This window comes from Tenrec ecaudatus, chromosome 4 (assembly GCF_050624435.1).
Source record: "Tenrec ecaudatus isolate mTenEca1 chromosome 4, mTenEca1.hap1, whole genome shotgun sequence".
Classification (NCBI taxonomy): Eukaryota; Metazoa; Chordata; class Mammalia; order Afrosoricida; family Tenrecidae; genus Tenrec; species Tenrec ecaudatus.
Window position 1 is genome coordinate 38,401,554 of NC_134533.1, and position 70,814 is coordinate 38,472,367.

The following is a 70,814-nucleotide window of genomic DNA, read 5'->3' on the forward strand; positions in this document are numbered from 1 at the left end:
CATGTACTCCATGCCAGGTATTGTTCTGAAAGCACGTGTGTTATCACCTCATTCACTTCTTACAACCATCCTCTGAGTTAAATCCACTATCATAGACTCGATTCTGACTCGGGTTTCCAAGGCTATAAATCTTTTTCTCTCTCTCTTACAGTTATGGGGTTTATTACAAAAGTAGGAGGTTACAACTCAGCATCAGAAGCAACTCAGGATACAGTTCTTCTTTAGGTGAGCCATAAGCATCTCAGTGGGAGTTACAGAGCTATAAAACTATTAATCATTTTATTGGGCGCTCTTACAACTCCATCGTTCAATCATATTAAGCACACTTGTACATATGTTGCCATCAACCTTTCCAAAACACTTTCTACTTGAGCCCTTGGTATCAGCTCCTCCCCCCCTCCCCCCTCCCCCAAGGCTTTAAATCTTATGGGAGCAGACAGCCTCACCTTTGTCCCAGGACCCTGTGAGACAATGGCTATTCACAATGCTCGCTTTCCGAATGGAGAGATAAGAGATCAAGTGAGGTGCCCAGGGTTCCAGAATATCTATAGTCTTGTCCATAGTTACTTTGCATGTAGGTTATTGATAGCCATGATTGTGCCAATGTGTAGTTTTCAAATCACTTCCATTTTGTTTTGTTTTTGTCATAACCACCACCATCTTATAGATAAACTCAAAAAATGCAAACTCCCTGCCATTGAGTCAATGCTGACTCATAGTGACTCCATAGGACAGGGCAGGACTGTCCCCTTCGGCTTTCTCAGTTTGTAAATCTTTACAGGAGCAGAAAGCCTCATCTTTTTCCTCCCAGGAGGAGTTCGAATTGCTGATCTTGTGGTTAGCAGCCCACCACCCATAATCTACTCCTCTATTACGGCTGGAACCCCAAAGCACTAATGATTTCCCTGAGGACAGTTAGCAGCAGAGGCAGGATTTGAACACAGGTATTTCCTCCTACCAAGGCCAGGGTTCTTTGTTCTGTATCCGGTTGTACGCATAAGGAGCACTACAATCCTAAACGTTCCAAGCCGAAGCCAACCGACAGCCTTCTGCACACAAAACAAAGAATCTAGCTTGATTTGGAAGCAAAAGCCACACAGTTCCATTCTCAGTGTCCAGGTATACAATTTCCATCAAGGCGGCACCTCCCTGATCCAGCCAGCACAAAGCTTGACCCTCTCTCACAGCACCATTGATAGAAAATCTAGTTTCTCAATTCAGTTCAAGCAAAGAAGAAATTTATATCTACAGAAATTTTAACCACTAATTACTGACTCGAGTTGGATGGCAGTGAGTTTTGTTTTATATTTTAGTCACTCAGTGCTTCCTATGGCTAAGACAGTCACATCCCAGCTCCAGCTAAACAAGTACCTATCGGATTCCAGAAAATGTATCCGCTTTGTGCAGTTTTATCCAGACCAAGTCCTTCCTGCATCCCGGCAGCAGGATAGCTGCTTTCTAAGTGGATGGAACGTGGCAGTGCTGCATAGGTTGTTTGCTCTGTCTCACCTCATCCCCAGCCATGCTCTTGTTTGGTAGCAGCAGTTTCTCCTTCTCCTTCTTCTTCTTCTCCCCCTTCTCCTCCTCCTCCTTCACTATCTGAAAATACCTGGATTTGTTAGCGTGTAGTTTGTCTGCCAGACCTACCCACATGTACACTCCATGAGAGCAGGAATGGAACCTGCCTTGTTTTTGCTCTGTTTCCAGCCTGGTGCAGAAATGCTAGTAAATAGATGCTGCCTGGTGAATGAATGGATGAATGAATGACACCAGGAGGAGGATTATGCCTTGATGGGGGTGGGGGTGGATGGGATTATTCCCTTTATCAAGAGGACCTCACCATTAAAGAAGAAAAGGTTTAGAACAATCATTTCTTTCTAAGAAGCCAACAGTGCCCTGGTTTGGCAAGGCTTGTGGAGAGCCAAGATTATGAACTTTGCAAGGAACTGTTCATCATTTTGCCTGGTTTTCTGTCTTGGTAAACTTCTGCAAGGAATTCTGGCAATCCTTCTTCATTCCTCCTCCACATCCACCTCTGGTCAACACACAGCCTTCCGCACCATTCCGGTCTGCAGACCAAGGCCATCGTCGGTTATCTGTACAAGTTTCGTGACTAGATTTTTGTGAAATTAAATCGACTTTGGGGAAAGCTATACTGCATAGCTAAAAAAAAAAAAGGCCCATAGAAGCCTCTGAATGCAAACTGATGAAGCATTTTCCCTTACTATCCTCGATGTTTGTGCCATGAGAGCGCAAACAAGCTGCCCTAGAGAGTGGTCCTTCTGGCCTGCCACCAACCACTCACCATAGATTCCTAACTTAGCTTTTGGATAATTTTACAGCATATATTCAGCTTGAAAGATACTGCTGATACCTTGTTTTATCCCAGGAAGGACTAACTTCACCAGGCTACTTTATGGCTTAATACATCTGAATGATTTATATCTCTTTTTTTCCTAAGCATTTATGCTAATAAATTTAACAGATTCCTTGGGATTGCCTGGTTCCTTGCTTTCTTCAGGGGTCAACTTGAGAGGAGAATAAAGCAGCAGGTTACTAGAGAAAGAAGGAAGAAATTGGCTGAGCTGATTTAGAACAGGACGGAACAACACAAATACTGGAGTAGCAGTCAAAAACTAGTTCTTAGATCTTGGCAGATTTCTGTAATTAAGCTATTTCTCAGCGAGGGAATCGCAAAAGTGACAGAATATTTAGCAAGCTAACCTACTTGGGGTGGGGGGGGGGCGAATAGTTTGGACCTACATAATTAAATCCAACACAGAGAAAAACTGACAACTATTAAACTGAGTCCAGCCAGGAGAGGCCAGGGAAACAGATAAAATCCAGTCTATAAAATGTATTCCATTATCTTTTATAGGTTAAAAAACAACCACCAAAGAAATCCTTGCAGAGCATTTTCTAAGATGAAACGGTTTTAAGATTGTGGTGTAAGGATTTTTTTACAGGTGCAGAATAAGTCTCCCTCTCTCTCTTTCCCCCCCTCCATTCCCGTTTTTTCCCCCCTCTAGTTGTTTGCAAAGTTGAATCTGGGGTCAGGAGTTCTAATTGTAACCTCAGACTGGAATTCCAGATGGTCCGCTCAGGACTGGAAGCAACTCTCAGTTCATCAATTTCATGGGCCTATGTATCTGCTCTGGCCACGTCCTGGCCTCCATCCCCACTGTGGCATTAATGCAGAACAAATTGAGACATATCCTCTATATAATTAGTTCCAGAATTTAAAAAGATTTACGGTATAATAATAGAGGCAGCGCTGCGGAATCCTTTCATTGGGGACTCTCTGGGAGCTTGGGGACCATCTCCTGGTGGCATCAGAGCAGACTGGTAACCCCAGCGGCTCCAGACTGTGGGGATGAGAGAAATTTTGCTCAGCGAACTGGGAAGTGCACACTGATCCCCTGGCCCGAAAACCAGATCCCAGATAATTTTAAAGGGGGTTTCCGTTTAAAAGATCCTAATTTTTAAGGAACGTTCGTTTAAAAGATCCTAATTTTTAAGGAACGGAGGAAGACAAGAGGTAGGCCATCACAAAAGCCCCCGTCCCCTGTCCCCGTTTTGTTTTTTAAGAGAAATGAAGCCAGAGTTTCTGCATTTCAACAGCCAGCTCCTGTGGGGTGGGGGCATGTCCCGTGGCCCTAGGTGGGCAGATTCCCAGAGTTGCGGGCTAGATCCATTGGGATTGCATTCTGCCAAGGCTTGGGCGCAGGTTCCGCGAGCCACTCCCGGTCCGCGGCTGCGTCTGGGGCGCGGGCAGGAGGCCCCAGCCCTTGACAGATCGGAGCGCGGCTGCGGCGTGTTTATTCAGTTGTCCGCGGCCTCGGGGTGACGCCCGGAGCTCAGCCCCGGCGTGCGCGCTGGTCCCTGGGGCCGCGGCCTTAGCCGCCCCGCTCTGCGCTCGGTCACATACAGCTGACAACGTCGGGGTGGACGCTTGGGTCTGCGGCGGGTCAGGAGGTCCTCACTGGCCCCTCTCACCCGGCCGTGGTTTGGGGATCTTCCTAGGATTATGCGTCTCTCCAGCCCAGTCACTCTTTACTAAAGTGCCAGAGGCACGCGGATTCCCAGGGGCTCTCCCGCTCCCTGTCTTGCCAGAAAGGCAGTTGGTGAAGCATCGAGCTGGCTTGGCCTCTCCACGAATTGACCATGGGCCCTTGGGCAAAAAGGGCCCCGTTTGCGGAACATCTCTATCTTTCTGCGGCAAGCCAAAGAAAACAAAAGTCAAACCAAGGGCTATCAAATCAAGTCCATTCTGACTCATGCCACCCTCTAGTTGAGCCCTCTGTAGAGCTGCCCCTTTGGGCGCAGTCTTCTCTGCGCCCCGCTCAGGGCCGGGGGATCCACCCAGGTGACCGCTGAGCTCTCCTAGAATGGGAAAGGAGCCTCCGGTGACCTCGAGGTAGTCCAGTGTCTCCGCTCCGGCTCGTTTAAAATCGGGCATCAGGTCTCTCTCTGGGTTCCTGGCTCACAGCACCCACCTCTCGGGTAAAGAGGTCACCCCTGGATTGGGGTGACTTGGGGACTGCACCCCTGTTTTCTTTTTACCTCCCCCCAGGGCGCCTCAGGAAATGAACGGTGGGGCGAAAAGGAGAGCAGCATTTGCCTGGCTCCCCTTCTGCCCAATACAAAACTTTTATTATGAGTTTTACGTTGAAGGAAGAGAAAAGTACCTTTGACTTACTGAGGAGGCATAACCCAAAATTCACATTTGAGCCAGCATTTTCTCCTCGGCTCCCAACGCGCACACACGTAGGTACAGTAGAAACAATCTAGACACTTTCGTTTGGAAATGAAAATCTCTGTCCAAAATGGCCCCCAATTCCCTGGAAGCTCCGAGTCCCAGTTAGGGGAAAACCCCCCGCGACTTGGAAGCTACAGTAGAAATGTCTACTGAGGAGGGGACGAAGGTCTGGGGCGCTGTAGGGGCAACTTGACCATGAGCTGTTCCCCAACTCCTCACACCCCCGCCCCTCCCGCGGCGCCTCAACCCCTGCCCCTCAAGCCCCAACCCTTGCTCTCTGCAGCCTCGAAACAGGTTAGGGATGCAAAGCAGTAGAGACCTTGAAACATTGTTTGTTTCTTTTTTAAAATGCTTCCACAGCGAAATGTAGCTAAGACGAGCGCCGCCAAAAGTATCCAAAGGAAGTGCTAACCACTGCGACCGTGGGGCGAACAAGAGGAAATAGCACACATTCCCAAATTATGCCCTCAGGGTCTTCTGTGCCGCTGGGACCCCACCGCCTCCAAGGGGGGATTGTGTACAGTGTGTACTTCCTAAATCTTCACGTCCGGGACCGCAGCCCCAACTCACAGCGACTGCGTTCACTGTGCAAATTAACTAAAACCAAGACGTTAGAAATGGAGAGTAAGGGAAGGCTTTTTAGGCGTTCCGTGTCTTGGTAAGACTACACCTATTTTTGACTATCTTGAGTGTTGCTTTCCCAAGGACTTAACTGGAAAGCCAGGGGCCGAGATCACCGGGTGGCTGGCCGATTCCTGGCCGCACATCACGCAGTTCCAGTCCGCTGCCGTCTAGGGAGGCTCCGTGCATTTGCACGTGCCCCTGAAACGCTCTCCACTCTGCGATCCTGGTGCCTCTCCCGGGCCAGTGAGCCGCTTCCCTAAACCCTAATAGACCCCGACTATTTTTGAAGAGCCAAATTGACAAAATAAAACAAAAACAAGCCTGCTCTGGGGGCTGGGGTCTCCCAAAGAGACTAGGTGATGGGAGGAGTCTGATTTGGTGAAATTGTTGCTCCCAACAGAGCAAGCCAAGTCTCCGGGAGGGCAGGTTCCCCTGCCCACTCCCCAGCCCGCCGCGCCCCCTGATCGGTCCTACAGGACGGTGCTCTTCACTAGGAGCAGAACTTGAGCTCGGCTGGACCGGCCCCAGGGGCCGCCCTCTCCTTGCCGCGTCCCCACCCTCCAACTGGGCCCCAGGACGCCCCTGCCCATTCCGAGCCTTTCCTAAGGATATTCTTCCCACCTAAACTAGCCGGGGTATCTCGGGCTTCGCTGTAAATGAGTTCGGTACTCCCCACTGGAAAGGCCAATGAAGCCCCGCTGATACGGGTTTGCAATCGAGGGCAACCTCCCTCCTTCAGGCATAAAAAACGAAGCCAGCAGTCACCGGGCAATCGAAACATGCCCCGATCATCACTAACTGATGCAACCCTTCGAAGTCGTCCCGGCCGGCCCGCCGGGGCACGGTCGCCTCCAGTCGTGGGTTTTCCGAACCCACAAGGGGCCACTTCCCAGCAGTGACCCTGAGATGACGGCCACCACTCCTGCCCATAGGTTACTAAACTAATACGGGACTCCCGTTCTCTGCGCTTTCTCGAAGTTCCCGCCCTCTCCGGGCCACCTGCTCCTCCCTCCAACCCGCCCTCTCTGAGTACCCCCACCCCTGCGGCGCACCCTGTCGCATTCAGGGGGTAGGGGACCATCGCTGCTCACCTGGAGGGCCTCTCAGCACCTCGAAGAGCCCGCACTCCAAGTCCAAGCAGGGAAAGGGGAGGGGGCTGCGCCCCACGGGCCAGCTGAGTGTGAGTGCCGGGTAAGGGAGAGGAGAGTGTCTCCGAGAGTCCCCCTTGGGCCGGCCCCCCCTCGGGCTCCTGCACCCGCCCCCCCAGGAGCCGCGCGCCGCCGACTGGGGCTGGGCTGCGGTGTGAATGGAGAGGCAGAGCCCCCAGGCTCCTCCTCCTCCCCCTTCGCCACCGGCCCCTCTTATTTGAGCTTGGGGACGCCGGGGGCTGCTAGGCAGCTGGGGTAAGGAGTTCAAGGCAGCGCCCACACTCGGGGGCTCTCCGCACCCCGGCCGCCCGCCCGCTCCTCCCATCCCCTTCCCGTCCGCCCTCCCACTCCCTCACCCTCCCACCCACTCACCCACCGAGCCGGAGCCCGGACGGCAGCCCTGGACCCAGGGCCCGCCGCCGCCTCGCCGAGACCCTGGACTTCCTGCTGCCGCCGGAGCCGGCTGCCACGTGTGCCCCGGAGCCGGCGCTCCGCTTGGGGCCCGAGCAGCCGGGCGTCCGGGCTCCGGGAAGCCTCTGGGCCAAGTTCGGCGCCGCCGAGCCGAGCGCCGCGCGCCTGCAGGGTCGCCGGAGCCGCGGGCCGCCGGGGGCCGAGCCGCCGCCGCCGATGGGCTCCGACGTGCGGGACCTGAACGCGCTGCTGCCGGCAGTCCCTTCGCTGGGCGGCGGCGGCGGCTGCGCCCTGCCCGTGAGCGGCGCCGCGCAGTGGGCGCCCGTGCTGGACTTCGCGCCCCCGGGCGCCTCGCCTTACGGGTCGCTGGGCGGCCCCGCGCCGCCGCCGGCCCCGCCGCCCCCGCCGCCGCCGCCGCCGCCGCACTCCTTCATCAAACAGGAGCCGAGCTGGGGCGGCGCCGAGCCGCACGAGGAGCAGTGCCTGAGCGCCTTCACCGTGCACTTCTCGGGCCAGTTCACCGGCACCGCCGGAGCCTGTCGCTACGGACCCTTCGCGCCGCCGCCGCCCAGCCAGGCGTCCACCGGCCAGGCCCGCATGTTCCCCAACGCGCCTTACCTGCCCAGCTGCCTGGAAAGCCAGCCCGCCATCCGCAACCAGGGTAAGCCGCCGCCGCCGGGAGCGCCGCCAGTTCGCGGGCTGGTAGCGCCGGGGCTGGAGCGCGTGCGGGCGCTCCTCCCTCCGGGCCCGTCCGCTACCCCAGCCTGAGCTGGGGAACGTGTAGGGGCCCGGAGTAGGGCCTCCCCCTCCCCGGCCCCCCCCCCGACCCCCTCGCCGGGAGGGCTGAAGCTGGACTGTTCGTTGGAGCCGGGAGGCCGCCTGGGGGCCTTGGCGGGGTGGGGGCGGCGGCCTGGGAGATTCCGAGGCTCCAAAGGCTCCAGGTGGACTCGGGAAGACACTGGGCCGTCTGAAGGCACACCGCAATCGTGCCCCGCTGTTGGCCTTTGGGCGCCTATTGTCAATTCTGAGTGGGACCTGCAGCGAGGAAGAGCAGCCCCAGCTGCCCCCGCCGCGCCGATGTCCAGGGTCCACCTGAGCCGTTAGCACGGTGTGGGTGGTGTTGGTACACAACAGGGACACACCTGGTAGGTTAGAGAGCAAGAATGAGTAGATGAAGGGCCCAGCCATTGATGACGCACTTTCCCTTGTCCGAGTATGGCTCCCGCCTAAGGCGATAGAGAAGTGCATCTCCCTGGTTCCTGGCGCTCTGAGGCTCTGTAGGTTCTGCGGACGGATCAGATTCTGAACGCAGACTGGGTTCCACTCCAGTTAGTAGGCAGAAGCGAGAGCTTCGGCCTTCAAGGCCCCTTGGGCATCTCCGGATTGCGTAGAGCCCGGGTGCAAGACCTGGGGTTGAGACCAAGGACAGTTTATTTGCTGCGGTCCGTGTGCACCTCCGACTGGTTCCACATGCCAGCATACCCTGTCACCCGGCCAGCGGGGAGCCGCTGGTGCCCAGCCCCTGTACTTCTCTCTTGGAGTTGCTGCCGATTGGATTTAGACTGTTGAGAACCTAAACCAATTCGATTTAACTCGCTATCGCAGGAAGCGCTTTGGTAACGCATAGATAGACACTCCTTCTTGGAGCAAAACTTGGCGTGAGTGTAGGGCCTGGAATGTTACTGAGATGCACAGGGTGGAGGAACCGAGTGTGTCTGGTGCCCAGGGTGTGCCCGGGTTCCCTGGGAGAAGCGTGGAGGTTCAAATCCCTTTCCGTCCCCTTCCTCTAGGCCCGTGCTGTCGAAGCAGACACCCCACTTTTCTGGGCTTGAGGCTCAAAATACATGGAAAGATGATTGGGTTCAAGACAGATCACTGGGGGCAAGCAGGTGTGCGCTGCAAGTCAGTGTGTGGTGCCGGCTATTTGGAGAAGCTGGAGACGCGCACAAATGTAACCATTGTGAAGATGATGAAGGACAGGGCAGTATTTCCCACAGTTGGACGCAGGGTCGCTGTGACCCAAAGGCAACTGTGTGGCACTTAACAATAAGCAGAAGCAAAAAGGTCGCTATGAGTCAGAATCAACACGTGGCAGTGAGTTGTTTGGGGTTTTATCTTTTTTACTTAAAAAGATGTTTGGCTTAAGCACCTTGGATGTAAAATAAGACCTCCAAAAAGCTTCCATTTTAATCCCTCCACAATCGGCAACAGCTATATCGACTCGATGGCAGCAAGAGAGCGCTTCTGCAGTGGTTTGGAGGAACCTGGGCTGGATTTGAACTCTGCTGCCTAGACTTGTGCAGGGCGCGAGCGGTCCCTCAAGGCCTGCATATTCTGAGCTTGGGAGCCAGGAACACTTGTGTGTGTGTGGGGGGGGGGGGGGTTGGAAAACCTTTTTTTTTTTTTTCTGATTTCCGCAGTAAAAAAATGGGCCTTGGGAGCTGGTCTTCAGAAAGGGCAGGGGAAGAGCTACCTCCGCCCCCTGGGTTCTTGGCCATAGAGAAGGGTGAATGGCCTGCCCCCCCCCCCCCAGACGCAGCTGCAGACTAGAAGTATAAGTTGGGATTTCTGAATTGGGGCTTTGGTTTTTCTCCCACAATACAAACCTAAATTTGTGGAGGTCCTTTGGGCCACTGAGCAGCTGGGAGCTGAGGTGGGAGGGGGGGGTTAGGGGGAAGCTGGGAGGGCACTTGAGGTTTCACATTGATCTCTCAATTCCTGCTCTTACCTCAACCCCAGAATTAGGGTGTTCTGTGATATAATTAGAGGTGAGGTGCTACTTGCGCTGGGGAAGACACTAGTGTTTGTTTTCCCCCTAAGCATGGGAAGGCCCTTCAACTTCTCTTCAAACTCCGAGGGAGAGGATTGGAGTTCTGTCTGGATCCCTGTCCTCGGTCAGGCAAGGAAACCCAACCCTGGCCCACAGATGAAGGTTCCAAACTTCCTCCCTCCCTTAAAAGGGTTTTCCAAGAATGTCCTCGCTCTCTCTCCTCAATATTGAAGCTGACATTTGAACCATACCACTAGAGTCCAGTGACTAGACATTCACTCAGCAAACTTGTCCTGAGCGTCTACTGTGCCACACACTGTGCAGGGGGCCTCACGGTGGATTGGATATCAAGACAATGAATGTGTCTCTAGAGCCTGCAAGCTGCTCACAGCCAGACCCTTACTTTCAGAAGGAGAAACGGAGGCTCTGAGAGAATAGGTATCTGAGCCCCACCCGCTCTTCCAGGAATGCTGGCCCTACTGCTGAGATGGATGCCCTCCTCCCCAGGGACTGGGTGTGGAATCCATGGTAGTCTGCATGAGGGCTGGAGGACCTAAATGCTGGTTTGGGGATCGAAGTGATTTCTTGGCAGCCAGCCCTTGAGCCACCAGCCCCGTGTGGGCGTGCATCTGAGTCCTTGTGGTCACCAGGCTCAGCCATAGAAAGCATCTCAGCCCCTCTGGTAATACCAGAGAGGGTATTTCCTTGGAGGATAGATCTTCACATGCCCCTTTACTACACCTCTTCCCTCCCTGCCCCCTTTTTAAAAGCAATCCTCTTTCCCGTTGAGCACAGCCCAGTCTGAGTCCCTGTCAGCCACCCTCCACTGACATCCCAGGGCCTGGCCAGAACCTCTGGTTTCCAATGCTGCTTTGCAGGCAGAGGGCTGGAGAGGGAGGCACAGAAGGAGTCTCTCCACATGGTCAAGGTTGCTGTCCCCTCCCTGGACAAGACTAATCTTGGGAAAGGCGCTACCTTGGCTGCTGAAGCGTCTCCCTCTGAGGCCTGTACAAGGAACCATTGAAAAAGCTGCCTCTTCCCACCCCGCAACTGGACCTCCCTAGGCCAACACCCTGGAGCTTTCGTGCCAACCCTGGGTGCCAGGGGGAGGGACGGGCTGAGCAACACGTTCTAATCAGTCCCCTGCATGATAAGCACCTAATTAAGAGAGTCCTCCCTCCTCTCTGAGGCTCCTTCACCACTGTCTGACCCGGGGACCCAAGGGAGGGACACCAGACTGTCCCCCAGCTTTAAGGGTCTACGTGACTTATCTGGGAGGGAGCTTGGGTTGCTCAGCAGGCTGGAGCAGCCTTGGGCCAGAGCTCTGGGCCGTGGAGGCGAAACGGCCCATGTGGGAACTGCACCCAGGGACAGGAGGTCCTCCAGGTCCTTGCTGTGCACTGACAGTGGCGGCGCCCACTGCCGAGGACTAGGAGGTGCCTTGGGCTCCTGCTGCCCTGCACATCAGTTCAGGAATAGAGAAGGGTTTTTCTGGAGACTTTGTCACTTATAACCTGCCCTCCCCGTTGTTTCAAAAATACCCTTTCAGAAATTCACCTTTCTTTCTGGGCAAAATCAGGGGACTGGAGCGAATTTCCTTCTTGAGGGGCCTCAAGGTCTCGAGCAGGGGCAGGCCTCTGCTCTTAAAAGGAAGTCTCTAGAAGAGTAAAGGCATTCACTCACGTCTGGGAGTTGATGGGGAGGAAGTTAGCTTTGCTCACTTCAACAAAAACACCACAAACAAATCCACCACAGCCATCAAGTCGATGCCAAGTAAAGGCGACCTTCTGAAAAGCCAGAATAGAGCTGTCCAGCTGCCCCTGTGGGTTTCTACTTCCCAGAGTAGGCGTCCTCTTTCTCCCACGGAGCTGCAGGTGTTTTTGAACTGCTGATCATTGAGTTAGCAGCCCAATAATGCGCTATGCTAGGAGACCTTGGGGTCATGAAAATTATAAAAGGCAATGCTTTCTTAAGTCCTCAGTTTGTGGCGCTAGAGATCCAGGCTCTCTAAGGAAGTCTGGCACCTTCCCTGCCTCCCTGACACACCACGCTCATGGGATTGCCCATGGGTGCTTATGAACCCCATTGAATTTTTTTCACCACCCAGCTTAATTCTTAGGCGTAGATCCTTGGGAGTATCTGGGACAAGAGTGGAATGAGGGCTGGCAGCCCTCTCCTGAGAACAGAATGGGGCTCGAGCGCCACATGATCGCAGTCCCATAGGCAGCTGGAGCTGGCAAGGTGGCCTAGGACACAAGGCACTGGTGTTAGGGTCTGGATCATTCTTCCCGCTTGGTCCGGATGTCGGGCCAGAGGTGGACAAATTAATGTGTGATTAGAGGGGACCCCACTTTGGGTGCAGGGCTGCAGGACTAATGCTCATTTCCACTCCAGGATGCTTTGCGTCCAAAGATAGCAAGTTTGACGATTTATTTAAAGCAACTTGATCCGGAGCACACATTTTCCAAATCCACATCCTTTTCCCACTTTAAGAGATGTGAAAAAAGAACATGGCCGAGCGTGCCCCAGGTCCTCCGCAGGGAAACTGTGGCAGGGGACCCATACAGTGTATGCCCAACACAGTCGCGAATAAACCATTTTTCAAGCCTGGAACGGGAGGTTACCAACGTAGCAGTTCAGTGGTCAGAGCTGCAACTTCTGGGCGCCAGGTTTAACGTCCACGGGCTCAGCTGGCAGGGCCCCTTCCCAACTCTCCGGAAGGTGTAGTGGTGTTGGGTCGTGGAGCCCCAGACAGGGAATACGCCTGGGTAATTACTCTCCCTCATTGAGAGCGCAAGACGCTTAACCGGCTCCGAATAATTAATGAAAGTTGGTACGCAGGCGCTGATTTACTGCTCCGAGTCAGCGCAGGGTCATCTGAGCAAATTCATTTCACTTGCCCGTGCTGCCCTGGCGCGAGAGCTAAGGTGTTTGTTTTTGGGGAGAATAACTTTCGTTGCCGAATAGGCGACCGTTTTAATACTTACCTTGCCGCTGGGTCGGTGCGGAAGCGACAGTCACCGGTGGAAAAATGATGGAGTAAATAAATTAGGACGTGGCAAGGAGGTCAGGCAAGAACTATATACCCAGGTCACCACAGCCTGGGGCCTAGAAGGATGGGGTCTGGCTCTCTGCTGCCGGATGGGGGGGTGCTTCTCTGCCCCGTTCTGGTTTAGACCAGCACCCCATCTTCACGAACCCCCGCTGATGCTGTGCTTTTTCCGGTTGCACCCGCAGGATACAGTACAGTCACCTTCGACGGGGCGCCCAGCTATGGCCACACGCCCTCACATCATGCGGCGCAGTTCCCTAACCACTCCTTCAAGCATGAGGACCCCATGGGCCAGCAGGGCTCCCTTGGTAAGGAGCGGGGAAACATCTGGGGGGAGGGTCCCCGCCCTGTCATCCAAGAGGCCCTCCAGGAATTGCCAACCCAAGTCAGAAGAACACATCCCAAGAAACTTTAGAGAATGTAATCCAATTCCAGGGGGCCCTGCTCCCGTCTATTTAAGGAAACAACAAACAAAAACTCCCCAATACCCTCAGCCCCACAATTGGTAAGGGGCAGCGTTTGAGGAAATCTTCCAAGGCCCATTCTCCAGGGTCTTTTGGGCATCCCCCCAAGTGACTAAGGAGCCCTGAGGTGAGCAGCCTAACTGGTCACCATTTGGAGGCTGGCGCTCTGCTGGCCCGGGGATCCGGGCCGGCCTTCCCGAGCCCAGCTCTACGGAGGGGACCAGCCCAGGATGAGGATCCCCACCTCCCACCCCACCCCCGCCATTCACCCACGTGCCTCGGCTGCAGGCCGGCTGGCCCCCGGGCCCGCCCGCGCTAACCGGCCCTGGGGGCTCTTCCGCAGGTGAGCAGCAGTACTCCGTGCCGCCCCCGGTCTACGGCTGCCACACCCCCACCGACAGCTGCACGGGGAGCCAGGCGCTGCTGCTGAGGACGCCCTACAGCAGGTAGGCCGGGCTCGGGGGCGCGCAGGCGCCTTTAGCAGCCTGGGAACTGGTGGAGTGGCTCCTGTCCCCGCTCCGACTAGAAGGAAGGCGTCACCGGCTCCTGCTCACTTGTGCTCTAACGTGGGGTTTGGGTGCTGCTCGGAGCTGAAGTCGAAAGGCACCTTGAAAGGTGACTTCACCCGAGCGCTGCGGGGAAAGGCTCGCCGCCTCTCCACGCAGCCGAAACATAAGAGTCTCAGTCTCTCTTTCTCCCTCCGTTGACCCTCGCCTGTCCACCGGGGTCCTCTCCGACTACCTGTGGGGGGGGGGGCGCCCCCTCGGTCCACAGACTTCTCCCCTGTGGCACGTCCCAGTGATTGGCATGGATGGGACTGCGACTGTGCGGACTGTGGGGGTTATGGCACAGTGCCCCACAGGGACCAGGGAGACCCTGTCTTCACCCCCCTCCCCCCCCACACACACCCGTCCCCCTGCCCCTCTTTCTCTGGCGAGCTAGGCGCCTGCTCCGCATCTTTCCCCGGGCAAGCCTTTCTCCGTAGCTTCATCTTTCTCTTGGATCTAGCTCCCCCTCCACCTTCTCGCCCCAAGTTTATTCTTCAACTTTGGGTGAACTTGGCCGGCGTCCCGCGCCTCCGATAGGGTTGCTTAGTAACCACGGCACACTCACCGGCCCGCGCCGGGTGGGAAGGAGGGGCGGGGGAGGGAAGTGGCGGCGCCACCTTTGCGGCCCCCAGTGGGCGCGCATTACCTCACTGCCCTTCCCCCGAGTGCGGCGGGGATCCTGACACGGACGGCCCCAAACTCCTCCCCGCCTGCCTCCCCGCCCCTGGGCGCGAGGACCCGGGGCTGACGTCAAGGGAAGGAGGCAGTGAGGTAATGAAGGAAGGAAAAGCGCCTGGCCCGGGAGAGGGGGTGGGAGAGGGGCCGCGCCGCAGCCCCCCCCCCCCAACTCCTCCCTCCCCGCACGTGGAGGATGGGCTGCAGCCTTCTGGGGCCGCATTCCATTGTCCCGCGACATCTGTGAGATTCAGCGGGGGACCAAGCTGGGGGGTGCGCCCTCTCCCTGCTAGAGAGGTACCGGGCTGCGCGCCCTCTACTTCTGGACACCCCAGTGCGGAGACTTTCCTATTGACCTGAAAGCCCAGCATATCTGATTGGGCCTCGGAAACCAGAATCGCCCCTCTCTTTACTCTCACGTTCATTTCCATCTACAATTGGGACGTTCTCGGGACAAGGGGTTTGGGCTTCCTTTGCTTGTGGCCTTTGACTCCTTAAATTAGCCTGCCCAGATTCACCCCTTCTCGCCAGGGTTAGGCTAGAGTCTAGCCTCCCTTGCCAGCCTGAACTAAAGGTCCTGGTATAGATATTGGTAGGTGCATTGAGTTTATTTTTCATCACAAAGACCCAAGGTAAACGTGGAGAGCTGTCCCTTAGAGACTTTTCTACGTGGAAACGGCTTTAGGTTCCCAGGTGTTTTCTCTCTCAGGGCCGCTGTTGGGGTTGGAACCACCAACTTTGGGGTTCACAGTGTAACACCAGTGCCACCTTTGCCCCACCAGTGGTCCTTAATGGCACGAATGCCAACCTTAAACCATCAGAACGATGAGTTTACTTTGAGAAGAGCCTCCAACTCCTGGGGCTCGCGTCCTGCTCTTGGCAGGTAACAGAACTGAGGAGGCATTCCAGCTGTGCACATCTGTGCATGGATGGGAACGGCAGTGACTAGGAAATGCCGTGTGGGAAGTGACAAGCACTGGTCTCCTTTCTTCCCTACCTGCCGCATCTTGAAGGTGGAAAGAGTTGTGTCCGAAGATCACCCAGCAGTTGTCACTGGATGATAGTCTCTTGAACACAATAACCCAAACTCACTGCACCGCTGTTCTTCACTCCCGTCTCACTGGACACTAATGGCGACTTGGGCGAGGTGGACACTATCTATAATTAGGCTCTGGGTGGGGGAAATAAGTTCAGAGACTTGATATAACATAGCAAATGAGAGCAAGAGGCAGGGTTTCTGATTTCTGCCTCTCTGATGTCAAAGCCAGTCTCGGAGGGTTTGCAGGCCACTCCAGGGCTCACCACCTGGCTTATTCTCCTCCCCCTATCCCTGCTAACTAGCCCACGTGCTGGTCAACAGACACTTGCTATGTGCCATACACCTGGTGGTGCTCAGGTACTAACCTAAAGTTAAGCGCTCAGGTATGAACCTAAAAGGTTAGGCCTCGCCCCCCCTCCCCCAGCAATGCCTCTGGAGATAAACCTGGCAATCTGCGTCCCTAAAAATCAAGACCTGGAAGCCCTCTGAGGCAGTTCTATTTGGTCACATTGGGGCTACTAAGGTGAAATAGACTCAGTGGTACCCAGACGCAACAGGCACCATCCTAAGCACCTTACAAATACCAGGTTCCCCTTGTTTGAAAGCAGAGTACGCCTATGGACCTGTTCTTGAGCTGAACTCGTGTAAAGAGAAGAAGCATGTAGCCTTAATTTACAGGGGGAAACGGCGAGCATTTTCAGACCCAATATTGAACCTGCTGCTTAGACCAAATAGCATATGAAACTGAAAACACCTGCATGCAGTGCTCACAGACAAGCCCAGAGTTATGGAGGCTTGATACTGGGATGCTGAGTGAAGTTCTCGGGCACGGGGCTCACTGACGCACTCTCGCAGATGCTCGGACTGTGCACCCCTTCCTTAGTGGCTCCCTGTAACACACACCAGATGTTAATTCACTTTTGGACATTTTTAATATAGAAGTGAAAATCCTCTTCAGATTGCTGTGTGAGTAGCAAAAACCTAATGTGTAGGTATAGGTGTTTCATGGAAGTGTGGTACCTGAAGCAAACTTACATAAGAGGGGATGCCTGTTGGATTCATTTAATCAATAGAATGATAGACAATCGTCACCTCTCTTCTAGGGAGGGGAACTGAGGCCGTGAGAGGCTAACCACTTACTCTGAGACACAATGAAAGGCAGAGTGGGTGCTCAGATCAGGAATCAAGTCTGCATAATCCATCCTCCTGCCTACTGCTCTCTGCTGCCTCTCCCAGTGGCTGGCCAGTTGCCATTCATTTTCCCAAGGTGGCATCTGTTAAAGGTCTCACTGGAGGAAAGTGTTCAGTTACCTGCAGTGAATGAAGTCCCATTACCTGATAGTGCCATCCATAGCTTTCAGCAGAAAATTTGTAGTGGTTTGGGAGAACAGGATGATCACTGGTGGACATTGTCAGGAGCAACCCGGCGTTCCGGAAGGACAGCCACCTGCCTTCCAGACTCCCAGATCTGCAGCTTCACTTCTTGCACTGGGTGTGACTTTGCTTCCTCTTCCATCAAGACCCCCCAAACCAACCACGTTCAGGCTAACTTGAGCTTGCTCAGAGGCAAGGCTCCAGGAAGGATGAGCAAACAACCATGATCTTTTTTTAGTGGGGGAGGGGTAGCCTACTCAGACCTCATTCCTACCTTTTCTTCCCCAATTCTTCGTAGGAAAGGCAGCTAGCTGAGTCCTCCCTGCTTGTCTTCGGTTTGCTGATCTCTTAATAGACCCCGACCTCTGTGTCCATTTAATGGGCTCATCTTCACCGCTGGCTTGAAAAGGACTCCGATGCCAGTTTTAATGAGGGCATCTCATTGGGGTCGATCTCTCTTCTTCCATGCAGCACACCCAAGTTAGTTACATTCCTGGTCACTGCTTCTCAAGCTGAGGTTCCCCCCCACCCTCCAAAGGTGTTGCGATGATGCTGAACAGGCTTCAGCCAGCTTCCAGACTAAGGTGGACTCATACTGGTCTGACGATCGTATTGTGCGGGGTATAAGGGGGTGAGGGTTGGGGTGGGGGCTGTCACCATGAGTCTGGGTGACTCTTGGTAACTAATAGCTCCTTCTGCCCTGGAGCAGGTAGACCTACTCCAGCCCCAGAAGCAATAATTTCCTGCTGGAAAATTTCTTCTTGAATGTTGATCATTCACAAAGGGTCAAGTGGACAGTGGAACCTGGTCCCGGTAGATTGCTTTTCAGGAGGGAAGTCGAGCTGTGAGCAAAACCTCTTGATCAGCCAAGGAGTTTCTGGAGAATCTTGGGATTCAGAGTCGCTGGGCCATGCATGGTCCACAATCTACACTGACATTAAACATTGACATAAATCATAAACCTGTGCCCACGAAAATGGAATCATAATTAACTCACCTCTGCTCACTTGCCGACCTCCGTGTATGTCATTCGCGATTTGAAGCGAACAAGATGCTAATACTTGGTTCTCACATTAGCAAGTGCGAAGAGTAGAAAGTCTGAAAGGGTCTCCAGGGTGGTGGTCAGTGTCGTCAAAGTCGCGGGCTTGAACAGAATTTGTCACCAGGGAGGAACTGGAGAAAATCTAGTCTCAAATATTCCTGTAATGTATGTGCTGACCAAGTGTTTATTAATAGAACTTGAATCCCCAGAGGGCTTTTCTTTGGGCCCGCTGGTGAGCTGGAGAGGAGTTACAATAACAAGAGAGTGACTGTAAAATAATTATTCACCACGACCTGCTGGGCAGACATTTCTTGGCCAGCGGCCTCCCAGGCACCTTAGAGGGAAGAACACAGGAGAAGGGCTGCGTGAAGCCTGACCATGGCCAGCAGCGTGAGTCTGGGTTATCAGGTGGTGGTCACCTGAAGAGGTCCCCCTGCTGGGGTGGGGTCCGGTGACGACAACAAATGTGGAAACAGCATGCCTTTGGATCACAGCTGCCAGTTCTTTCTGGTTTTTGGTTCCTCCCCCACACACACCCCTGCCCCTGCCTTTGTTTGGGGGGAACTTTTTGCTTCTACCAAGATGCTCTTTTGCCAGTCAGCAAAAAAGCCAAATTGCAAGCCATGCCTCCACCATTGCATTTTAACGGTGCCATGAACTTGTCGACCTTGTTCTGCTGAATATAGCAAGCACAGTGCATGTGCTTGAAGCACATTTGAAATGTGGGGGAGTTTCAGTCCAGATAATAGTTGAAGTTGGGGTTTTTTTCTTCCTTTTTTTGTATGCAGAGGTTGAGAACTCAGTAATACTGCAGTCCAGGCCAAAACAAACTCTGTATGATCTACTACTGATTTCCTTTTAAGTCTCCCCCCCAACCCGCCCCACACACTTTTTTTGTTGTTGCTAGGGCTGACTTCCTTTTATTTTACTCCAACTTGCATTAATTCCAGTTAAAGAAGTTCGATCTCTCTCTCTCAGCTTCAAACAGTTCTTATGTAGAAAACAAGTGGCTTTTTTTCCTTTAAAAACGATCAACTTGGGAAAAAAAAACAGAACAAAACCATAAAGGACATCATGACTTTTGGGATATATTTTGGCAGCCAGAAGTTTCAGAGTTCACTTCCGAACAGGCCAGAGTTAGATGTTTGGAACGAACATGCCTACGTGACCACTGCGGCTGCTCTGAGCCAAACCACCTGCTAATCTGAGCTCCTCTGGGAAGCAGACTGCTGACACCTATAGCGGTCATTAAATAATTAGATGCCTAAATGCCAGAGGCTTGAAGGGGGGGAGGGGCTCTTGCCTTGGGGGCTTCCATGCTGAGAGCTGGGTGTTGGCTGACTGCCTGAAGAGATCAGAGCTGCAGCAAGCTTGAGTCCAGTATTTTTAGTCCTAGTTCCCATTTTGTTTGCTCTCAGCAGTGGTCACTGGCATTGCCTCCACCGACTTCCAGCGGGGCAGTTGTGACAGCCAGGTTGACACACCGAGCTGCAGCTCAGAGGATTACAGGCAGCAGCAGGCAGGAGCTGCCTTGAATTGGGCTCGGATGCTATTGCGGGTCCTAGGAAGCATGTTCACAATGGTGGCTTTTCTTTCTTGGGGAGTCCTCCCCACTTTTCTCTTTGGTTCTGAGGGATTGCGGGCTGAGCTATATTAGGACCATCACAATTTCAAAGTGGGTTCTTCCTGGGATCTTAGTCAAGTGAAAGGGTATGTATGTTGAGTATCTTGCATCTTGTCACTTTGTGGAGATGGTGTGGGTCACAGTGATCTCTTCAGCGTGTTCTCTTTCAACCCAAACTCTTGTCTGTATCATTATTTCTAACGAGGCTCAGGGCCCAAATAATCCCTGGATGCCTTTTGAGGGATGGGGAGGAGCTGTGACCTTGGGACAGGGACCATCACCTCACCTCACAGAGCCTCAAGTCCTCATCTGATAAATGGGGATCATAATTATACCCATCACACAGAACGAGGAGAGGTATTGGAAATACCTGAAAGTGCTGCGCAAAACAGTATGGATTAGAATATATATATATATATATATATATATATATATATATATATATATATATATATCAGCCCTGGTGGCGCTGTTGGGAAAGCACTGGTTGGCAGTGCCAACCCACCCACTCCCCTCTGGGAGCAAGATGAGGCTGTCTACTTCTGTAATGATCAATAAGCCTCTGAACCCCGACACAGAGTTGCTGTGATTCTGAAAGGACACCATGGTAGTGAGAGGCTACCATGTTACCCATATCTACTCATGTCTGAGTCTTGCAGTACTCCGGATAAGGTTAGTCTGATTAAGAGATTCTCATTGGACAGATGAAAAAAATCAAAGTGCAGAGACATGGTTTTGCTCAAGCTCCCCAAACTTGTGTGTAAATACTGTGTGTGTATACACACATGTATGCAATCATCCTACATAATTTAAATTTCATAGGAGTAACAAAAATCATTAAATCAATTTATAAATATTCTATTTAACTCAGTATAGACACATTTCAACATATAACACTCAAAACTTTTCACGAGTTCAATAGCTATCATTGGATAGTACGGATTTAGCAAATTTACTATTGACCCACTGAGTTTGGGATGATGGGACACTCATATATATACATACACATAAGTATATAAGTAGGCCCTGGACCCTGCTGTTAGATCACATTTGCTTTCCAGGAGCTGAGAAGATGTTTCTGAAGTATTTTCATTTTGGAATCATTTCTTCTAGACACCCTTAGGAATCAGCTGGCCACTCTCTAAGTCTGTGAGAAAATTCCTAAATCATAAAGTTCTATGTTTAGGGCTCATTAACCCACGTGTGTACACTTGTGTCATTCATCCTGTTTCTAGCCTTCTGGAAAGTTCTGATGGTTTTCTTACTCACATGTGAGGATGGAAATACATTGAGGACAGACCCCACATCCCAACAGGGCCCAGGAAAATTGTCAACTGGGGCTGAGTGATTTTCGTTGGTGAACAATTTTTTAAAAGTCAGTGACAAAAATATAGAGCTGCCTAGGGAATACAATGGCTGTGGGCTGAGATTAATGTCAAGATTAATAAATGGATTGCTTGATGAAAAGGCGCAGGAGAACAAAAACCAGTAGAGATTGTGGGGGAGGCTGCTTATTAATGAACTGTCAGCCCAGAGAAAGTTCAAGAAACTCTCCTGTGGTAAATGCAGCAGGCTGGCACTTCTAATAAAAATCAGGGTTCTTCAGGAATTAATTACCCCGGCCTTACAGCAAGAATTCTGGGAATTGAGAAATGTAGTGGCACAGGCCAGCACGGTCTATTGCTGCAAATGGGAAGCCACAGGAGAAACTAATAATCCCCCCCCCCCATTGATATGCAGGATATTGTAGGAGCATAATAGCCAGTCGGACATGGGGATGAAGGATGGGGGCTAGATATGCACTGCCTAATGAAAGGACACATACTTGGAGGGGGAAGTCGGTTCACTTTTATCATGCAAAAGTCCCTCCTGCCATCTGACTTCCCCCTTATCCTGTGTCCTTGCCACCAGGGAGTTCCACCTGATTTCCAGAGTGGTTACATGAGAGGCCGATGGCTTCTGCTCTGATTGATCAAGTGACACAAGAAAGTTTGCCTAGCGCTCAGAGATTCCAAGTGGCTGTAATTTCCCTCACCCCTTCACACGTTGGCCTGACAAAACGTCCTTTTAATTGAAATTTGGTGTTGCCTCTGCCCACCGAGGCAACCCAAAGGAATGTCCTGACAGGAGAGAGATTGTCCAGGATTTGCGATCTGATGGTGCACAGCGCGGCCAATGCGGCAAGCTGCTTATCTCCTTTCACTCCTGCCATCAAGGTAGAGAGAGTGCACAGGCTCTTCTGTAACGGCTTCCTCCAAGGGGTCCCAGACAACCCATTCATCTCCGGTGGCTCCAGTTTCATAATTAACCATTTCGCTTCTGGCCTAAACTGGTACCTGATAGAGCTTGCTAATTTAGCAGATTTCTGGTAATGGATGGACAAGCTGGTTTTCTAAGAATAAGGTACGTATCATTTTTAAGCGAACGACTTTCGGTTGGTTTACATGGCGGCGTGGTTTCTCCTTCAAGGTCATAAGGAAGGTAAGGTAAGTGATGAGGGGTTTCTTCTCAGCAAACATGAGAGAATTGAGTCGATCCACTTGATTTGCACCAGGGCTTAAAACTTACAACGAACCATTCCCTCAGTTGTGCATAGAGTTTATCATCTTTCTTCTGCGTGTCATATCCTTGGGTATTAAACCATCCATCACCTATCACTCTTTGACTTCTCAGGCCCTCATAATCCACATGATACTTATCCATTCGATTAAAACAACTTAATGGCCCTTTCACGAATAATTAATCTGCTGTCTTTTTATTTCAGCTCCAGGCCTTTAATTTTAATGTTGAGTTATCCAGCCTGTGTTGCCTTTCAAAGTTTCACTCCCTCTCGCCTCATCTCTTCAAAGGTTGAATACCTCTTTGGGAACCTTAGTGTTTGCTATTGAGATTTTTTTTAGAGGGTTCCACATTACCCTCACATTTTTCCCACTGGGTTGGATGTGAGTTACTGTGTAGGGATCCGTGGGATGAAATGAAAATCATTTTAGACTCAAGTGTTCTGTCAGGTTGGAAAACATGGGGACAGTTGCTAGGGAGAGAAGTGAAACTGGCTTTGCTTGATGGGAAAACCAAATACATCCTGTGGGTATGTACGGCTAGTCCCGTGCCTAACTCTGGGTATTTTTCCAACAGTGACAATTTATACCAAATGACCTCCCAGCTCGAGTGCATGACCTGGAATCAGATGAACTTAGGAGCCACACTGAAAGGGTAAGGACTTCTCTGTTTCATTGCCCTTGACCAGTAACTTACACCTGTTTCAGCCCATCGAAGGTGCTTGTCACTTGAGAGAAGGCAGTTTTAGGAGGATGGGCCTAGCTGTCTGTGGCATTGAGATGCTTCCTTCCTCCAGTTGATGGGTGTGTTGAGCATTCCCTTCTCAGGCGTTTGAATAAGGAAATTGAAACTGATGGGAGCACTTCAGACAGTCTTTTCTTATTTCATATTTAGTAGCACCATGTGTAGTGATTACTTGGTGTGCTAGTCTGGGTACTTTAGAGAAACAAATCCACAAAAACTCATGTATAAGAGAGAGTTTTATATAAAGGTTAAGTGCATATCAAGAAAACTTCCCAACCCAAACCCACAGGTCCAACATTAACCCATATGTTCGATACCAATCCACAAAGTCCTCCTCCATCTCACAAAACATACACTATGATGCCGACTGCAGGAGAAACGTCGAATCAGTGACCATGTAAGCATCCCAGCGCTGGCAGGGGTCTCCACACGGCTGCTTCAGCACCCAGGGCTGCATCGGGGTAGGTCCATGCAGCTTCTCCTTGGGGATGTCTTATAGGAAGTGAGCCTTGCCAGCTGAAACAGGGAACTGGCTAAGGCAGCTGCACCCCGGTCTGACCATCAGAAAGCAAGAAACCCAAGAACTCGAAAGGCGAGGCTCACAGAGCCATTTATCCTTCCACCCTTCATTAACCCCACAGGTGTTTTTCGGTCATCTTGGAACAATAAACTAACTCACTTGGTTAGCAGATATCACAGATGTTCACTATCGTGCTATCTTACCAAACATGCTTTGGGTGTGTCAAGTTCGGGATCCTGATTCTTACCTGGGGGACGGTGCTATGGACCATCTAGTTCAGACAGGGTCATAACTATGTGGCCATGCCAATAGGCTTTCTTCATACTTGCTCTACTACCATGATAATGGAGAATGCAGCTATCTCAGAAGGAGATAGGGTAGACTGTTACCACCTGAAAATGAAAATGGGCAAAGAGGTACTTTGAGTAGTCTAATAGCTCTCTGGTTTTCCAACAAGTCTGAGGAGATAGGGAGACATGAACTCCTGGAGTGCCTGTTGTGTGTAAGGTAGTCTTCTGGGTCACCGCAGCCAGTCTCTTTCCTGGGAGGAGGCCTGTTGTTGTGGGTGCCATCCAGTTAGCTCCAACTCTGTAGCAGCCTTGCATGTAACAGGATAAAACGCTGCCCGGTCTTGCGCCATCCTCACCAGACTGGTTACATTTGAGCTCACTGCCAGGGAATCAAGTTTAGACAGTTCAGTAACTTCTCAAACGCACATAGGTAGCAGGTGTCCGGCCAGCTGGGACTTCAAGGTCAGGTGGTGTTTCAAAGCCCAGACTCATTCCAGCTTTCCCGCAGTGCCTTCTGGGCCCCATCAGCCTCCGAGGGTTAATCAGTCTTGAGTAGATATTTAGGTGTCCATCTCTCTGTTGAGTAGCTTCTCGTAGGATTCTGGGATCGTGGGGGTCTGGCCATAGCATGCATGCTCCATTCTACCCCACCCCCACCCCTTCTTCTCTTCTAGAGTTGCTGCTGGAAGCTCCAGCTCAGTGAAATGGACAGAAGGGCAGAGCAAGTGAGTGGACAATGCGGTGCTGGCAGAGCAAATGACCTAGGCCTTGGTGATGCGCCTGGGCAGTGCAAGAGTTAGGACTGACACTGGGGAACCAGGGTAGTCATCGTCGGGACCGTGGGGCTGGGAAGAATCTATCCAATCTCTCTCTCTCGCTGCGCCCCCCTCTCTCTTACCCCCATTTGCCTTCTTTTGGTTTATCTTAGATCTGGTGTGGGGAAAAAGGGACATGGTGACATTGATTATCAGCATAAACATAGAAAACAAATTTCTTGGAAAATCCAGTGGGAACCTTGCACCTCTGCTCGTGAATGTTTTACAAACTATGAAATCCGTGGCCCTGCCCATGCTTCTGTGAGATCCGCTGTGCCCTGCAGTCAGGCCACTCGCCGGCTGCTCTTTAGGTTCTCAAGAAGCATCTCCGTTGCACCTGGTCCAGGCAAGGCTTTGTGGAAAGGCTTATTCCTTGTCCTTCTCAAATGCTTGCTCTTTCCACGGCACTGTGAGACCGGGGGATGGGGATTTCTCTTGACTTCATTGTCTTTGTTTAAATGCCAAAATCCAGCCTTCTGCCTCCTCCCTTCTTTCTTTGGCTCAACCTGCAATTTCGGATCACCCTCTCTTGATTGGTGGAGTTGGTTTTGCCTTGCTGTGAGATCCTCCTCCCCATTGCCCATACCCAGTGTTCCTGCTGTTTTAGCCAAACCTCCACTTCCTCTCCATGAACTCCAAAGTAAAAGGCTTCCTCACCCTCCACACTCTGTGCCAGGAGCTCTTGACGATTTAAACCTCCCATTTTTCTTCCTGGTCTCATGTGTCTTGGCTTCTTAGACCCAACTTTCTTTCTCAGTCCTCTCTTTGTCTCCTCCGCCTGTCTACTCGGAGCTCAGCAACTCTCCCCAAACTAAATGCAAAGCGTAGATAGAATGGGATTGCGAAGCGAATAGCCAATTTTTAAAAATTTTGTAAAATTTTAACAAGTTTAAAGTTTTAAAATTTCTTCCTGCCAGAGTATCTACCGGGTTTTGTTTGTTTGTATAGTTATACATTACACCCAAAGAGATCTTGGCTTCTACTTGAATCTGGGTCATTCCAGAGTTGAGATACATTTTGATAATTAAAAAATATATCTGTAGACGTGTGACCATAGCCATTGGCTGGGAAGTCAGAAACCATATGTGAGCATGAAGCGCTGAGGTGTGAACAGTTCATTTTGCTTAGCCCTGTATAGGAGAACCAAACTACACCAAAGAACCTAGAAGCATTTTCACTGTGCTGTTACTTCTGTTTTGTAGAAGGATTTCTGAAATAACAGTGTATTTCTTGAATACTGACGGCTCAGAAAGCCATACGAAAGGACCAAGTGACCTCCATAGGTAGACCATTTTTCACAGAGAGAAACGGGCTTGTCTCCTTTGGTAACATCTCACACATGGTGGATCTAGCTCTTCAGATCATACTACCACGCACTCACTGCCATCAAGGTGCTAGTATAAGGCAGCTGATTTCTGCTTCCATTTTGCTAAGTGAGCAGTGATCTAAGGGATGTGAATGTTATTGACCTTGCAAGTCAGATTTGACAAACTTTCACTATCTAATCTCCCAGCATCTCCAAGGAGACAGGGATCACACACACCCATCTTTCAGATGAGGAGGCTGAAGAGGCCACGTCCCCCTGACTAAGGCCATGCACCACTTACACAGAACTGGCATGGCAGAGCCTGGATGGGACCTATTTCTGATTGAATTTAGGACCCAGGGTCTTAGGTTGGAGTTTCTTAAATTTTTCAGGCTGTGCCAAGAGTTAAAAATACCTTTTACACTGAGACCCAATACACACACACAGCTGTAGTGAAAAACCACTACAGGTCAGTTTTACACAGTAGAGAAACGCAGAGTCTAGATGCTCTTGCCAACGTGCTTTGAGGGACTAGAATTGCAGAAGGTCACAGACACTGCCAGTGAGGGAGGTGTCCTTGGCGTACTTTCAATTGGTTAGCATTGGCAAAGTTGCACGGTTTTGGTTGACATCTAAAATCCTATTTTTCCTGTTTCCTGGCATCTGGACATCTGTCTGGGTTCGGTCAGGATGGTGAGTTCTGCTGAAATCACTAAGCAAAGGAAAAGAAATAGCCAAGCAAAGTGTTTGTTGAACAAATACGATGGTTATAGGTACAAATGCTAAGCATTTCTAATGCTTTTAAGGAGAGACCAGGCCTTTTGATACCGAACAGTTCTGACTCGCCCGTGTTTCACATCGGCTTACTCTCATCGTGAGTTGGGTTAGTCAGAAGGAAGGCTTGGAACGGGACAAATGCAGTGGTGGGAGTTTTAAGGCTGTATTTTGTCAGGATCAACTAAACTGCTAAGCTACTTGCTTAAGACCACATGGCACACCCATGTAAGTCAGATCATCTTCCCTTTATAGCTGCTATTTCTGAACTATAAGCTTGTGTATGAGTAGATGAAGGTGGGCCAAACCACAGGCCCCCCCCCATTGTTCTGTAGAAACTGCTGTCATCTGGGTTAAAGACACAGTGGGATATTTTTGCCGAAGTTGAGTCTGCATGGTCTGACAGAAAAGTATGAAATGGAGTCCCTTAGGACCAAGAGGGCTTTGGCCGAGTCTTGACTCAGAAGTTTCAGAACTATCTAGAGCCTTAGTTTGGGAACGGGCTTTCTCAACACAAACACACGCAGTACAAAGAAATGGTTCTAAGACGACACTTTTACTACATGCTGGTCTTTCCTACAATGGGCGTGACATTAAAGAAGTTTGATTGTCCTGCACTGAATGATTTCACCACTCAGTCGTACGGTGGGCTCGCCCTGTGTGTCTTGGGTTTTAAAAATGGCGACTCTCCAGGTCTCTCCACAAGCCCACGAGCGGCAGAGAACTAGAGTCTGGGCAATCGAAAGTCTGGCTCAGGCAGCAGTGACGAGGTACCTGTTTGGTTATAGTGACTCCCTTCCACAGTCTGGGGCTGGGGGGCAGGGGGAGACAACAACCTGGTGTGAGTAAGGGTTGTCCAGACACTGGGTGCACTTTATCATGGGACAAATACACTTAACTTGGCAAATGCGCTTGAGAAAAGAGAGGCCAGGGTACAAATTCTAGCCTGTCCTGAAGGGTAGGAGTAAGTTGGAATCGACACAATGGCAATAAGTTTGTTTTTTTCTTTTTTCAATGTCTTGAAATCAGTGGAAGGAAAAAGCTCCCTGACAAGAGAGCCCAGACCTATATAGCAGGAAAACTGGAGACATGACTCATGTTTGCGAGAATTATTTCTGTATCACTCACAGAAATGAGGCATATTCAGTTATTTACTAAAAGAGCATGTCTCACTAAAGACTTGTTTCTGGCTTCTTTGCTTGTCAATGCTGGTTTAGACAAAGATGACACCACAAAGCACAGGGTTATTTTCCTGGGTCTGCAGTCCGTTCCTGGAGCCGGGAGCAGTGCTACAGTGGATGGGGGACAGGGTTTTACAGTGGGCATGGAGGAGGCGTTCCACTCCTGTAAAGAGTGACAGTCTCAGACACCCACAGGGGCAGTTCGACCCTGTCCTACCGGCTCGCTATGAGTCGGAATCAACGTGACGGCACTGAGTTGGTTTTGTTTTTCTGAGCGGACAAGAAGGGAAATAAGCTATTGTGCTACTCGCCCCATGACATATTCCTCTTCCTCACTTTCTTCCTTTCCTCCCTTGTGCATCTCTGCATGCTGCTGAAATCAGAGCTACTTTATCACCTCAAAATGAAAATTGTCCTATTTCAATTTATGTCAAAAGGAAGGTATTTTATGAAGCCACTGTTCATCACCCTCAGCTGCCCCTCACCTGCATCCAAATGCTCACCTGCTCGCTGCTGGATCCCGTGGCCCAGTAAATCTGCGCCTGTGGGTCTCAGAGGCTGTGAATCTGTAAAGGAGCAGAAAGCCTCATCTTTCTCCCAAGAAGTGACTGGTGGGTTCAAACTGCTGACCTTATTGTTAGAAGCGCATCCTGTGCCACCAGGCTCCTCAGAAAATTGGCTTTTAGTAGACTTTTAAGTAGATTACCAGCAAAAGCATTGCAGGGGGATTTTTCTAACCACCAGACCACCATTATGTGTATTTATGATGCTTTGTATTGCCTGTTTTCTGATTTCCTAAAACAAAAACAAAACCCAGAAACGCCAAAACTTAGTGTTCCTAATGGCCGTTGATCTCCTAAGGCTGCAAACATGCCTACATTTCTGTTAGCCCCGACTGAGTCTCTTGTGAAGAAAATATCCTGCAAAATGGAGAAACACATCAACCTTGACCGGGGTCCAAGTTGTTAAAACAAGGAAGAAGTTACTCTCTGGGGAGCGGGGTCGGGGGAGTGGGAACTTGAACACAATAGAAATGTTAGAGTGCTGAGCAGAATGCATGCCCCTCTGCTGGTCCAAACGTTCGCAGACTGTTGGGAACACCGAGTGTTTGACCTGTGGACGTTTGAGAGGAAAAATGAAAGTCTCACCATGAGTGATATATGGTAAAAACAAGGCTGTGCTTTTTGGTGGGGGCCAAGGCTTGTCGAATCTGGAGAAAATCCCCACTAGACATCGTCTCATCCCTGGGAACCAGTGCCAAAAGAGATAGCTGTCTTCGTTGGCTGGGAGTTTCAGTATACGACCCAGCACCTTCCCTCCGGGCTCCGTGAACCATAAGGTATCCGTCCAAGAGATTTACTCTCTGCAAATAGAGGGTCTGCTTTTAAGTTGCTCCTGGCGCTTGCGTTGCAAAGCATAGGTGCAGAGAAACTGCTTTGTGAACGTCAACATTCCCAAGCGGCCCTCCACTCCCCTGCACAGTGATTTGTTCATTTCCCTTTTCTCCCCCCTTTGAAAAGGATACATTTGCTCTCGAGTTCTCTATTTATTGTTGCCTTGGATTGGATTTGGCTGTAGTCAGCCAGCTGTAACGAGCAGACAAAAGTATGGGATTCCTGGATTGACAAAATGAGAACGGAAAGGATTTAAAGCAGCGTCCCCCTGGTCCTCTTACTCAGTGGACTGGTTTAGGAGCTTCTTGACCTTGAATTTCCCTCGTTCCGTTACTCTCTGCCTCCCCAGCTGCTGCATTTTTCTACCCTTTCAGGAGCTCGTATTCAATTAATGTATTCAGTGTTTCTTTTTTTGGGGGGGTGGTTGTTACCTAGAATCTTTTGAAAATACAGACGATTTAGAGAAGGGAATTCAAGCTGGCCCCAAGAGCCCAGCATTACTTGGTATGTAGCATATTTTAGAGCAGTTTATATGCATAGGTATACATTTATAGCATTTTCTTTGTTATAAAAAAAATACTGTCTTCCACTTCAATCTAACTCAGCAAATGTTGAATTTACACGTCGTTTCCTGTGTTTCACCTCTCAAGAAAGAATTGACTTTGTGAAATATTCTCAGCCTCCTACAGATGTTTTAATTTAAGAAAAAGATTTTGGGCTCCGTAGACTTAGATATTGCTCCATACCACGTTTGCAATTATTTTATTTTAAAGCAAGGAATTATTGTCAACTCGTTTGCTACCACATCGATGCACAGTGAGCCCCCTACCTTAGCAAGCAGAGCTAAGTGCCAGAGGGTTTTCTTCGCACTTCAGAAAATAGCTTGCCAGGGCTTGCTTCTGTTCAGCTGCTGGGGAGATTCTACCTGTCCACCTTTCAGTTCGTAGCTGATGGCATATTTCTCGTGCCCACCCCGGCACCCCCACCCTGGCTCCTTTTTCAGCTCATACAGGTGAGCCCAAAATAAAAAAAATTGTTCAGAGCAGAAAGGAACCAAGAACCAAAGCCAGAAAGGAAAGGTGGTGGTGGAGTGGACCAAATTGGAGAGGGAGGAGCCTGATGGTCTTTACTCCGGAAGATCAAGTGGGGCTAATGCAGCTTCCTGGTCTTAGTTCAGGAAGCTGGCTAGCTAGACAGACAGACAGATGAGAGGTGGGGCAGGGGCACCTCAGGAGAGTGGAGGGCATGTTTTCTTATCTAATGGAACGTATTGGCCCTTTGCTTTCTCTGCCTCAATCCTGGTCTGCTCTGACCCTTCTCTTCCCATCAACTGCCTATGGAAAGATGATAACCCTGAGCTGCAAAAACATGGCCATCGGAGCTACACTCATAAAAAAGTCATCCAAATACATGGCTCTCTGAAATGAGCAGCTACTGCCTCATTTAGTGGGTATTTTTCTATTAAAAGTGAACACGTACCCTGAGGCTAGTTTTATTTCTCACATTTCATGTTTAAAACAAAACCAGAAGTGTATTTTCTTAAGGTGAAGGCAGTGACAAAATGGGAAATTGAAATAGCTTCCCTTCCTTATGATAAAAGTAAAAACTCATTATTAAGGGATCCAGATAGTACCCAGCTATTATAAATAAGAAAATGAGTCTTCTGTTATCTTATCATCCAGGCATTTTTGAGGCACATTTGTATCTGCGGAGTTAAAAAAAATCTGGATATATTTTGCCAATCAATTAACTGTACTTTTCTGGAAAGGTTATAGGAAAGGGCAAAAACTGAATAAAAGTGGATTTAAGGAAGAGATGGGGGCTGGGGAGAATTGAGTCAATGTATAAAAATGACCAGAGTTTTGCTGCAGGAGCAAAGTACTGGAGTTTTCACTGGATAGGGAAGAAGGTTATTTTTATTATTTATCTTTATTATTTAGTTTTAGATAAGCAAAGTACATGCATGTTTGTGATGAGAATAATGCAGGAGAGGGAGAAATTGCTGATGGGAAGGGCTGAGGCTGCTGGAACAGTATCCTTGAGAAAGAAAGCTCCGGGGTCAGTGTGGGAGCTGGCGTTAGCTAGGGGCTGGAGTGGTTGGTCTAGTAACAATGTGTTTTGTAAAAGTGAGGCTAGATAGCATATTAACAATATAATATGAAGATATTAATGCTTCACTTGACCATATATCCTGCAAATATTTTCTCTGGTTTATGTTTAAAAAATTTTTTTTCTGGTTTATGTTTTAACTGTTATGGGTTATATTTTACACTCAGAAGGGTTTTTTTTTTAAGTAAAAAAGCCATTTTAACTTTTTATTTTACATATTTTAATGAAATACTTTTATTGGGGGCTTTTACATCTTGTCACAATCCATACATTCATCCATTGTGTCAAACACATTTGCACGTATGTTGCCATCATCATTTTCAAAGCATTTTTTTTCTACTTGAGCCCTTGATATCAGTTCCTCATTTTTCCCCTCCCTCCCCCGCCCACCTCCCTCGACCCATTTTTATGGCTTTGGGTTTTTATCTTTTGTATCATGCCTGGAAAGACCATTGTGATACAATTTTGGGGGGTATATTTTCAAAAATTTAATTTTTACACTTAAATATTTAATTGATCTTGAATATATTTGACTGGATGTAAACTGATGTTTCCCACTGACTAGGCAGCATTCACGATCAATTTGATCAATCTATCTTTTCTTCATCAATATATAATGCTGCCCTTCTCACACCTTCAACACCTTTACCATTTCTAGATTCTGTATTCTGTCCTTTCCCTCTGCCTGCCTCTTTCTGTCCCAGCATCACTGCTTGTTGTTATTTTAAAGTCTATTTCCATATTTGACAGGGATACTGTCTAGTATTTTATTTCTTTAAAAATATTTCTGGCTATTTTTATTCTTCAAGAAGCACTTTAGATTAATGTTGATTAAAAAGAAAAGTCTTTGTAAATATTAACTCATGAATTGTGACAATTGTGCCATAATAAACTAATTTAAGAAGCCTTAGCCCTGGTGGAGTGCGCGATGGGCAGCTAATGGTGAGGGCAGCAGTTCGAGGCCACGGGAGAAAGACGTAACGAGTTAGTCTCTGAAACCCACAGGGGCAGTTCTACCTTGTCCTCTAGGGTTTCTTGGAGCGCAGTGAGGATTTTCAGTTGTTTCCTTTGGTGGTTCAGCTGATACACAACGTGCTGCTACACCCCAGGTCACTTCTAGTGGACCCACTGCTTAATGGGATAAAGAGGAGATAGCCCGTTTCCCTAAAATGCCAGCCCAGTAAGCCTGTAGGCAGGTCTACTCTGCCTGGTGGCGTTCTTAGGAGTTGGCATTGGTTAAGTGGCAGTGGGTTTCATGTGATCTGTCAATAGTAGGGGAAACTGGTTGTGACGTTATAGGACTAGTTACATGGTAACTCCCTGCATTTCTGTCTGTTTTTGTAAAGTTAAAACTCTTCTAAAACAAGTTTAAAACCTCTTGATTTTGAATGGGATCAACTCAAATTTTAGGGTTGATTTTGGAGCAAATTGTCGTTAAAAATCCCTTCTTTTAGATGAGGGCATTTTGCAACAGTTTTCCAGACCTGACTGATTGCCGCTCACCAGTGAGAGTTGAGTGGATTTCAGTGGCTGGAGGCCCCGGTGTGTCAGGACCGAGCTGTGTGCCATAGCATTGCTTGATGCTGGTAGTCTGGAAATAAGAACCGATCCTCACCTTGAGAGCTCATGCTTTATACTGGATTTCGGGAGGAAACATTTCTGCAATTGAGGGTGACAGAGTAAACTTCCTCAGGGATAGAGTGTGTGAGTCAGCTGGGTGGGAACTCTGGGAACCCAGGTTGAAAAGGTGCCATTTGCCTGTGTGAAAGGCAGAGCCTGTCTACCTGGTGAAGTTGGTGTGGAGCCAGCAGTGGTCTCTATCCAGAGAGCCAGTTAAGGCACTGATAATACAGGACCCTGAGAATTGGGATGGGAGAAGCCAGAATCCTGATGGAAAGGGGGCTTATGATGAAATAGCACCTTAATGCCAGGATCCTACATCCAAGAGCCCTGGCTATTCCCTGTATAGTGTGATGATGTGCTAGGTGAGAATGTGTGTACTGATATCTGAGTGTAGCGGTAGGAAGGAAAAACATGCCTGAAATTGTTCTTCTGAGGAGTGGGAGCCAGGAAATGTTTGTGCTTTTTAGGATGGTGTAACTCTTTTTTAAAAAAAAAATCATTTTATTGGGGCACATACAACTCTTATCACAATCCGTACATACATCAATTGAGTAAAGCACCCTTATACATTCATTGCCCTCATCATTCTCAAAATTTGCCTTCCACTTGGGTTCCTGGAATCAGCTCATTTTCCTTTTTTCCCTCCCCCTCCCTCCCCACTCCCCCCTCCCTTATGACCCCTTAATAATTTATAAATTATTGTTTTATCTTATCTGACACTGCCCGGCATCTCCCTTCACCCACTTTCCTGTTGCCCACCCCCCAGAAAGGAGGTTATATGTAGATCCCCGAGATTGGTTCCCCCTTTCTATAACCCCTTCACACCCAGTATGGTCACTCTCACCGCTGGTTCTGAGGGGTTCATCTGTCCTAGATTCCCTGTGTTTCCAGATCCCAGCTGTACCGCTGTGCATCCTCTGTTCTAGCCAGGTTTGCAAGGTAGAATTGGGATCATAATAATTGGCGGGGGGTGGGGGAGCACTTAAGAACTGGAGGAAGGTTTTGAGTTTCATTGTTGCTACACTGAACACTGAGTGACTCATCTCCTCCCCACTACTCCTCTGCAAGGGATGTCCAGCTGTCTACAGATGGGCATTGGGTCCCCAGCATGCACTCCCCTCATTCACGATGATATGATTTTTCCCCCCCGCCTTTGTTGCTTGAAATCTGGTCCCCTCGGCCCTTCATGATCACACATGTTGGTGTGTTGCTTCCATGTGGGCTTTGTTGCTTCTGGGCTATATGGCCACTTGTTTACTTTCAAGCCTTTAAGTCCCCAGACACTATATCTCTCAATAGCCAGGCAGGATGGTGTAACTCTCAGTTAGAAAAAGAGGGAAAGAGTCCGCTGGGGGAGGCTTGGGGACCATTTCAAGTGGTGAGGAAAGCTTGATGTCTTGAAAGGGCTGATTTATACAAGCCTTTCGGTCAGGCTATTAATCACTCAGCCCGTGTCCCTACGAAACAGTGACTGGAGAACTAGGCAAGATGTATGTGCCGTGACTATAAAGAAACTTTCCCAAGAGGAGTACTACTAATAAGGTTGGAATATGTGGGCATCCTCCAAATTTGAAGGGATCAGTATTCATTTATAGATACTGTGTATTTTGATGCACAGTTATTGTAGAAGAATAAATCCAGTCACCTTTAAATAGCTGCTAAGGTATGTTTTCATCAAGACTTTCCTATATAGCAAGGAGCTATACAGGTCAAAGGGAGAACTTAGTAGTTTATTGTATTATGTTTAAAAACCTCTGTGACCGGACACAGGGACTTGAGCCTCTGTCTCTGCATCACTGTTTCATTATCTTTCGGCTCTGTTTTTTTCTGGCCTGGCTGCCTTCTCAGATACGCTCTTACCATTGTGGCAAAATAACTGTTTGGGGGCACCTACAGCCTCAACATGAGAATGCTACTCTACCGGTGTTTTGGGCCGGGTTGACTAGAGAAACAAATCCACTGACATTCACATACATATAAGAAAGAGCTTCATATAAAGAAGTAATTATAAATCAAGAAGGCATCCCAGTCCAGCCCAATCAAGTTCATCACAAGTCCAACACTAGTGCATCAGTCCCTCGTCAGACTCATGCAGCACATGCAATGATGCAGAATGCAGGAAGACCACAGCTGTGGGGATCCAAAGTTGGTAGAAACATGGCAGGACTCCTGCAGCTCTTGGCATGTCCAGCAAGCAGGAAATCAGAGTGGCAGACGAGAGAGCGGTTCCCACTGTCTCGCACTCTTATGCCATCCAAGGTGTCATCAGGCTGAGATGACAGGTTTGACTCCATCCCTAGCCAGGAGTGTCTAGTTGATATATCTCCCACCACTGGTCAAAAGATGGAGGGAAAACTGGTGTGATTGGCCATGTGGGCAGAGAAGGCAGTGGTTTGATAGCCAGGTCACGTACTGTCTCCTGGAGCCTGAGAGTGGGATTAGAGCAGGCTGCTTCTCTGAAAGAAAAGGAGCTCGCTGCGCCCAGAGGAAGGCCGAATGGATGTGGACTGGACAAAGCAAGAGTAATCAGAGAATTTTAAAGAGTAAGAACTGGGCACAGTGGGGTGAGCCCATTTCCCTCCAGATAGTACATGGAGCCAGCTGGATGGATGAGACCTGAACAGACATTAATTGAGGTCTGAAGTAGGGAGCCTGCTTTCTAAGGCTCCTACAGATGTTCATGGTAAAGTTCATTCGTTCCAATGATCACCACAGAGTAATGTTTCATTAAAGGTGACACGAAACATACTATGCTTTTGGTAAAAGTCAAACACACCAACACCTCTTGGTCTTGAGGGGTGTGTGGAAATGAAGTACCCGAGTGGAAGGAAGGTAAATTGTAGTGAAAAGTAGCCGCTTCTGATGAGTTTCTGCAGCTAATTTTTCATGGAAATTGCATACCTATGCAGCAGCAGATAGCACACATTACTCGTGTTTTCAAACCCACGGCATTTAACTTGCTCTCTTTTTAACTTTGAGACTTTGACTTCATATCATTTGCCCACTCTTTCTGTACGTCTAGAAGCAGAATAGTCTTTGGGGGTAATTATATGTCCATCAATCTCCTATCTTCCTACTATGAAAGCTATATTAAATTCCACAAAGAAAAGAAAATGGCTGGATGACATTGTTAATCTCATGGTCAGTATGTGCGTGTAGAATTGTGTGTTGTTGGGGATGCTGCCTCTCACACACCTCAGGCAGCAGAGCATCCACCTTTCCATCCACAGGTAACTGGATACAGTTGCCACCAGCTCCCAGCACAGGCAAAAGGAGAATCCAGAATCTATTCATGTTCCCCAAGTAAGAGATGACCCACGGATATAAAGGAGAGTTTGAAAGTGCCTCTGGTTATCGGTAAATTGGATTCTCATCAGTGGATCTCTAGCCCTCAGCATTCGGGGAGACCACTGAAGTTTCCCAGAGGAGGTTCCTGTGTTGGCTCTAGGTCTTCTGTGGCTGATGAGTTCAAGTCCATTACCTCTGACTCATCCTTGTGTGTGGTGCTGTGATGATAAGCTTCCACAGAGCACCTGGGGGCAGATGTTTATTGTTGTGTGTGTTGCTGCTGGTGGTTGCCCTCTCTTAAATGCCCGTCACCGCTCTCCTCCCCTGTGTGTTGTTTTCTCACATTACTGATTTGTCGGAGCCCCGAGGCAGTATAATAGTCTGTTTTCTTGGCTGCTTCCCCAAAGTGGGGCAGTTTGAGGCCACCCCAGGCACCCTGGAATAAAGGCTAGCAATCGGCTTCTCAGACACCAGCTGCTAGAAACCCTGGGGAGCACCGTCCGCGGTCACGTACCTGGGGGTGACCATGAGTCAGAATCCACTCGACGAGGACAGTGTTAGTCCTTCTGGATTGGTTGGAGAAAGCAAGCCTGTTCTCTGGTAGAATGACCCGCCTTCTGGAGTCAGCAAATAGCTTCCTCTGAACAGTCTTTTCACTTTGAGTTCTTGACTCCTGGATTTTCTGTAACCATGTAGGTAGACCTAGAGGTTTACTTCGATTTGGGTTCCTATTTTTTGTTTTGTTTTTTTCCTTCAAGGCATGAATAAGCCATGCCGTCACGAAGTCCTGTGTCCAGCCTCATATCTTGTGTTTAGACTTTAGGGAAACACAGTTTCTCAACACGGTTGGCCACTTTCCTTTCAGAAAGGGGCACAAGCCAATCACCAGGGTGGTGTTGCTCAAAGCTTCCAGCAAAGTACACTTGCAGTGCACGAGGAACTGGGTCCTTAAGAAGGAGAGGCAGGCAGGAGGGGTGGTGGGTAACCTCCACTTTCTGGACGCACCAGGGGCTGTCTCTCCAGGTGCTTCCCCTCAACCTGATTAACTCTGAAGGAGACAAGATGACAGCGGGGAGCTAGGGCCCGTCCACCTGGCCAACAAGGAGAGGTGGGAGAGAGAAATCACAGACCAGGGTTTTCTTCCTTTGAATATTCATATTAAATGCTAATTGCCTTCAAAGGGCCCTGTTTATTTGTTTTTACCTCTTCTGTTGATAAGGGACTTCAGGGAAGCTCTGGTTTTCCTCATCTGTAAAAGCTCAATTCCTTTTTATTAATCTTTTTGTGCCTGTGGAATATCAAAATTAATCATTTCTAAAGAAGCTGCCCTTCAGAAGTTGTTTATTTTCCCTTCTGGGCCAGTCCTCAGATGTGCAAGTCCTTAGGATGAAGAAGGCCCATCATTTGGATTACAGGAGAGACATTCTCCTCCTGCTGCAGACTTGCTGAGGACACGCTGTCGATTCCTTTTAAAGCTCTCTAGGAAAAGTCAGCTACGTACATTAGTGTGCACGTTTAAGCTGCGGAGGAGAACGTAGGATACGAGCCCTTACCAGAAACGAAGAATCGGGAGGTGCATGACCCCTGCTGATTACTGCTTCTGCCGAGTTCATTTTCCTAGTTAGGTAAATTACTCTTATTACTTTGTGCTCAGTTTGGGTTCGTCTGTCACATGGAAGCAGGCCATTTCCATCCGTTGGCTTTGGGCTCTGTTCATACCAAAATACATAGCATGCCTCAGGGCAGAATCAAAAGTATGCTGAAGAGGGAATATTTTGAGCTTGGGCCTCGTACTCATCCGCTCTCTTATCTTCGCCCCTCCCGCCCACCTACATATTTTAAAATCTTCAACATTCCTGATTTCATTCATACCCCTGCAGAGAAAAGCTGGGCAGCACTGGGATGCCATGCTGAGGGAAGCGAACTGTTAGCGCCGGGACGGCCAGGATTTGTAGGGAAACAGCAGCATGGAGCTGGACTGAACCTCCGCTCTGCCCCTTGGAGCAAATCCCTCATCCCCTGAGGCCTCTGTAGACAAATGTCCTAGGGCTGTAGTAACAAAGGTGGCCCTGGTGGCACCGTGGTTAAGCGCTCTGCTGTGAACCCCAAAGTCTGCAGTTCGAGCCTCCCCCCCAGTCCAACAGCTGCTCTGTTTCCATGAAGACTATAATTTTGGAAACCCTGTGCGATTCTAGACTGGCTCCAGTGTTGCTATGAGGCCAGCGCAAGACCAGCCCGTTTTGTGGCTTTTTTTTTTAAAGCAACAAAGGACTATAGTGATTGGTTTTGAAGAAAATAGATCATCTCATAGTTCAGGAGGCTAGAAGACGTCCAAGTCAAGGGGTCAGTCATGTTGATTCCTTCTGAGGGCTCTGAGGTGGAGTCTGCCCCATGCCTCTCCTTCAGTGTGAGCGCAGCCAGCCATCCTGCGCAGAGCGCTCTCTGCCTCTGACTTCAGGCAGCTGTTTGTCTTCTGTCTGTGCCGCTTCTAGAACACTGCACAAGCCAGAGGTAACCGTTCTTGAGGGCACACCAGCCACTCTGCCTGACTCAATCTGATCTCATTTGATTCTTTAACGGTGGGGAGGTGGGGGTGGGAGGAGCTATGGTTTTCATGAGACCAGGGAGATCAAGTAATTTCCGAAAAGTTATCTACCTTATGACTTCTGGGCTGTGCTGAGGCTGAAAATGATAACTTGTGTTATCACCGGGCTCAAGGGAAGCGACCAGTACGTACCTCTCCTGGTGCTTAGTGAGGATGGCCCAGGGCCGGCAGTGTTTTGTGGTGTTGTACACAGGGTTGGGACCAATCAGAACCGACCCACTGGCACCTCACCGGATCCATTTCTCGGGAGGAAGTTGTGGCGAATTCTGCTTCTGTACAGATTAAAGCCATGGGGGACCCGGTGGGGGCGGTTCTACTCTGTACTAGAAGGTCCCTCTGAGCTGGAATGGACTCGACGGGCATGGGCTTTGTAAAGCTTTCCAAGGTTTGGTAACTGGTACACTTGATCATCAAAGAATTGGACACACAGCAAAGACAATAGGAATCTTAGCAACCAAAGTGTGTTCACCCTAAGAAAGGCGTGTCCCCAATCCATTTCCTTTTCCATAGAAATATGAGTCTGGTGGATGAGGGAAGATTGCTAATACAGTGGCTCTCTCTGTCACAAAGATACTTAGCAGTCATTCTTGATGTCCCTGTGAACACGATAGGGAACAGGGTACACGCCGAATACTTAAATGGATCTCTGCCAAAGAGTGTGTGTCAAGCCGCAGTGGGGCCTAGTGCAGTGTTCTGTGCAGGAAGGGGGGAACAACGAGCCTCCTCTCCCATCTCTGAAGCTGCTTGCCCCTGATCCACACACTGGCACCATTGCTGGTGTTGCGCCCAACACCAGTACCGGCGCATAGTAGGCCTCTAAGACAGAACCAACCCAACACTGCCTGAGTGTCCTCACGGTCGCCGCCACGTCTGAACCCATCGTGGCAGCCACGCTGTCAATCTATAGTTGCCCTCGTTGCAACGCTGTGAAATTCCCGTGATTGCCCCGATTATCTTGGCTGACTAGTGGTCAAATCCCCTTTCCCATCAGTCAGCTGAGTCAGGCATCTTATCTTCCAAAAAGGAGTTTTACTAGGCAACAAAGAGGAAAACAAAACAGAACAAGTTGAAAACCTTCTCTAAAGCACCGGTTATTTATGATAAGACAGTCCAGCCTGCCAGGCTTGGTGCACGGGCCTGGCTGTGTGTCGTAGCAGACTTCCTTCACGCCCCTTCTCCTTGTCCGACTAGGAGACAGCAAGTTGTTACACGTATTTTTACCCAAGAAAGATGAGGCTTTCTACTCCCGTGAAGAAGGACAGTCTCGGAAACCCATTAACGCTGGTGACTTGTGTCCATGTTGGAATGGACTGTCCCCTCATCCAAGCACCTAGATTTTCTATAATGACTCCCTCAGGTTGTCCCACGGAGAGGCTTTCTCGAATACTATCACTCCCGGAATGCCGGAGAGAGCTGTTTTAGGAATATTGTAAGGGTAAGAGATGGGTCCTGCCAGCAGCGTTTTCTCTTTATGGGAACACAAGAGAGGGTCCCTTTCCTATGAGAGATGGCAAGAAATGGGGTTGGCAGATCCAGACTTAAAAAATCTTTCAATGGTTGGCAGTGACTGCCTTAGAGATCTGAAGGATAAATGTATCGTCTTGAGTTCTAGTTTCCAAAGGCCGTGTCTTCCAGCTCAGGGCTGCAGATACCTGCCTGGGCTCCATGCTTGGTGCAGGTGAGGACTGGAGACCTGATTTGGCTGCAGGAAGGTCGCGTTGACCCCAGTGCTCAGAAGTTAGAGCGGTGGCCTGGGGTGCTAACTCTGGGTGCTCAGAGGCAGCCACGGGCCTGCGAGCGCTATGTGCGTTTGACTACGTGGGGATTTAAAAACATCGGGCCTGTTTTTAAGCCATTTGGGGGTGAGGTATGCACTCTGCAGTCTTGAGCGTTTCTGCCCTTTCCCCATCACCAAGGGCTTTTGTGATTGTGCTTCTTGGCCTACCACCCACACCTTGACAGAGATAGACAGATAAATGCCCCTCCGTACGGGCCAGCCCTCTTCCAGGAACCATGGAGTTCTATTCTCGGCCCTTGGCAACATAGCACTGACCAAGAACTGGATGATCCGTAAGGTATAACGGAATTAAGACTAAGACACCACTTCACACTGGGATTGTTAGAGAACCATAACTCAGTCTTTAAATCCCTGGGGGGGCGGGGGGGCCATGTGTACAAGGAGTTCGACTGAGGCCATTCCGGGGCATTTTTATGGACGCTACATTTTACTACGCCCTGAGTCCAGAGGATGCCAAGAGCGAGGGCGCCATTCCTACCAATGAACAAACAACGCCGGAAACCAAACTTACTGCCATTGAACTTACTCTGTCTCTCAGAGTCATGCTTTGCTGGTGGGTCCGAGATTTCGAATCTTTATGGGAGCAGAAAGTCTCCTCCTGCTGCCCACGAATGGAATTGTCTGCCCAGAAAACTAGTCCTGCGTCCCGCTGCTTGCGACAACCAGCTAGAAGAGAAGGATGGGGGTTGGAGCAGATGGACTCTCTAGATCTTTTCTACTCTGGTTTGTCTTTGGTTCCAAGACCACCCACCGGCTTTCCTTTGCTTCCCCTAAGAGAATCTTTATCACGTTAAATACTCATTGGCCCTCGGTGTTTTGGACAAGCCGCGCAGTGGTGAATTGCTGGTAACTCCGTGGAGACACCAGCACCAGTAGGCAGTGACATGTGAGTCTGATAGAAGAGTGGAGTGGCATGGTCGGCAGGAAGTCATGTGACTGGTTGCTTCTTTCGTTGTTTGGTTGGTGTCTGGTCATCAGGACCAGGTCATTCCTTTTGTGCATGACAGCACTTTATTCCTGGGACACTTAACCTGAGGAAAGTCTGTTGACTGTCTCTCACCCTTCGGAACCCAGACTAGTTGTCCTGGTAGGAGGTCCTAAATCCTGCCTTTTGAAGGCAGAACTTGAAAGAAAATTGTACTTCTTTTATTCTGGTGTTTCACAGCCCTCAAAAATATGCAAGTCTCATTTTGACTTCAAGGTGGCATCTCTTCTCAGCTTCTGAGGCCAAACATTCGGCTGGGCTACCCTGGTCCTGCCGACTTCCTGCACCCCGATGGCCACAGACACCAATTCTCACTCCCCCGTGTTCATATAATCGTAGAGAAGGCACCCAGGACCTCTTTCTAGCAAGCACATATGTAAGGTCAGAAAGGTAGACACTAGCTGGGTTTGCCATTTCTCCTTTAATTACCTTCATGTGCTTTGCCTTGGTTTGTCTGTTGGATACATGTCCCCGCAGAGATGTCAAGAATGTGGACATTTGAAGGTCATAGAGATCAGGGGGCAAGTAGATTGAGGAGAAACGGAAACACTGTCATCCATCTACCCGAGCTTGCCGTCATTCTCCATGCAAAGGAGACAGACATTCTCTCTGCGAGGTTGGAATCAGATGGAAATGTGAAATCTCCCAGTTGCTTGGTTCCAGGATTTGGGGCCGTTTCAGTTCATCCTAGCATATGTTCTTCCCTTCGGGAATTCTCTCCTGGGGATCAATCAGAGTTAAGCCTGCTTTGGGCCTTCAAGGTGAATCCCGTCAAGCCGACTATAGCCAGGTAGCCAATTACCTGCTCCTGCTGCTGCAGGACTCCTGGCATCCCCAGGGAGGCTAGGACAGGGCATGGAGGTGTTTTTTCAATAATCAGTTGGGGCCAATCTCATCCTGTGGCTTTAAAAATGCTAATGCATGAGTTCCCCCTCCAGAGGGATTCTTTGTTTAAGCACCTTTGTCTAGTTCACAAGAGCCTCCCTGGAGCTTTGAACTCACTGCCACTTTGTGGGAGAAAGATGAGGCTTCCAGCTCTCATGAAGAAGCACTAGAACAGCTCTCCTCGCCACGGACGGTGGCCGGGGTCTGAGTCACCTTGATGGCAGGCGGCGGTGGCATAGTTCACAGTTCACTTGCCGAAAGAGTACAGCTCAATTCTGAAAGTAGAGATAGCTAGGTAGATTTATATTCAGAGAGTTGTGCAATTGAAAGTGCATTTTTAGCTGTCATTTCCCATTTCTCGCCAGCCCTCAGTCCCGTTGCTGTGGTTTCAGGAGCTGTGGAGTTGACTCCAGTTATTCATAGCAACCCTGTGTGTAACAATGGAAACATTGACCAGTCGTGTGCCATCCTCACAACTGTTGCTGGTCTGAGCCCACTGCTGGTCATCGGCTCGCTGTTGGAACCCATTGTTACAGCCATTATGTCAATCCATCTCTTTGAGTCTCTTCCTCTTTCTCACTGACCCTCTACGTTAGCAAACACAATGTCCTCTTCCAGGGATTGTTCTCTCCCGATAACGTGTCCAAAGTTAGCAAGATGAAGTGTTCACCATTCAGAAATTCTGGCTGGGCTCACTCCACAATGCATTTGTTCATTCTTCCGTTAGCCCACAGCATTTTCGGTCTTCACCAGCACCAGAATTCAAATGCCCTCAATTCCTCATGCTTCCCTTTTCGTCGGCGCTTCCACATGCGTAGGAGGCCATTGGAAAGCCGTGGCTTAGGTCAGGGGCACCTTAGTTCTCCTAGGGAGATCTTTGGCTTGTGTAGATTTTCAAGGGGTCGTTCGCAGCAGATTTGCCAGGTGTAGTATGCTGGGATTCCCTGCCTGCGGTTTCCGCTTCCCTAGTCAATCCTGATCCTGCTTTCTGACTCTGTAGTCTGCCCATTCTACACGATACAATGAAATGGAATAACATGGTGTGTGATCTGTTGCCTTTGCCTGCTTTCACTTCATGCTTACGTGTTGTAGCCTGTATCTGGCCTTTCCTACCTTTTCATGGCTTAGGAGCAGTCCACTGTACATATGGTACATTGAGGTTCCCCACTTACCAGTGGGCTGTTTCGATGTTTGCTAGAATGGAGCATGCTGCTGTGAGCAGTTGCAGGTCAGTGTGTGTGTGTTTGTGTTGTGTGTGTGTGTTATAGATACGTGTGCCTTCCTCCTCCGTATGTATTACTAGGAATCGAATTTCTGGGTGGGCAGTACACCTCAGTGTTTCACCTGTGGTGGGACGGCCACCAGAGGAGCAGCCCCACTTCCTCAAGGTGCTCCTGTACCTCCGCCCAGGGTTCTTCTAGACGGAGGCTCAAGTGCTGCCAGCAGTGAGAATCCTCACTCGGAAATCAAACCCCAGCCGGTCGGACTCCGCCATCGTACCTGCCGGAGAGAAGGCTTCTAGAGCAGACCACCCACCCCTTCCCAGTTGTTCACTGTCAAATGCCGCCCCGTCAGCTCTCACCGGGAAGCCGTCCACCTGAGGACGAGTTGGCTAATATGAGAGGATGATTCAGGGCCCACCTAAGGCACTGTCCACAGGGAGGTACACCGATCTGGAAAGCTGATCTGTGGGTTAAGCAGGGCCGTGGCATGTAAGTCCCCGCTTCTGAGGACGAGGCAGCTCTTCTTGTAAGTGTCATCACTTTTCTGGTGTGGTCTGGTAAAGACTGGGTCGTGAGGGGCGACAAATCCCCCGTGCACTTAGTGTGAAGCTTGAGGCATGCTGCTCATTCCTGAGAGATGGTCACAGCGGTCAGATGGGAAACAACTTGCTGGGGATGAAATTCTGCCTGGGATGCTCCCCTGCCTGTCTATGAGAGGCATGGCCCCGAGAGCCTGAGGACCAGGGAGGGCTTGCCTGATGCCTTCACCCCAGGCTGGAGCCCGGCTGCCCTGCACAGAGCTCTGCTTCTGAAGTCTCCCTGTGGAGGGAGGAGGGAGGCAAAAGCAACTCTTGTTGTCTTGGTTGTTTAGACAAACATCCCCGAGCAGCTGCAGGTAAACATTTCCACATGGAGACTCCACGCCAGCCTGAGCCTTTTTCTCAATTGCTTGTGTTCGTAGCCACAGCACGGGGTACGAGAGTGAGAGCCACACCACGCCCCTCCTCTGCGGAGCCCAGTACAGGATCCACACCCACGGCGTCTTCAGGGGCATTCAGGTGAGTAGCTCGGGACGCTGTACTCTCCAGAAGACTCCTCGCCCTCTTTGGCTTTCAACGGCCTTCCGTTTCTTGTTGATGGCCATTTGGCACAGGCAAGACTGTTCCTAATTATGGACTCCGCGGTGACATCAAGGACCCCTCCTCTTCCGTTCTGATAAAGGCTTCCTTCTCTCCCAGTGGCCAATGAAGTCACCACTCCCCTCCTGACAAAGACCAAGCTGCTTCCTGCAGAATGTCTGCCTTCTTCCTTCCCTGCGCCGCTCACCTTCTCCAGGGTGGGCATCCCAGCCTGGCGTGAGGGGGCCTTCAAAAAGCTCGTAGAAAAAATTCCATTAATTAAAATTCCGTTGATTAAGTTTTCCTATAAACTCTTTGAAGCTCCCTCACATTTGGGCTAATTGAACTTGACTTCTAAGATTTGATCTGCATTGCAGAAGGCGCAAAGGAAAATCCTAGCTTAGTGATGATATTTGTGTTTGGGCAGTTTTCTACCTCCCCCAGGACCTGTGGTAAGTTCTATACATGGATTTTAGAAATGTAATCCTCAGTACACCCATATGAGACAAACAAAACGAGACAAAAACCTAAACCCATTGCCATCAAATCAATTCCAACTCAAAGAACCTGATAGAATGAACAGAACAGAATGGTCCCTGTGGGTTTCCCAACCTATCCATCGTGACAGGGGAAGAGAGACTAGCCTTTTTCCATCAGAGCAGCTGGTAGTTTCAAACTACTAACCTTGAGATTAGCAGCCAAACGCTTAACCATTATGCCACCCAGACTCCTCCATTGGACATAGGAACAGGAGACAGGAACAACGATCCTCATGTCATAGAGAAAAGAGAATGATGGTGACGTCCAAAATTTCACAACTAGTAAGTGGGAGGGCCGAGAGGCAGGTGTGCCAGGCTCTACAACTCTTGCATTTAACTAGCCTGTTTTACTGATTCCTGAGAGGTGTCGAACAGTGAACGCCGTTAAAGAGGTGTCCAGGGCAAGTGAAGAAAGTAAAGTCAAAGTGTCCTAGAGTCTGGGTTTGCGTGTGTGACTTCTCTACGTGACTCAGTGGCTGCAACATGACTCACAGCTGCAAAGCTTTCACCAGAATAGTCAGTACCCCAGAAGTGAGTTGTGTGTGGGCCAGACCCCCCGCAGGACTCGTGCAGCCTGCAGCTGGAGATGCTCTGATTAATGTCTCCGGTAGCGGGCCCGGTGCTGGGACAGCGTGCTCCCTCATCCCAGGCCTCCCAATGGTGGGAAACCAAGGGCAGGGTTACACAAATACGGAAACCCGTGGAGGCTCGCTCAGAACCAGTCATCCAGTCTCGCCCCTCACATACCAGCACGATCCTCCACCAACACTCTGACTGACATTAACAGCTCGATTTTATATACTGTGGCCACGTGCACTGCCTCTAGGATGAACTTGAGGAAATGAAAAGTGCTTCCTTTGCCCTCCTGCCCGCTGAGAGAGCTCAGCTTGTCCGACCCCCCACCATGGCCGCCAGTGAACTCCAGCCTGGACCAGCATCATTTCACCACCTTCTCCTTTGCGTCCAGAGGGTACCAAGTCAAACGCGGCTGGCTCACCATTTAATGTCCGTGCCCCATCTCGTAAGCGATACGTATCGAGAGCGGTCCTGTGTCACCGCAGGGCATCATGAAACCTCATGATGAAGGGAAGGGTCAAATAAGAGCTAGAGCCTCGCCTGGATAGAATGGAATTCCACCAGGCTGGGAACTGGCTCCGCTCAGGCATGGTTCTGGCTCTTTCTTACCACAAAGCAAGGACTTGTTCCGGTGTCCGCTGCCTACCCTCTGCAGCCTGGTGGCTCCGAAGGCACTTCCTGGGCTCTGGGTTTGTGGGTCGTTAGTCCTGAGAGCGGGGAGAGGAGCTTGCTTCTCTGCTTCCTTTTAATGGAAGATTGGCAGACACACATGACCACGCCTCCCAGTACAAGGGGATCGAGAGAATGTCCTTCGAGGGACATGGGAAGTATGTGGAGGGGCTGATGGGTCCAACAGCATTCTCTGGCGTCCGTGCTGACACCCCTTCACAGACAGGAGGCCCACATCGCCAGGACTCCTTTACACGTGAGGGTCTGTCAGTTTGGGGCTCTTTCTACAGCCTTCACATTTCCCTGTAATGAACATGTACCCATCCATTGCAGATTCCACCCAAGGTCTTTTGCTCGTGTCCCCCAGTGGGTGGAATAGAATCGAACCTGGAATTCCAGACTTCCAGACCTCACCGCTTCAAGTGCGAGACAGGACCAACGAGGAGCGCTTCTAGTCACAGCATTTGTGTCCGGCTGATAGGCATCTATTAGTGTGTCTGCTGTCAGCATCTGGGCCGTGCAGGGGAATGGTTGTAGGCCACAGAAGTGGCATCCCTTCTTTGGCTGCATTTCGGCACTCACCTTCCCCAAGGTCCAACGTGAGTCCTCTCCTCATGTTCACAGTTAACTTATAGCCTCCCTTCCTCTCACTCTGTCACCTTACAGGATGTCAGACGCGTGCCTGGAGTAGCCCCGACTCTTGTCCGGTCAGCCTCTGAGACCAGTGAGAAACGCCCCTTCATGTGTGCTTACCCAGGCTGCAACAAGAGATATTTTAAGCTGTCTCACTTGCAGATGCACAGCCGGAAGCATACTGGTAAGTGTGTTCACGGTCCGGTCTTGTTGCAGGTGGCGTCTGGGCAGTGATGGTCAAGTGCTCCAGCTCCAGGCACTCACCCCGATGAGGCCGTAGGTGCCCGTGACAGACCATTTCCGGGATGGAAAGTAAACATTGCTTTCCAAGGGTCTGGCCAACTCATCTGACTGCTGTCAAGTCAATTCCGACTCATAGTGACCCTATAGGGAATAACTTCGAAAGCCTCAACTTTCTCCTGAGGAGCGGCTGGTGGATTTGAACTGCTCACCTTGCATTGAGTAGCCCAGTCTGTAAGCACTATGCTAGCAAGGGCTCCTGGTGGAGAAGATGGAAAAGGCTGCAAGGCTATTTTGCAGGCTGGTTGTCCATGATCTTTTTTACGGAAGCCTTAAATGGAAGGCACGGGACAGGGTGGGGGTGAGGGCGAGACCTGGTTTCATCACTTAAGTGGTGAGAACTTGTAAGTTACTTAGCCTCTCAGAACCTCATTTACTTCTTGTAGAAAACAGATGATAATTAGACCAATTTAAATGAACAAAATCATAGACTTGTAGCACTTCGTAAATGCTGATATGCCAATTAAAATCAGTTGTCATCAAGTTAATTGCAACTCGTGACGACTCCATTATGTCATAGTAGAACTGTGTTGCATGGAACTTTTAGGAGCTGGATTTTCCAAAGTAGCTTGCAAGGCCTTTCTTGGGAGTTTTCTTGAGTTCGGTGAACTCAAACTCCTAGGCTTTCGGTTAGCAGCCAAGCACATTGACTATAGACTCTCTTGGTGGTGCCGTGGGTTAAATCCCAAGGTTGGGCTGCTAACACCAGCTGCTCCAAGGGAGAAAAAAAATCACAGTGTTAACAATTGTAGTCCTGTTACCATCTCTCACGAAGAAGAACCAACTGCTCTGAAAGAGAGTACTCTAGGTCCCAGATAAAGTAGGAGAAAAATGTGAGCTGAAACTCAAAATTATGAAGAAGATTAAGCTTCTTGGTTGCATAGAAATTGATGAGACCCTGAGTCTCTGGCCCTTAATCACTCTCTAGGCCTGGGAATAAGCAGCCTAACGATAAATAGTCTTCAGGGAAGAATAATTCCAGGGAAGAGCACGTACTTCAGGGTAACCAGCCATTTGAGATACTAACGTACAGTCCTCACTGAAAGGCAGCGTTCAGTGGGGTTGGGAAAGCGGGGATGGGGAGGGTGGGAATGGAAACGGGAACAGGGAGGAAGTGGGGTCGGGGATGTGACGTTGTGGGGATTGCAGTTAATGAGATGGAACATGATTTTTATTCATTTTTGAGTGAAAAACTGATGTACTCTGCAAGCTTTCACCCAATTCACAATAAAGCATTAAAAATGAGAGAGAGGGAGAGAGTGGATGGTACATGTGTTCGATGGGAAGTCAAGGAGGCTAGGTGTCCCCATAGGTCCGGGTGTGCCTCTGGGAAATAATTAGCCTGTGATTGCTGGACCCCTGGAATGTGACCAGCCATTTCACACAGGTTTGCACTTGGCCTGTGGATCCTAGATGGGAGTGTGGTTGGGTCTTCCCGACAGGGAAACAGTGAAAAGACAATGTTTTCCCAGAGGGGAATGGTGACTCTTTCCACAACGGAAGGACTGCGTGGTCATTATTATCGCCTTTATTCTTTTATTGCAACTGCTGACTTCCAGGGTACAGACGTTGGACGAAATCTTCAAATCCTTCATTTTTAGCATTAGTGGTTGATGGGTAAATTTGAATAACAATTCTATAAACTGGCTTTCTTTGTAGGTGTATGGACATTAAATTATATCACTGATAATGCTGGAATTCAGGATAGATCTTGACATCTTTTTGATGATGAATACCACGCAATTCTCCCTGAATTTGTCCTTCCTGGCATCTGATCATCCAATGAAAAATGGCCCAAAACAGTCATTTTTGACTCATTAATGCCTGGGGTATCAATATATACATGTTGTTCTTCCTTTTTGACACTTTCTAACTTCCTAGACTTCTATTTTATACATTATATATTTTATTCGTCCATGTTTTCAGCTGATAACTCTTATTTTGAGTTCTGCCACATCAACAGATAAAAGGTTTGAAATATTCCATCCACATCATTCAGGTTGATTGTTTTGAAGACAAAGCTCTTCCCCAATTGTATTTTGGGTGCAGTCTGCAATTGAGCAATTATGTACTTAAGATGGAGTGATAATTACTGATGATTGGAATGCCAAAGTTGGAAATGAAGAAGGATTGATAAGTTGGAAAATGTGGCCTTGGTCATAGAAATGGCACAGGAAATCACATGATAGTTTGGAAAGGCCGATGACTTACTCCTTGGAAACACCGTTTTCCAACAACATAAACAACCACTATATACATGGCTCTCCCCAGATGAAGTCCAGAAGAATCAAGCCAACTATATCTGTGGGGAGAGATGTTGGAGAAGCTCAGACCAGGGTCCAGTGTAGAACAGACCACCACCTGGTCTTCAAGCTGAGGTGAAGAAAATTAATGCAAGACCACATGAGTCAAGCTACAACCTTAAACATACTCCACTTGAATTTAGAGACCGTTTCAAGAGTAGATTTGAGGCACTGAACGCTAATGACAAAGATCCGACCAGTTAAGGGTGACAGTAAGCACGTCAATGCATGAAGAAAGTGACAGTCATCGAAAAGACAAGAAGAAAATACAAAAAGTAATGTCAGAAGCGACTTTGAATCTTGCTCTGTAGAGTAGCTATAGAGGAAGGAAGCATGAAGACAGCTGACCAGAAGATCTGAAAAGGTGACTCGAGCAGACAAAGCGTACCAATAAGGTATGTAGCGACTGGGAGCTTGAAAATCAAAAGGGAAGGGCAGAGTCAGCGTATCGCAAGCTAAAAGAGATGAAGGGAAAAAATTCAAACTTTAAGCTGAAGTATTGAAGGATTTTATGAGCAAAGTTTTGAACAACACAGAAAGCAATAAGATGGAAGATGGAAAGAAAACCCAGTCACTGTACCAAAAGGAATTGGTTGATGCTCAACTATTCCAGGAGGTACCATATGATCATGAGCCAGTGCTACTGAAGGAAAAAGTCCAAGGCCCACAGAAGGTATTGGTTTTAGTATCATATGAAAGTAAAATTTTGTTGAAGGTAATTCAAAATTGGTAACAGGAGCACCTCAACAGGGAATTTCCAGGAATCCAGGCCAGATTCTAAAGGTGTGGGATGGGGGATATCATTGCTGGTATCAAGCAGTCCTTGGTTGAAAGCAGAATTCTAGAAAGATGTTTATCTGTGTTTAATTGATGATTAAAGGCATTGGACTGGGTAGATCATAACAAATGAAGGGTAACATTTCCAAGAATTGGAATTCTAGACCACTTCATTGTGGTCACAGACCAAACAGAACAGAGTGATTGAAAATCAGGAAAGTATGTGTCAGGGTTCTATCAGTTTACTAATGCAGTCTGTATAGCAAGCAAATAATCCAAAGAGCTGTACTACATCTATGACGAACATGGCATTTGGGTTGAAGGAGGACTTGATAACAACCCTCGATGTGCAGATGCCACAACCTTGCTTGCGGAAAGTTAAGAAGGCTTGAAGCACCTACTGCTGAACGTCAAAGACTACAGCTTTCATATGTATTACACTTCAAAATAAACAAAAAGTTCACAACTGGATCAATAGCTCAATGGACCAATGAACAATGTCACGATAAATGGAGAAAATAGTGAAATTGTTAACGATTTCATTTTATGTGGGTCCATAATCGACACACATGGAAGCAGCTGTCAAGGAATCACATGACTTGCATTGGACAAATTTACTGCAAAAGACTTCCTTAAACTGCTGGAAAACAAAGATATCAGCTTAAGGAAGAAGGCAGGCTTAAGACAAGTCAAGGTCATGGTATTTCTAATCACCTTATGTGATGGATTGATGCATTTGAATTATACAGTTGATGAAGAATAGTGAAAATAGTAGAGACTGCCAGAAGAAGGAAGCCATCTGTCTTGGAAGAAGACGTATAGCCTTCATGCTCCTTAGAAGGGAGGACGGTGAGACATCGTCTCTCATACCTTGGACATATTATCAGGAGGAACCTATACTCAGAAGGACGTCAGACCTAGTAAAGCGGAGGGGAGAAAAGAAGAAGGCATGTTGGCATCTGACTATCCTGCAGGCTCTCCTTGAAATGATTCAGTATTTTATTTCTATAAAATGACAGTACAAGCTATTATATTAAGTCACTGACATTATGCAATTGCTATGATCCTGGCTATCTGCATGCATTATTTAACCACTCCCACCGCTCCAATAATAATTGTGGAACCAGGATTCAAACACCTGCCTTTTTATTCCATGCCACTGTCTGCTTCCTCTAAGAGATGATAATCTCTTTAGAACCAAGACAGTGTAAGGACAGAGATCAGAACCTGGAGAAGCAGAGAAGAGGAGTTAATTTGAACTAGGACCATCTGAGGAGGTTCCTCAGACAAGGAAGGACTTCAGGCTAACCACTGAAGGGCGGAAAGGTGGGACAAAGGAAGTCAAGGGTGAGCAGAAGTCGAGAGAAAGTGAAGGAAATGGAGTAGGTGCAACTGTCTTCCCCAGGTTCTGGAACTGAAGAAGGTAGAGACAGACTTGGCACACACTACGCAGAGGTAATAACTGCTGTAATCAGGGGATGAAGTGTTTAAACCTGAACACGAAGTTCCCCAGAAGGTATTGCAGAGTGGCATCTGGGAGACTTGATGAGTAGAAATATGGACAGGAGATGAAGGGCAGTTGGTAGGCATCCATTATGTGAGTCAAGTGGACACAGATTTAAGGAATGGTGTTTCTGGAATAGTGGGAATATACATTATCAGGGAAACAGAAGCAGTCACAAGGCTGCAAAGTTAACTAGAGGCCATTCAGCAGCCCAAGAACCTGACTGATCTTGGGATGGCTTGCTCCCCATCCCGGAATCCTGGTGACTCAGAAGTCTCATAAGGTGGTGGAAAGACATGGGGTTGCTTGGTGCTCTTGGGCTCAGTTCCCAGGGCTTGGCTGAACTTTCTTTAAAGAGGACAGGGGTGGGGTTCTGTGCTCTGAGGCAGGAGGTTGTGAAATCACACTGCTGTCTTTTCTCTGATAAAGGCAGTGGCAGGCTGCACAGAGTGACACTGTCAGGGATGGCACCAACACCATCATGGTGTTTTTGTTCCGTGTCTCTGCAGAAATTTGATTTATTCTTGTAGCTAAGCAATAAAACTTTTCTTGTAAGCCAAACTTACGGGTATCAATTTCAAACCCCATACCAAATTCACTGCCATCAAGCCAATTTTGACTCCTATCAATTCACCGATAATGCATGAAAATCAGTGCTCTGTAAGGTAATCCAGTCAGAGTGAACATTATTACCCAATTACAACGAAGCTTCAAATCGCGTGGTTACCCCTGCACTTGTTCAAAGCACTAGCTATTGTTTTCATTGCTACAGATACTTTTATAGGTGTTTTTGGGGCATCATGGTTATGTATTAGGCTGCTAACCACAAGGTCAGCAGATTGAAACCACCAGTTGCTCCTTGGGAGAAAGATGAGTCTTTCTATTTCTGTAAAGATTTCCAGTCTTGGAAACCCACAGGGGCAGTTCTAACTTACCCTATGGGGTCACTCTGAGCTGGAATAAACTTGATGGTAGTGAGCGATGCTTTATATCCTCCCAATTATATAAAATGCCTTGTGTTCTAGCTACTCTATTGAGTTAATTGGTATTTGTGAACCTATATCAATAACGTTTTCAATAATGCAGTTGTATTTAAAGAAAAATTAAAAAGGGTTTTAATTTTCACTTAGTTACTAGTAATTTAACAAATAATTCAACATAGATTTGCAAAACGAATTTCTCCTTAGTATTCATCTACCCCAAGAAACATTTGTATTTAAGCAACCTAAAGCTGTATCTCTCATGATTAGAACCGATCATAACAGTACTGAGGATTCTAGATGATCTGGTACTGGAGGAGGTCCCTGGGGGTGGTGACCCTCGTGATGCCCCCAGATAAAGGGCTACCAAGATCTTTCGACACAGTGCTTCTGGTTTAACTTGAGCGCCTCACACCCGTGGGTTGGGTATGCTTGATTGGGTAATGAGAAATCAGTAGAAGAGAGCTTCACGTGCCCATAAAACACTTACTTTGTGGTATTTGGCTCCAAGCCACATTGATCCCAGAAGAGAGGCCTCAGTCTCTGCCTAGGACTTAAGACTTATTGGGTGTATTATCAGTCTAGTTGTAAGCCCTTTACATGGGCGATTGGTGTTTCTTCTGTTCATAAACTCTTTTGAGGTGATCAGGTTGCTGGATACGTTTCACATTAAGAAACTATGCCTCCCCTTGAGTTTAAGCAGCAGAGCTAGGTTTGACTAGTGTTAGATCCCAACTGCTGCTAGACTCCTGTTGCCTTCTGACTTTGAGAGATGATGCTCTCTGTTCACCCTCTTCTAGCCCCCCGCTCTATGCCCATGGTCTAGGAACGTATACCCGCCGCACAAAATCACACCAGTTCCCTTCAAGTTCGTTCTGACTCGGACAGCCCCGTGTGTGCCACGAGTAGACCGGTTCTCCATGAGTTCTCAGTGGTTGATCTTTCAGATGTCCCCTGCGGGTGGACTCCGACCACTGACTTTTTCGCAGTTGCTGCCACCACCCTGCGCAGTGCTGCAGCTCACGTGCCTTGAGCACGTTTGGACAGTCTGAACCGGAGAGACTGCCTTCTCGTTTCCAAGATTGTTTTTAAATAGAGTATGTGTCTTCCCCAAGGTGAGAAACCCTACCAGTGCGACTTCAAGGACTGTGAGCGAAGGTTTTCTCGTTCAGACCAGCTCAAAAGACACCAGAGGAGACACACAGGTTTGTAGGGTTGCTTCCCATTGCTGGGATGGGTCCCTTGGGCTAGGGGTGACCGTATGGCTCCTTTTGATGACATATAGACGAGCGGGCCAGCCCTGTGGTCAGGTCTTCCAATATATGGTTGTTTTTATTAATTTCTGGGAATTTATCTTAAAACAAAAAGGCAGGAAAGAAAACTATCTCCTATGTCTTAAGACCACAGAACAGCGGATTTCCCCTAGTGGTTGGCCGCGAACTACAGCAGGCATCTGAAAGAACGAGGGTGGTGGAGAGCGGAACCCCAGTTGTAGCGTGTGATTCACTTTTTCTGTCTCTGACACGGCTCCCCTCTCCCAGCTGGTGAGAATGTGGACATTTGAGGTTAGGGAACGGTTGTTCCAAGGGAGAAACAGGTCCTCAAGGATTCCTGCAGCATCAGGTGGTTTCCGCTGGGCCTGGGGTTTTGGGAAAATCCCAGGGAGAGGCAGAGGATGATGCAAGCACCCGGATTCTTCAGGCTACAGGCAAGTCGGTCTTGTGGGCCTCACTGCGCCTTGACGTTAGGGCCGTGGCTAGACCTTCTCTGTCCATCTAGGTGTGAAACCATTCCAGTGTAAAACTTGTCAGCGCAAGTTCTCCCGGTCCGACCACCTGAAGACTCACACCAGGACTCATACAGGTAAAACAAGTGCGTAAACTTTTCTTCACATTTATTTTTCATTATTTTTAAAAAACGGATGCTAAAGTTGTTTGTGAGAGATTGGAAACGACTCAAGTAAAAGTTTTAAGTAGGTAGACTCGGTGGGGAGGATCAGTAATGCATGGCTGGTTTTAAATGATCAAGGGGAACATTGTTGAACTAAAAGGAAGGGGGGAAATTCAGGAGAGAGGTGTGTGTGAGTGTCTAGAATTATAAGGAGGAGAGCTAGATCCCTACCACCCCCAACTAGTTGAATCACATTTTCATCACTTTGTTTGATAAGATACTCAGACTTCCTGTCCCCCCCAAAAACAAACAAAAACACCTTAAACATTTTGACTGACCTGAGACTTGGTCCCCTGAGAGCTCACATTCCATGACACTGTTTTCAGAGAGTTGAATCCTTGCTTTGCCTAAAAACCGAATTGTCCAATGAATATCAGCAAGGAGATGTGATGTCCTTCATGAGAAGAGAGAGAGGGACTAGGGTGCGCATTCACTGGCCACTGAGTACGGGGGCTTCTTGCCAAGGCTGGAAATTGCACCACCTTTGTGGTAAACCTTGGGGCCTTAGCTCCTTTCGCCTCACCACATCCTTGTGAGGAGAGTCAGGTAGGCATGCTTTGCCTCTGTTTCACAGATGAAGACACTGAGGCATGTAGTGATGAGATGATTTCTCTAAAGCCACAAGCTAGTAAGGAGCAAACCTAGTTCTACCCGCTGCCACCAGCCCCCCTTCTCCCACTGCCTTCTCTGTTGGAGAAAGACTATGGCTCGCCCAGAAGCGCAGGGAGGAGAGATTCAACAAGAGAGCCACAGTCAAATGCCCCTGAGAGGCTGAGAAGGATTCAGACCAAGAACCAAAAGGGTTGGGATTTGCCTATTAAAATAGAGACCTTTGAGCCCTGTGGTGGCGTAGTGGTTATGAGTTGGGCTGCTAACCACAAGGTCATCAGTTCAAGGTCACCAGCCACTGTGTGGTAGATGAGGCTGTCTACTCCCATAAAATAGAGACCTTTGACAGCACAGCTGGAGCTGGGGAGGGGAGCAGAGCAACTGTGAGTGGACGGTGAAGACAGATGGGGCATCATAAGTACCTGTGCAGGGCTAGCTCCTCAGCCCAAAGAGGCTGCCCCAGCAACAGAACCAGGGCGGCCACACAGACTTGGTGTCTGGCTCCCCTGTGTGGGGTCCTTCGATGTTGCCTGTGTCACTTCTTTGAAGTAGTCCTGAGCTCACAGGTTGGGAGGGAAGAGCCCTCATTCTTGAACCCCTTGTGAAATCTGCGTGCCTGTGAGTGACTTATGGTGCCAGGAGATGGTCGAAGGCTGTATTTAATTTCCCCCTAGCTCGACACCTGGCGCATGTCTCCCTGTGCTTGTCCTGACCAGTGCTCATGAAGGTGTAGCACAGCCATATCCCGAGAAGATCCTCTGGGCGGTCTTGGGGTTGGTTCCTTTGGCATTGTTATTTGGGAGAAAGTCATAGCTTGTATCCCAGGATGGCTGGACCCATGAGGTATGAGGCAGGACAAGGTACCGGCTTCAGAGTTACACAAGCCTGAATTTTGAGTCCTGCCTGGATCTGCCTCGCACCAGCTGTCACCCTCATCTGTAGAGTGCCGAGACTAACACTTCTCACACAGGGCTGCTGGGAAGCTTGTGAGGCGATCTATGGAGATGATTTACCCAGGACAATTCTTGGCATGCTTCATAAGTGCTTTTAATGCGTGCTCATTGTTCTCCCAACAGAGGATGAGCCTTGGAAGGGACTCCTGGGGGCTCCTTAGATAGAGAATCAAGCTTGTTAAAAATCCCAAAACGTTTGCTTCAACTCGAATCTCCATGTTAGTAAGGATGGCACACTGGTAATCCTTTAAGGCAAAAGAAACAAGTAATTGATGCCCGCAGGCACCAGCATTCACTTGGAAACCCAGCCCATCTAGAATATCATCGGCGACTGCATAAAGCCACAGACACCCCATAGTCCTAGACATAAGCTCTCAATACTCAGGCAACTCTGGGAACCAGGCCAGGGCCGCACACCATACCTTTCTGAGCCTTTGCATCCCGGTCAGCTCAGTGCTGTCCTTCCTGAGGTGGCCGAAGGGAGCGCTTGTCCCTGGCCCACAAGCCACTGCAAGAGCTGTGTTTGAGGCCAGATTGTCTCTCCCTGAATTAAATCCGCATTATGGAGGCATTTCTACTAATTAGACTCATCCCCCCTCTCCCATTTCCCCAGACCGCTGATTCGGCACTGTTTTATCACTTCCACCGACTCTCATTGCTGAGGGCCCCCGAGGTGCGGCCCTGTTAAGGCTTCCTCGACCAGGGAGCCCGTTCCCGGAGTTAGGGAGCGTGCTGGGGAATGCGGAGCGGGTGCCGTGTGATGGTCGGACACAGGCCTTTGGGGACTGACGGTGTCCGGGCTTCTGCTGCAAGTGTCTCTGACTGGCGATTGTGCCCACAGGTGAAAAGCCCTTCAGCTGCCGGTGGCCCAGCTGTCAGAAGAAGTTTGCCCGCTCAGATGAATTAGTTCGCCATCACAACATGCACCAGAGAAACATGACCAAGCTCCAGCTGGCGCTCTAAGGGGTCCGCCCGCGTCCCAGGCAGGACAGTGTGTGAACTACTTTGAATTCGGACTTTAAAATCCTTCCTCACTCGCCTCTCAGAGAGAATGGCTGTCGATCTTCATCCAACCTCTAAGACAAGATGCCGGCACCACTGGATCCTACCAGGTTGGCCCGGAGGCTGGTGCTCTCGGTTTACCCACCAAGCCCTGAAGAAGTGGTTGCTGATGCCCCCAGTTAGGCAAAAGCCCAGCCTCCCTCCGTCTGGATTCTCCACTGTCAGGAGAGCCACAGTTGATCATGTGCCCCCCTCTCTGTTTCCCTTTAACCTGCATTTTCCCGAGGAAAGGAGCCGTTGAACCATTTCCATCGTGGAGTATTTATAGGCCAGGGCATGTGTATGTGTCTGCTAATGTAAACTTTGTCGTGGTTTCCATTTACTAACCGCCACAGCAAGAAATAAATCAGAGTCCAAGGTATTGGGGGTGAGACTCAGCCGACATTCTGGAGGTCAGGCAGGCTGCGAACCTGGAAGGCAGGATGTCTTTCTATCAGGCAACTCTTAAAAAAAAAACCCATGTGTTTCAAGCAGCTGAAAAAAGAATCAGAACTAACCAGTACCTCACTCTAGAAATGGATACACACAGATTGTAACCAATCAGTTAATTCCATTGTAACCTTAGCTCAATGCTCTTAAGAAAAACTGCAGGTGGAGATCTGATATTATGTTTTTGTGGTTCATTTTTTCTTTTTTTTTTTTTCTTTCTGGGAGGGCCAGGGATATTTGAGTATTTGCATCAAGATGTGGAGTTCATTTTCATCATTTGGGGTATCCTGGCATTAAGTTGTAAACATTTAAGTGACTTTAAAGAAAATAGGGGCTGGTTCAGGATCCCCGCTGGCAAACCTGTTCCTAGTAACTTAAGTACCGTAACTTTGGGTTGATAAGTATATGTGAAAAAAAAAAATAAGACTTAACTAGTGCTAGGGAGTTTATTGTGTAAAGGTGGTTGAGTGTGTGTGTGTGTGTGTGTGTGTGTGGCTTTCTTTTTTTAAAAATAAGGACTATGTTATTTACTATTGCTGGAAATGATTATGTAAATAGATGTGTATATATACCTGATAATGATTTGCTCTTTGATACCTAAATTTAGAAAATGTATAAATCTTAGCAGCATCACTGTCTGGGTGTTGATCTTACAGCATATTGTTGCTAACACTGAACCATGTAGCCTGCCTTTCTCACTGCGCCCTCAATTAAAGTCCGTTCAAAGGGAAAGTGACTCGCTTCTCTGCTGTGTTGTGTTAGGACAAAAGTTAGGTTCTCCATCCCCTGGGGCCCAGTAGAGCCTCTTTTAAACAGGTAAGAAGATGTCTTGGGGGATGACCCCTAAAAAGTCTCTCCTCATCCTGAACCCACTGTGGGATCCTGGACACCAGAGGGGGCGCCGCATCCACACTGGATCAAGAAGGGGTTTGGGGGGGAGGTGTGTGGGGACTGCGTTTGAGAGTTTTCTTTTAATCAGGTTACCATCGCAAGACATCGTATCTTATTCCAGATGGCCCGGAAAAAAAGAATAGAAGGATGCTAATGAGAATTGGTCTTTTGAAAAGTTCACGGCTTACATCACGGGGGTCAGGAGGGCATAGGCTGGACACCTAGTGCAGCTGAATTTACAACGGCCGTTGCTATAAATCAGCTCAGCAGGTTGGAAATGGCTCAGCTCTTCCAGGGCAGCCGAGTGTGAACGCGAAGAGCTCCATTATCCACAAACTGTGAACTCGCGTTCTGGTTCTGCTCTGTGGTTTTCAATTGTAAAGAAGAAGATTAATTTGGGGCTACCCCTAGCAAACCCGGTATCTGGGAACCCGTGAACAGGCTAGGGTTCGTTTCCAACCTTTCTGCAGTAGAGCACGGTCAGCCACAGACACTTCACCCCGAGCACAGCTCGAAACCGGGCCAGCACAAAGCCAGGGTCCGGAGGCCCCTTTTGCATCTGGCTCTCGCATCACTGTTAATTATAGCCAGTCTGGTGACTCATTTGTGTCAGCCGTTTTTATCTTTTCCTGCCAGAAGACAGCATTTCTCTGGAGCAGCTCAGGGCAAGCTCTCGGAGACAGCCAGAGGCAGGGGTCGGCCATAGCAAAAGCACAGGCTGGCGGTGCCGCTTCACAGTCAAACCCGAGGTGCTCCCGCCGCCCCAGACATTGAACCTGTAGGTGGATAGGCTGTGGGCTTTCCAAGCAGACCCACTGGGGTTTAAGGCCTGCCCCTCCCCCCTGTTTTTTCAACTGGGAAGTGATAAAAGAGCCCCGGATGAACAGAGTGGTAGTTAAGAATCAAATTGGAGGAAAAAATATCAAGATGTTTTTTTCTTGCTTCCTCCAGCTGCCTGTCAATTCCATGTGTGTTTCAGGTTCCAAAGGCTGAGTTGTTTTTTTTTTTTTTTTAAGAAGTAGAGCACCAGGCCTTTCTTCTTAGCATCTTATGCAAACTTGAACTTCCAACCTGTCAGCAACTGAATGTGAAATTTTATTTGCACCCCAAACCCAATTGTCATCAAGTCGATTGGAACTCATAGTGACTATAGGACAGGGTAGCACTGCCCCGGTGGGTTTCCAAAGCCTCGATTTTCTCCTGCAGAGTGGCTGGGAGTTTCGAGTTGCTGACCTTGCGGTTAACAGCCCAATGCAATGCATAACCACTACACCTCTGAGCCTTCTTGTTTTTGCATCACCCAGGAACATGAAAACACATAGTATGTAGCAAATCCTCTTAATACACCTGGCTAGAAAGTTTATTACCAACAATTTATCGACTTTCCTGTGAACCTCTCTAGGGGTGGGGAGTCCATTCACCCTTCACAGGTTCCCAGTGCCCATTATTGAGTTGACTCCAATGCATGGTGACTCTAAAGGACACAGTAAATCTGCCCCTGTGGGTTTCAGAAACAAACTCTTCACAGGAGCAGAGCACCACCTCTTTCACCTGCCAAGCTGCTGGTGGATTCAAACCGCTGACCTTGCAGTTTGCAGCCCAGTGCATAACCCACTACCCCACCAGGGTTCCTCCTTCACAAGTTAAACCAAAAACTGGCTCTGCAAAATGCCAAGCTTGTTGCCTTCTATCCCAATCCAGGTTTCGGAAGCATAAGGCTTCTTGACACCGTTCTCTCTCAAAAGATGACATAAGCTTGCTTTGTATCTTTTGCAAAGTACTTGGTGGGCAACACGTGTGTGTTTCTGGGATCCACAGTGCTGAACAGCAGCAGACTGTCAAATCAGTGGGCAAAAGTTGATCCCTTATTGCTGTGTGTGGACCAGGCTACATGCCGTATTAGGTAGGTGCCATGTTCAAAATGTGTTTTTCCCATCTCACTGTAGCACCTAGTCCAAGGTTCAAGAATCTGAGACTTCTTCCAGCCTCACCTCCCCATTGGATCTTCCTAGACCATTCCAATCATCAGCCCCTCTCATTTCTGAACTTGTACTGGACTCAGAAGAGCCAGTCCAGTTACTGTTGAGCCAGTGGACACATCCCAGCTGTATCAGAGTAAAATTACGCTCCACTGGGCTTTCAGTGGTGGACATTTGGAAGTAGATTGCCAGGCCTTTCGTTGGAGTGCCTTTTGGTTCTGCAGCCAAGTGCACTAACTTGGCATCACCCAGGACAAATGTTCAGAGTATGAACATTAAATAATAACATACAGGTGTAGTGCTTTCCCAGGTTCTTCAGTCTTTAAGACAATCCTTTCAGGTAACATGGTAAGCTTCATTGTCCCCCCTTTACAGAAGAGCAAACAGAGACCCAGGAGAGATAAATGGCTGAAGCAAACCATAAACTCCAGTGTTCTGTGTCAAGGTTTCCTACCCAAACATCTCGCTTGCTGCTCTAGACTCACATTCTGTCTGTTTGCTCCACACCTATAAATCCTACCTTCCAGCCCCCAGGGTGTGCTTGTACGTCTCCCTTCCCTGAGTCGCCTACTTCATGGTTTCAGAAACACCAGTGCCCATAGGAAATTCCTCGCCTGGAGAATTTGTCAAGCGGGAGATTAAAATTCAGGAGTTCTGCGGCAGGACCTGGATTCTGCATTTCTAACAAGCACACAGAAGACACCCGCCCTGCTGGCTTGTGGAGGATGCTTTATGTCAGAGCCCTACCAGGCGGGCTTAGCACATACCCCATGAACGCTGACTGCGAAAAGTCCCTGAAAGTGGCTGACCACGAAAGCCCAGGGCTCTGCCTCATGGGCCATTGGCTCAGGCCATTGAAGCTGAACTCCGAGAAGATCTGCATGGGTGGGCCCAGGGGAATTCACCCACCCCAGGACCATTTTAAGGACAGACCACCTCTGTCAGCAACTTCCCACAAGCCTGGCGACTTGGCTGGGTGAGATCCAGGACAGCATCTGCCAGACGGCCCCGGAGTCACACATCTCGGAGTGGCGCTCTGCCGCCAGATGCCCTGCGCTCAAGCGTCTGCAAGCGGAAACCTCTCAGCGGCGAGGGCTGATTCCCTGTGAGTCAGCAGCCTCACGGGCAGACATTTCCCACTTCGTACCCTTTCTAGGAACCGCTTTCTTAGTGCTCTGGGGAGCAGCCGGGAGAAGGTGCAAGGGCTCTGCCCTCCCTGCAGGGTGTTTGCACTGCTGCCCTGGGCAAGCAGGACCTGTGGTGAGGTCCTGCATGTGTGTATGTCACACCCCCACCCCCACCCCTGAGACATTTGGCAAAACCTGGAGACATTTTCTATTGTCGTGCATGAATGTGTGCGCGCACACGTGTGTGTGTGTGTGTGTGTGTGTGTTACCTTGTGTGTTGAGACTAGGAATGCTGCTAACCATCCCACCATGCACAGGGCAGTCCCTGCAACAAGAATTATCTGGGCCAAAGTGTCAGAGGGGAGCCACGTCATTCCTGTCCAACCCCAGCCCCCAACCCCTCTTGACGATTGTCCCCAGAGCAGGAGGAGACAGTGCCATCTTTGGCTCTCCCAAGAATTGTAAGCATTCTGAATCCACATCTCCTAATTCACTGACTCGTGGCGATCTCCTACCAAGCCTTGCGGCAGGTCGCACCTAATGGGAATTTCCTACAGGTGAATATGGGGAAGGACCAGGTAAGGAGACAAATCTTGAGGAAAATTTGAAGGTCTTGGTCCTTTTTTTTTTTTTTAAACCTTTCCTTCTAGTGACTTTTTTATTTGTTGAGAATAAAAACAAATAATGATTTGTTGGCATCTGTGTGATGATTTTGGGACCGACGCCTGTACAACTGACTGCGTTGAGATTCTCATGAAGAGCAGGACCGGACCTGGTTTGATTCCCTACGCCAGTTGGCACTACCCTGAGAATTAGCTGGTGCGCTGAGGACTCCTGGCTTGGCTCCATCTTCCAGGGAATCCTGACTCAGTTCTCAGACTGGCTCTGACAAGGAGACCACATCAAGGCATGTGTCCCAGAGGGCTGGACAGCCCCCAGCACCAGGCAGCAGACAGCTATTCCCAGCTGTTAGGGCCCGGGCCCGGACTTTCGCAGACTCCTCAGTGAGACTAGTTTCCGAGCCTGGTGAGGGCAACAGCACAGACGGAAAAACGTCCGTATGAGTGGAAGCCTCAGACAGCCAGAGCTCAGATACAAGCAGTGAAGGCAGACCAAATTAGCCAACGTGAGTTTTGAGATAGCAAGATATTTTTATGGGGCAGGGGAGGATTGAAGGATGACCTGAGGGGGACGGGGCTGAGATAAATGTCGAGGGTGGGCTGGCTGAAACAAGTGGCTTCCCCCCTTGCAACATCCCAAGGGCATGGTTGATGTTGACAGAGGGCAAGAAGAATTGCCTGACACAGCGGGGCCCAGCAGGGCCACTGAGGAGGCAGCCGGCGGGCGTCCTGGAGAAAGGGAAAGGAGGGTGGGCAGAGGGAGACAACTCTGGGAAGAAAGATGAGGCAGATGAGGAATGGCGTGTGGATGTCGGGGTCTGACAGGAAGAGGGGCCTGACCCCCCGGTGAACCTGCACCAGCATTGTTAGCTCACACGCCCAGGGCCTCGGGGACCAGGCGATGCTTGAGTGCTAAAGTGATCGCAGTAACGTGTTCCATGTATTGAACCGCTGTGTGGTACCGCTTTGCAAGCATTCTCTCCTTGCGCAGGGTCCCATCTTCCAGAAGAAGGGACGGAGGCACAGAGGAGCACTGTAGGAGTCCTGAGAGCACAGTGCTCACAAGTTGGGTCCGCTAACCGCAAGGTGGGCAGTTAGGACACACCAGGGGCTCCCAGGGGGGAAGATGGGACTTTTCACTTCCATAAAGAGTGACCGTCTTGGAAACCCTGGCCTACCGGGCGCTGTGAGACGGCATCCACCCGTTGCCAGTGACTGAGAAGCACCGACATGGAGTCCACAACTCCAGAAAGGCAGCATTGGGATCCTAACTCCCTTCTGACTAGAGGCCCACCCGACCCCACCCTTGTCGGAGGGCACAAAGCAGAGGGACACAATGCTGCGAGGACTCGCCAGCAATGTGTGTGTGTGGAGGAGGGGGTGTTGGGGGGCGGGGGGCTACTAGGAATGTTTGTGAAATGCCGAAGAAAAGCAATGTCCCCCACCCCACCCCCATCTAGCAGTAGAGCCTGCTTGTAAAATATGTTTCCATTCAATATTTTATATTAAATACCGGAACTTAAGAAACGACAAAGCATAATATCAGCCAGACAGTGATAAAAGGGGAAAATTGAGAAACACATTTTGGAAGTTCAAGGTCAACGATGACTTGAAAGGCAGCATCCTGCTTTCCCAAGGAACTCCACATTGGGGGCGGGGTGGGGGGGATGCACGGCTGGAGAGGAAGCTGCTGGGTTCCAGTGTTGAGGGGTGTGGTGGGGTCTCGTAGCGGTGCTGCTCTGGGCAGAATTGTCCCCCCTTCTCTGGCAGCCCTCTCTTTTCTAAGATGGCCCTCTAGCATTCACAGAGGGACACCAGGGAGCTTGTTAGAGAGCGATCTCCTGCTCTGAGCTTTGGAAGACCTGAAAACATAACGGCCCATTGCCAACTCTCTCTATGCCTCAATAGCACACAGCTCTCCTGCCCCTCTGCCGCCAGCAAACCCTTGTCCTCTCGGGCCTTGGGGAGGAGAGGCAGAGAGCGCCTTGTCTGGACTTCTGTGAGTCTCCTCAGGGGAGGAGAACTGGATTGGATGAGGTGGAGTTAACCTCTTCTTTGGGGCTTCTTCAGACACCTTTGAGCGGGCCCCACAAAGCAGGGTCTGGAGGACAGTCTGGATGCTGCCGAATGGAAGCCAATGTGAGGTGCCATCTCCCCAGCCCCCGGAGAAGCCACTTTGAAAAGGTCCAGCCACAAGTGGCAAGACACAATGGTTCTGTACATTGATTCAGCCCCTCAGCTCACCGCACCTTTGACACAGACAACCTAGAAAGGGCTCCAGAGCACGGCTGAGCCTCTGGGGGTGGGGTGGGGAGGGCATGTCCTCTAAGAGGCCTGGGAGTCCCAGTAGTGAGGTGCATTGGTCCAGGGTACAGGCGCTGTCACTCACACGCAGGAGACCTGGGCCACCTTCTGAATCGGAGAGCCTGCTCAGATAACAACCAATCAATCGGTCAATGACCAGGGTTCTAAAGGTTTAAGGGGGATGCCTGCAGCTAGTCGGCCCACATGTCCTTGATCAGAACCAACCAGGGACTCTGGTCTTGTGTTGAGCAGGGTACAGGTCATTTATAAAGGCTCAAGGTCAGATCATGAGCCTCCACCTGCACTGTCCCACAGCGATTCTCCACCTGTGAGCCACTGCCCTGCTCACTGCAGAGGGAAGGGGTGAGCCACACCGTACAAAGCACACAGGAACCGTAAGATGGTGTCTATTAAATTTCTCTTGTCCTACGGTTGTCCCGTCCTTCCTTGCATGACCTAGTCAAGCCTGTAAGTTGAAGAGGTAGCAGATGAGAGTTCCTTTCCCACCTGTCTGTACCTTGGACACCCAGCTCTCATTAAAAATCAGGTTCATTTCCCCAGAATGCCCTGAGCACCCATCACACAAATGCCCTCTTGAACCCGTCAGAACTCCTTCCGGTGGTTTGAATCTCAAATAAAAGCCACAGCAGATTATTCCTAGCTTATTCCCAGGGCTTGCCTGAGACATCGTCCTCACTTGGCGTGTGCATGGGAGGGAGACAGCGTTAAGAACTGGGAAATCTATGTGTTTGGGTTCTTGAATCAGTTCTGGAGACACCAGGGTCTCCTAAGTTACTGGATACTTGGTGAAATGAGCTGAAGGGGCTGACTGAAGGGGCTGACTGACTATCATGAGCAGCGCTCGTTTAAAGCTGCTGGTACCAAGTTCTGAGACAAATGGATGGCTGTGTGTGTGTGTGTGTGTGTGTGTGTGTGCGCGCGCGTGCGCACGGAAAACCGACAGCGGTGGATTCATCTCTCCAAGCTCAGTCATCTCCATGATGCTATTGAACTTGGAGGAGACTGGGATATCTACTCATTTGTCTGACCATCAAAAGCCAGACCTCCACACACATTGGCCAAACTCAATAAATCTATGCGAATTTCAAATTTTCACTTAGCTGTACCCTTTACCTCCACACTTAGCTTTTTAGGACATAGGCTTTGAGAGTAGATGAAGCTTAACCTTCTTCCCTGGACCAGCCAGTACCAGCGCTGTGACCGTGGACGAGTTTGCTCAATCCTCAGTTTGCTCATCTCTAAGGTGGGGATAGCACACCCACCCCAGAAAAGGGTTGCATGGTTAATGGGGGCCAAGTGCCTATACAGACGTTGGCACATGAGAGAAGGTGAATATACGGTGGTCCTCATTACTGTGTTTGACGGTTTGGAAGCCTACTGGGGGTCTGATTTGGCATGATTTGGGGAGTCTTGTCGGAGCTCTGGTGGCTGGCACTTGGCTGCTAATCAAAGGATTGGTGGTTTGGAGACACCGGCCCCTCTGCCACCGCAAGGTGTAGCAGTCTGTTTCCACAAACCTCCCAGCCTGGGAACCCCCTGGGACAGTTCTGCGGGATGAGTTCACTATGAGCTGGTATTGATTCCATAGCAAAGGACGGATGATGTTGGGACCCCCTTGGCTGTGCCTGGGTGCCCCCTAGCTGGAAGTCATCGAGGGTGGCCAAGGATAATGGCAAGATGGCCCTGTCTGGGCAGGACCTTTGCCCCTGGTGCATCTGACACGCCTTTCCCGGCTGTCAGCATTCCTGGCTGGCTTGAGGTGGAATGCAAACAACAGGCGAGTTTGGTGCCATGCCCCAGACCGCCGTGGTGCACGCCTAGCAGCAGATACGTGGAGGCTCCAACGGTTAGAATTCATTAGGACAATCTGTGATACGGTGCTGAAACCGGAGGCTTGTTCTGGCGGGCCAGGGATGGGGAAGTCTCATCCCTGGTGAACTTCTGCAGCTGATAAAGGCAGTGGCTGCTGGCAGATTTCATTTTTCACCAGGCCATCTGCATCCAGTCAAGGATAACTTGGCTTTCTGAAATGCTGCTCACCAGAGTCCACCCTGTACAACCTCCCTCCAGTAATTCAGGCACCACTCCTGGTGCCTGGGGTCTTGGGGTCATCCCGGTGTCAATAAACCAGTGCCGTCATAATATACACGGAAGCATTGAAGTGGCCGGGTGTTTATATGGCCGATGCCCTGTTGCTTTTTATCTGTCCGAGTTATTGCCCGGCTAGCTAGGCTTTAGCTGGTCTATAAATCTTCCTCACACGGTGTTTTTATTTTCCTCATTTTGTCATTGCTCTTGCCCGACTTTATCACCTGTTTATGTAAAGGAGACGTTGTTACTCTCTCTGGTCCCTCGTCAGTCATCTCTCACTCTCTCTTCTTCGCCCCTTCTCGCCTTTTCTCTCTTGCAGGTGGGGAATTCCCAACTGGAGTGAGCTGGTCTAGAATTTTCCTCTGATGCTTGTGTTTTCATGGCAGGTCTTGATGGACAAACCTAGAAGATGGACTCTTGGCCTGCACTCCATCCTAGGGAGCATTCTGAACTTGGGGGAGGGGAGACTTAGAAGAAAGGCCAAGTTATGGCCTCGGACTCCTGCCAACCCTTTTTTGTTGACTGCCAGAAAGGCCCACGTCCACTGTGGCGGCTGGGTTTTTCCAGGGTACTTTGATGTGGCCGGCTCTTATCCATACTTGGTGAAGAGACCTACCTTTGTAGCCACTGTTGCCCAAGATTCCCACCAGTAGAATCACTTGTATGGACCGTTGGGAGCCATGGACATTTAAATTAGGTTCATGAAAGCCATCCAAGAGAGAAGCTTACTTCCCACTTTGAATGCGGGATCCAGCCTCATCAGTTTCCCTTGAGCCTGGCAAGTGGCTCTTGATTTTCTCTCCAAAGCACTTGTCTAGGAAAGCGTCTCCAAGGCAGGGACATCAGACCAACGAGCGTTCAGCTCACTCAAGATCAAGAAATGTCCCTGCGTGGCACAAGTGGTTGCCCTTGGCTGCCAGTCGAAACATTGACCCTTTGAACCCACCCTGAAGACAAGCCTGTGGACTTGCTTCCTTGAAGAATATAGCTAAGGCGACCCTGTGGAGCAGCTCCGCTCTGTAGCATGGGGTCACCAGGAACTGAAACAGACACGGCAGCACTTGGCTTTTTCCGTTTGTAATATCAAACAGGGACTGACTTAGATGTTTGTTTTGTTCTTTTCTTTGTTCACTGTACAAGGACACCGCTTGGGTCTTGATAGAGTGTGAGCGTGTGTGGTTGTTCAGGTCCTGAAGCCTCTGGCCATAGTCGGTGGTCACGCAGCAGGAAGATAGAAGGATTCAAATGAAATCGACGCGATCTGAGTGTTGCTGTTGACCCATAGCGGTGAACGGGTAAGCAACGGCTCCTTTCTGAAGCTCCTCTCCATCATGGGACTGCGAAGGCCCCCTGAGTGTGGCTGTAAGGATTAAACAAGACACAGTGCACAGCAACACGGAGCCTGCACCTAACAGCAGAGTGTGTAAAGGGTCTCAACTTTGCTAATTGGTCTAAGTGTAGCATCCTTTTGGCTCTAACCACCTGCTGACTGTTCCCACTCCCAGCCCGATTCACATCGTTTATTCCTAACAGACGCTAGGAGCCCTGGTAATGTAGTTGTTACTGGGCTGCTACCTATGAGGTCAGCTGTTCAGATCCCCCCCCCCCAGCTGCTCCTTGGTAGAAAGATGAGACTTTCTATGCCCTGATAGTCTCGGAATCCTGTGGGGGCTGGTCTATGGAGCCTGGCCTATAGCGTTGCTAGGAATTGGGATCAACTACATGGCGGTGAGTGTTTGTGAGAGGAGACTGACGATGACTTCAAAACAAGCAAAAACAAACTAAGGAAACTGATGGATCTACCAAGATTAAGATCAGGGGGGTGGTCTGTCACCCATTTGGGGTCAAGACTCACAACTCTGTCTTGATTATAATCACCTCTAATCTCTCTGCACTTGCATGGTGTAAATGATGTTCGTGTTCCCCAATGCTTGGCACGTGACGATTAGCCTACAGATGGGTGGTTTGGTGCTGCGAAAGAAAGGCCTGGCAAGCTATTTCTGTCAAGACAATAACCAAGAAAACCTCATGAAGCTGTTCTACTCTGACCTGTGGCAGCATTTTTGGGTTTTGTTTTATTTATTTTTTCTTCCCTTTTTTGGGCAGAGGTTTGTAGTGGGGAGGGATCAAATGAGATGATGCCTTGAACGTGTTTCGCAATTGGCATGTCCTATTGTCAGCACTCAACGTTGGGAGCTGCTGTGATTTAACATGCCATGACTAAATAGAATCGAAAAGGTTCTGAGAGTCAATGGAACTGAGAACTGGTGGGGGCCTTTAGAACTCCTTCCAGAGAGACGAGGGCCTTCACCGTTGAGGGCCCAGACAGCGCAGAAATCAAGGTATCCTCGCCCATAGCCAGAGATCCTCAGATCTAATCAGCAGGAAATGGTTCATCTTTGTACTGGACTCTCTTTTCCGTGTGTTTCCCTACCAGAGCTGGAAGACAGCAGTCCTCGTGGAAGATCATTAATATTGGGTTTTGTTATTGTGAGGCTAATTAGGACTTGCATTACTGTTTCCCTCAAGCGGTAAGCGGAAGGAGGAGGCGAAGGCTTCGTTTCCAGGAACATGGAAGCTGTCACGTGTTGTCTCCGAGCACATCTCCAGTGGGGACCAGAGCCCCTGATCGCTGATGGGACATACATCACCCTGAAATCCGGCTGCTTTGAGCCAAATAGAAATACGGGCGAGACCAAAGGCTGGGATGTCAGCTATCTCCTTAGCAAAATGAGGCGTTTTAGCAGAGAAGACAAAGCTGGGAAAATTGGCAAAACCTAAACATTGGCCTAAAAATAAATGTGCTCGAGCAGAGTACTGACCGTTTGTAAAGTGCAGAAAAACGGTTTTTAAAATAACAACAACATCCTACTGTCGTCCGTCAAAGTGATTCCGCCTCAAAGGGACCCAACAGACAGAGCGGACCTGGCAGTGCCCTGATGGCTGTCTGTCTTCGGAGAAGCAGACTGCGACATCTTTCTCCCAAGAAACAGCTTGTGGATTAAAACTGCCGACCTTTCAGTTTGGGGCACAGCATTTTAATCACTGCATAACTTGAGGCCCTTTGTTGGTTTTTAATAGGTCGGATGCTTTCCTTTTATCCCCTCACCCCTTTTTGTATCTGTGTGTTTATTTCAGCCTCTGGCACAAAGCGATGAGCGACCAGGGCATGTTACAAAGCCTCAAGAAGTTGGCCTCCTTTTGTACTTTTGGCCCCTGTTTCATCTAAAGCATCCTGGACAAATAAGCAGAGGAGAGGAGGGGAGGGGCGACTGGTCCACCCTGACGTCTGAGGTGCTCTCCTCACCCTCAGTTAGCCAAGCCAAACCAGCCACCATTGAATGACGGAGGCCGTGGCAATTCCCCGGGCTGTCGCTACCGCGGCTCCTCCTCGGGTTCCCCACGGACACCTTTCAGACACGTCACTTTCTCCCGAGGTGCCGCCCAGAGGGCTCAAACCACTAGCTTTGACCTTAAGCGGCTGAGTGCGTGTTTGACCTGTTGCATCCCAGGGACCCCGCTCCAAGTGAGTGCGAGCTCAGGTTCAGCGCCATGTCTAACGCGGGGTGCCATCACCAGGTACCAATGCCGACAGCGCTCGCCTTTTCTAGGTGATGGGCTTTCCTCAATGTGACTCACCAGGTAGCCTGCCCTGGGCTTGGGTGCGGCTCTGACATGCCCCGCTGCCCCGCGCGACCCTGAGTGTACCTAGACTGCCACCGAGCCCTCCCTCCACGCACGCTTCCCTCA

The 70,814-nt window shown here is 49.5% G+C and overlaps 1 protein-coding gene across 4 annotated transcripts; it reads left to right on the forward strand.

The window, feature by feature from the left end:
• The first annotated feature begins 6,779 nt into the window (after positions 1–6,779).
• On the forward strand, positions 6,780–58,767 carry WT1 (WT1 transcription factor). Of its 4 annotated transcripts, none has more exons than XM_075545938.1 (10): positions 6,780–7,603; positions 12,950–13,072; positions 13,572–13,674; positions 22,666–22,743; positions 24,318–24,368; positions 44,591–44,687; positions 47,198–47,348; positions 54,144–54,233; positions 54,808–54,891; positions 57,382–58,767. In XM_075545938.1, the coding sequence occupies exons 1-10, from the start codon at positions 7,159–7,161 to the stop codon at positions 57,501–57,503; spliced, it is 1,344 nt and encodes a 447-aa protein (XP_075402053.1). In that variant the 5' UTR covers positions 6,780–7,158; the 3' UTR covers positions 57,504–58,767. The 4 variants fall into 4 exon arrangements, with proteins under 4 accessions (XP_075402053.1, XP_075402054.1, XP_075402055.1 ...); XM_075545937.1 differs by having other exon boundaries at positions 7,015–7,603; positions 54,808–54,900; XM_075545939.1 differs by lacking the exon at positions 24,318–24,368 and having other exon boundaries at positions 54,808–54,900.
• The last annotated feature ends 12,047 nt before the right edge of the window (positions 58,768–70,814 follow it).

What these genes read in the sequence shown, in the direction of transcription:
- WT1 (XM_075545937.1), top strand. Translation starts at nt 7,159, where the DNA reads ATGGGCTCCGACGTGCGGGACCTGAACGCGCTGCTGCCGGCAGTCCCT. An exon ending in GCCCGCCATCCGCAACCAGG is followed by an intron (nt 7,604 to 12,949) that starts GTAAGCCGCCGC and finishes TTGCACCCGCAG; the next exon opens with GATACAGTACAGTCACCTTC. An exon ending in TGGACAGAAGGGCAGAGCAA is followed by an intron (nt 24,369 to 44,590) that starts GTGAGTGGACAA and finishes TTGTGTTCGTAG; the next exon opens with CCACAGCACGGGGTACGAGA.